Source organism: Lissotriton vulgaris, unplaced genomic scaffold (assembly GCF_964263255.1).
Source record: "Lissotriton vulgaris unplaced genomic scaffold, aLisVul1.2 SCAFFOLD_657, whole genome shotgun sequence".
In the NCBI taxonomy this organism is placed as follows: domain Eukaryota; kingdom Metazoa; phylum Chordata; class Amphibia; order Caudata; family Salamandridae; genus Lissotriton; species Lissotriton vulgaris.
Window position 1 is genome coordinate 920,861 of NW_028252532.1, and position 72,089 is coordinate 992,949.

Here is a 72,089-nt window from a genome sequence, read left to right on the forward strand (position 1 = left end):
GTGGCAGTGATAATCCAGAGGGTGGCACTGGTGAACCAGAGGGTGGAAGTGCGGAACCAGAGGGTGGCAGTGATGAAACAGAGGGTGGCAGGGATGGACCAGAGGATGGCAGTGATCAACCAGAGGGTGGCAGCCTTGAATCAGAGGGTGGCAGTGATAAACCAGAGGATGGCAGTGATGAACCAGAGGGAGGCACTGGTGAACCAGAGGGCGGCGGTGATGATGCAGAGGGTGGCAGTGGCAAACCAGAGGGTGGCAGTGATAATCCAGAGGGTGGCACTGGTGAACCAGAGAGTGGCAGTGCGGAACCAGAGGGTGGCAGTGATAAACCAGAGGGTGGCAGGGATGAACCAGAGGATGGCAGTGATTAACCAGAGGGTGGCAGCCTTGAATCAGAGGGTGGCAGCCTTGAATCAGAGGGTGGCAGTGATGAACCAGAGGGTGGCACTAGTGAACCAGAGGGTGGCAGTGATGATCCAGAGGGTTGCAGTGGCAAACCAGAGGATGGCAGTGATGAACCAGAGGGTGGCAGTGATAATCCAGAGGGTGGCAATGGTGAACCAGAGGGTGGCAGTGTGGAACTAGAGGGTGGCAGTAATGAAACAGAGGGTGGCAGGGATGAACCAGAGGATGGCAGTCATCAACCAGAGGGGGGCAGCCTTGAATCAGAGGGTGGCAGTGATCAACCAGAGGGTGGCAGTGATGAACCAGAGGGTGGCACTGGTGAACCAGAGGGTGGCAGTGATGATCCCGAGGGTGGCTGTGGCAAACCAGAGGGTGGCAGTGATGAACCAGAGGGTGGCAGTGATCATCCACAGGGTGGCAGTGGTGAACCAGAGGGTGGAGGTAATGAACCAGAGGGTGGCAGTGATGAACCAGAGGGTGGCAGTAGTGAACCACAAGGTGATGAACCAGAGGATAGCAGTGATGAACCAGAGGGTGGCAGCCTTGAACCAGAGGGTGACCGTGATCAACCAGAGGGTGGCAGTGATCAACCAGAGGGTGGCACTGGTGAACCAGAGTGTGGCAGTGATGATCCAGAGGGTGGCAGTGGCAAACCAGAGGGTGGCATTGATGAACCAGAGGGTGGCAGTGATCAACCAGAGGGTGGCAGTCGTGAACCAGAGGGTGCTGTGATGAACCAGAGGGTGGCAGTGATGAAACAGAGGGTGGCATTGATGATCCAGAGGGTGGCAGTTGCAAACCAGAGGGTGGCAGTGATGAACCAGAGGGTGGCAGTGATGATCCAGAGGGTGGCAGTGACGAACCAGAGGGTGGCAGTAATGAACCAGAGTGTGGCAGTGATGAAGCAGAGGGTGGCAGTGGTGAACCACAAGGTGATGAACCAAAGGATAGCAGTGATGAACCAGAGGGTGGCAGTGGCAAACTAGAGGGTGGCATTGGTGAACCAGAGGGTGGCAGTGATGAACCGGAGGGTGTCTGCGATGAACCACAGGGTCGCAAACAGGCTGGAAACGTAGAAACAACATGGTCACGACCGTTGCGACCACAAAAGTAAGTTCGCGTTCCCGAACTTGTAAAAAACCCTTGCGAACTGGCAAAATCAGAAAAATCACATGAATTTGTGAATTTTGCGAATTGCGAGTTCGCTTTCGCACGAATACGCGGATTGCAAATTCTCAAATTTCACCCATGCCTACGTTTTAGTAAGGTTAGCCATAGCGCCAAATTCTCCGGGGCCGGGGGCAAACAGTTTTGGGTCAGGACCTCTTGCGGGGTTGGGAGCAGGGACAAGATGTGAGGCCTAATGGTACGTTGTCTCAGCTGTCTCTGCTAGGAACATTCTGTGGGGGGTCAAATCGAGGGTTCTGCCTCAGTGAGTCTGCAGACGTGGTAGAGAGGTCAGTAGGTCTAGCCCGTGGGATGGAGGAGTGGTGATGACGTGGATGAGTTTGAGGGGGTGGAGGGACCTGATCTACCCCGGAAGAATGAAGGTCACGATTCAGAGGGGCGGAAAAGTGGGAGGAGCTTCCAGGGGGGCAGCTGAAGGATCTCATCAGGGGAGCGGGAGTAGGCCTTTGCTTAGCTTGATGGGGTATGTTGGCCGGGGAAGGAGGTTGGGGAGGAGCAGGTTGGGGAGAGTGAAGCAGGGCGGAAAGAAAGGGCAGGGAAGAAGGATTCGGAGGCCTCTAAGTGCTCATTGTTAGCCTGTATCAGAACTGTGCCATTTGAGTAAATGGTCACAAATGTATTCCTTTTTGGTTGTGGAGAGCGGTCATCAGTTTACAGCTATGTGAGGTGGTCGTGGTTTTAGATATGTGAAGTTGCATTCTTAAAGTGGTGTTCCAGTTCTCAGGTCTGTCCCTGTGGAATATCAGGTCCATCTTTACCTGCCCTTTGGAGGTGCAGTGTCCAAAAATAGCGTTTCTGGGTGTTGTCTGATTAGATTATGTTTGAAGTTTTTTCTAGATTTTGGAGAAAGACTAGGGGGGACATCAATAGCGAGGGTATTCACTCTGTGCGGTTTCATATGGACCGGCAAGAGTGCGTCGACGAAGGTGGGAGTGCCCGGTGCCATTGTTGCCTACTAAATAGACAGGGGTTACCCAGCTGCTGTTAGAGAGACGGTACTCCCTTAGTCTGGAAGTGGCAACTATGGGCAACTGAAGACGACTCGTATTTGGCCGGTATGCGGGGGACCTCTCTGCTATAAGAGCAGTGGGACTCCTTAGGGCGCGAAGCCAATGCGTAGCGATGGAAGAAATAGAAGGCTATGAGAACTAGTTGTCGCGAAAGGACTCTTTGTGGTCCCGCTTACCCTGATCTTGGGTGATATGGCGGTGGACCATATAAGAGAGGGAGCCTATCGGATAGGCTGGGAGGGTAGTTGCTTCTTAATGAGGAGGGGTGTGAGGGTCAGTGAGATCTATTTTCCTGTTTAGGAGTGGACGGAGGGCCAAGACGACACAAGTAGGAGAGGTAAGGGAAAGGCATAGATTCGGCAGGAAAATTAGCGTGATTGTTCAGAGGGAGGAGAGCGTCTTGAAACAGGACTTGTACCTTGGAGTGGACCAGGAGTCATCCGCGTTGTTGAAGCAGGCGGAGGGTTGAGTTTGGCGTCCTGGGTATCGCCTTGAAGTGCATGGGGGACCTAACAGAGAATTAAATGCCATACTCTCTTTTGCCAGGGAGGGATAGGGTCAGTCATCTTAAGGTCAGGCATCGACTCTGTGCCAGTTCAAAGCGTGGTCAGGCTCCTTTTTGGGCTTTCTTTGGGCAGGTCTGGGAGCCTTCATCCAAGTGAGTGAATCAGTATGCGGAGACACTGAAAGCTTAGTGGATGCTGTAGACTATTAGGCAGAGATGTCCAGAGATGTCCTCGGCATTGGCCATCTGGGGGCCAGGCATAGACTTTAAGACTGTCTGGGTCTTTTGGCTTCCTTTTGGGCTTCCATTTGGTCGGGACTGGGGGGGGGGGCTAAATCCATGTGAGTGGCTAGAGGGCGGGAGCTCGAAAACTTCATGTGAGTTGCAGAACCTTTGGCCGGTGAAGTCTTAGGCGTCAGTGATTTTGAATCCAGGCATAATCTTTAGGTATTTCTGGATCCTTGTTGACATTGATGCTTGTCTGTATTTTGTAATCTGCTTCCCTTTGTGCAGAACTAGGAAAGGTGAGCCAAGACTTCCTCCGCTTGCGAGCTCCGATGATCAGGGGCAAGTGGAGCTTCAAATCATTTGTGATTAAAACAGGCAATGTCTCCGGCGTCAGCCATCTTGGGCCTGGCGACCTCCCTGCCCAACTGGAGTGTGCTCAGAATGCTTCCCGGCTCTCATTGGTACACCATCAGGGAGGGGGAGCCGCTCCTCATTGCCTGCGAGCTCCGGTGTGCAGGCCATCAGGCTGTTCCTCGCTGGCATTGAGCAACAAATACGGACATCGGGGTTCCTTCCGCCTGCTCCATCAATCCTTGTTCCACTCCCGATGCCCGCCAGGCAGCTCCTTCTGTGAGGTGGTGGCTCACACCTGCTGCCGCTCCAGGACTCGTCGCACCGACCTGGGAGGAACCCGTTGGATTATTTTCCCTGCCCTCCCCGGCAGGACTGTCTGGTAGCCGGGGTGATAGGGACGCTCTCGCCGCCGGTCAGGCAGAAGCCGCCTCGATCGATCCCGGTAAGTCCTGCTAAGTCATGCGGTGCTCGTGCTTGATAGCTGCGGCAGGGTGAACAGGGAGAACGGGTCTGGAGGGATTTTCACTGGATTAGTGATCCCAAGCCCAGGAGCCCGTTTATCCGATCTTGTCCGCTGCAGCCATCTTGCATTGCATGGAATATATTTCTCCTTGAATGTGAGCATCTTCTTGTTGGGGAAAATATATATATATATATATATATATATATATATATATATATATATATATATATATATATATATATATATATATATATATATATATATATATATATATATATATATATATATTACAACAGTAAGAAAAAGGCGCGAAGCCGAAACGTGTCCTGTTTATTGAATTTCACGGATAATAAACCACCAGAGTGCGGTCGATTCTTTTACATGCCGCGAAGGAAGTTGAGCCTGATATATATATATGTATTACCTACTGGCGGTGGCCAGTAGGTAGTTATAGTTAGGACCGAGTTTTCAGAGGAAGACAATTTGTTGTTTTGCTTATAACTTTGGCGTCGTTTGATGAATCTTTATGAAAATTTCAAAACTAGTTTCAGGTTCATATAAGCCCCTATGTTGAAAGATTGGGGGTGATCCGTCCAGGGGGAGCCGAGAAAAAACAGGGGGTTCCAAAACGTGTTTTCTCCATGTTAATTTCTATAGGAAACTTTAGACAAGGCTACAGGTTGAACGGATAAACGGAATTACCCCAAATTTGGCAAGGAGAATGGTCTTGGTCTAGAAAGCACGCTTTTGTTTATTTGGGGTAAATCCATTCAGTAGTTTTTGAGAAATATTGAAATTTACAGATATCGATATTTGGGAATTCTGCCATCTGATTGGCTGAGGCGTTAGGAGCACAAGCTTGCTGTGAGCGGTGCGAGCAGTTGCAGCTATGAAGTGTTGGCCACCATTTTGTGATTTTGTTGATGTGAGTAAGGGAAAAAAAGGGAAAAAAGATGGGGAAGAGGAGGGTAGGAGCACTGTATCCTCTGTGGGGTTTTTAGGGTGTGCTATATAGGGGGTGCGAAGTGAAGTATTCACCCCTACCTGTGTGAAAGTGATGGGCTACAGAAATTAAGTGAGGTATTGCCTAGAGTCTGATGGTGCTAAGGTGATCTGGTGCGGGACTCTGGGATTAAAGCGTGAGCCCAAATTGTGTGTCTTATGCTCTGAAGTCATGTGCTGTGGCCGCTGCACTACACCTATGGAAGTTAATGTTAAAGTTAATGTTAATGTTAATGTTATGGGTGTCTTATATAGTGCTCGGCTACTCCAAGGAGTGTCCCGGCACTTTCAAACCCACAGCAGACTACAGATGGGAGGCAGAAGAAAAAAGACAAGAAACAAGCAGATCACTGTCCATAGAGCCACGTCTTAAGGCCCTTTCTGAAAGCAAGCAAGTTTGAAGTGCAGCGGAGCAACAGAGGGAGGGTATTCCATATCTGGGGAGCTGGGAAGTAGTGCCAGCATGTGTTTATACCTACTAGAATGAACTATGACCCGTACTGGTCTAAAAGTCCTGGGGTACGGAAAATACATGAGGTATTGTCTAGAGTCTCATTATGCTAAGCTGAGCTGCTGCCCTACTCGGGGATGAAAGCGTGAGCCCTAACTTGTTGTCATATGCTGTGAAGTCATGTGCTCTGACTGCTGTGCCACATCTGTCCAAGTAATGTCAGTATGTAGTTATACCTGCTCGGAGGAACTTTTGTTCCAAACATTATAACTTGTGTATGGTGCTAGGGGGTGTTATACAGGGAGAGCGAAGGTAAATTTGCACGTATCAATTCGGTATTTGTAAAGTGCGAACTACTCACTCCTACGGGTCCGATGGTAATGGGGGCGGAAGCGGAGCTGCTGATAAACTCGGGGTAAAGATGATGAACTACTGACCCCTTCCGGTCTGAAAGTACGAGGTATGGAAATGAAGTGAGGTATTGCCTAGAATGTCATGCTGTTAAATTTACCTTCTGCTGGACTCGGGGAAACCGGGAGCCTAAACTGTGTGTGCTATGCTATGAAGTCATGTGCTCTGGGTGCTGTGCCACACCTGTCCAACTTGTATATGGTGCTTAGTTGGTGTTGTAAAGGGAGTTTCAATTTAAATCAATACAGTATGTGTACAGCGCACACTTCTCACCCCTATGGGTGAGTAGAGCCGGGGATCAAAGCAAGAGCTCTGTGTTGCAAAGCAAGATGGTCTGGCCGCTGCGCCACAGCTGTGTGGAGAATACATTTTGGTGAGGGTCCGGGAGTTGCTGTTATCTGACCCTAAAATAGCAGGCCTAAGTTGTAAGTTATAGGGTGGCTCTAAAAAGAGCCCTTGTGTTCATTAGTTGGAGCTACACATAAGTGCGGATGCACAGCTATAATGTTATTCAGGAAAACTCGGTTTCCCTGATCTGTGAAGTGTACTCCATCACTTCTGTAGATATCCACCATATCAAAACATATGTTGTTGTTGTAGACGGACCCCATTTTGTGGTGTCCAAGGTATGCAGACACAGCTTTATTGACTTTCGTCCGAGATTTTTCAATCTGAGGACAACATTGTTTGAACCATTTCCACTTCTGTTTTTTGCAAATATTGGAATACACAAAGACACGTTGAGGCAAAAGTAACATCAGTTGTTCAAAGGTGTCCTTCATAACCAATTCCAAACCTACTCCAATCAATGTGCCTAGGTCGTTTCCACCACAGTGCACAATCATGAGGTCAGGGTGTTAGAAATGCAAACAGGTTTTAGCCACAGGCAACGATTGGTGCCACTTCAATCCTCTCTGTCCATACCATTTAATGTCCACATTTTGTAAACCGAGGTCTAAGTCAATACATTTCTGTTCTGCATACCTCTTGCACCAGAAAACACAGCTATGTCGTACGATCCACACAAGCATTTTGAGATATAGCTGGAAGGTATGGAAAGATGTCTGTAGCTCATGCAGTTCTTTCGTAGAATAAGAGATATGTTAAAGATGGGGAACTAGTTTCTTTTCACATACAAAACTGTACCTAATTGGATGCAAGGCTCGAGGCAAGATGGCGGCGACCTGCTAGTTCGCTGTTAGCAGCTCCTGACCAGTCTCGATGAGCGCGCTGATGGATTAATAGGAGAAATAGTACGAACATGCTACAATGCCATTGCCGGTTGAACACGACCCCTCCACAGCTTAATTACCTGTACAGTACTCCTCGATTCTTCGGTCGGCGTTAAGCAGGATTGCTGAGGAGAACTTAGGGGGAGAGAATGTCGGCGGCGGCACGGACAGAGAAACAGGCAGGCACGGTTAACACAGGAGAAAACCTGGCTTGGAGAAAGCAGCTCTCACTCCTCGCCTCCCTGATCGGCTTCACGGTGATACGGTTGCTGAGTGGTATCCGCGTACAGCCCTCTCGGCAGCAGGGGGGAAGCACAGAGGACGGAACTCTCGCCAGTAAAATGGCCCCGAAGTATCCTGCCACTATTGCAGCCGCGGCAAAAACCAGAGCTGCAAAACAAGCTCTCCGTGACCAAGAGATCATGAACAAACGCAGAGCGGCTGGTCTGGGAGACAAGGAAAGCAGCACGGCAATGGGGCCAGAAGAGGTAACACCTACTCGGAAAGCTGCGGCAAAGTCCAATAGCCCTACTCCTTCCGTGATTGCAATGCTGCGACGTGCCCCCAGCCAGAAAGCTCCAAATGCACAGCCAAAAGAAATAACGGATACCTTGCCGACACTCCCAGAACCTCTGAGTGCGGATTTACAGGCTGGAACATCAGCGCTTGTGCCGGAATACACATTGAGAAATGCATTAGATACCTCGCCTGTATCCGTGGCAGAATGTCCGGAAATATCCGAGCAGCCGATGAGCCAAGAGGCCTCAGCGACAACCGGACAGGAGATTGCAAATCCTATTGCAATAGCAGGGGACCTCCTAGAACCACAAACAGGAAGAGGTATGTTCCCTGGGGTAATGGCAGCGCAGCGCTTAGTGCGACCTTAAACTCAACTCCACATTCATCAGAGTTACCTGCAGTACCTACTCTACCTCTTCACAAAAATATGCAGGGGCCGAATATCCCTTCTACCAGTGATTTTGGGGGGAGTGCCACCCAGTTGGATACGGATGTACCCATATCCATACCCATATCCACCTTATTAGCAGAAAACTACACAGCTTATCTGTATAGCTCACCAGGTGTTCACCGAAGAGAATACAGCTGATAAAGTGAATAAAATGGTTAATTTGCCGGGCAATGCAACTGAAGCCACAGAAACTGAGAGGATTGAAATGACTGAAATAGATAGGGATCTCGCAGACCCCACGGATTTTTACTCATTTTCAGAGGACATTAGCTGGTCGGGGGACACAGGGGGGGAGATTGAAGAATTGGAAGATTATGTGGAATCAGTCATCAGCACGGAAAGTGATTTAGACCTACGTGCCAAGGGGTTACGGGACAGGCGGAAGACAGTACTAAAGAAGAAAAAGGGAGGTCATCACGGGGCAAATGACTTGGTATGGGACTATACTCCAACAAGCCACGGACCGAGCCAAAGCCACCAGCACCCTTCCCAAATGCCACAAGTTTCTCCCCCTGCCCAAACATTCTCAGTGGATCAGCCAGAACAGTCAGGGGCCACACTAACCCAAGTTATGGATACAGTACTACAGGCTATTGCATCTCACCGTGATGAAACATCTAAAGATGGGCAAAAGGCACGGGCTGCACTACAAAAAGTTCAAGGTGTAGTCCGCAAGCTCACTAAAACTGTAGGTGCATTCAACGACCGCATGAATGAGATTGAAGACCGAATAGTTTTAAATGAAACAGAGGCAGCTACCACTCAGGAACGAGTGGAGGCTCATGAAGCTGAACTTCAGGACATAAGATGGAAACTCGAGGATTGCGAAAAACGGCTACGCCAAAACAACCTACGCGTCCTTGGTATTCCCGAAAAGAGCGAAGGGGAGGATTGTCGTTTATACATTAAACAGCTTCTTCGTGACACCCTTCCTGAAATCTCTAGCTGGGACTGGAGCTATGAGGCTATGAGGTACAACAGGCTCACAGAGTTCCATTAACATTAAAAACCACAGCAATAACAGGGAAATACCCACGAGCAATCCTAGTTTATTTCGGGAACTTTTCACTTCGGCAAGCCATATCGGATAAAGTCACACCCGATAAACGCCGCAGTAAAGGAGCGATCACGTATTTTGTGCGCCCAGACTTCTGCCACTTTACAGTGGAAAGGAGATGGCGCCTTAGACAGTTAATTAAGCCCTTTCTAGATAAAAAAAGCTATGGTGTATCTTAACAACCCAGCCAAACTGAAAGTTATATATGGTGGGCAAACAAAGTATTTCACTTCGGAGATCAAGGCAAAGGAGTGCTTGGAGAGCATAAAATAAACATAACTGCATCCCTTTGATTCTAGACCTGGAATGTGGATAGATAATATTGGTAGCACTGACGGGTAGTGTAGCCTCGAATGTACACAACACTAAAGTCTTGAGCAGGAATGATACCAATGTATAAATAATGCTCAATTGATGGCTTCACTAAGATATTATGCAATATGAAATTAGTTCTATAACTGCTTTTGTATTCATTTTCTTCTTAGTTCCTTTTTTCCTTTTTCTAATTTTTCTTTTCTTGTTTTCATGGCTATGCGCTTGTCTTGTACTGGTCATGCAGCGCTAATCCATCATCACAGACTCTTATAGAGTCTAAGTGCCTTTTTTTTGGGTGTAAGGGAGGAAGGTTCTGTCGGGGAGGTGGGTGGGATTGGGGACAAGGGGGGGGGGGAGAATATAAAATGAGCAGGTCAAAGGGTACAACTAATTCAGTAATAATACAATTGTTGAGACAGTAAATGAGGTTCAAAGTATGAAATTAAGAAAACAAACGATTTACTATAATACTAGGTATGGTCTGATTTTTGGAAAGAAACTATGGGGAAGTTAAGATTCGGGTGTTGGAATGTAGTGGGTCTTAATGACAGGAGGAAGAGGGCACAATTATGTCAAGTAATACACCAAAGTTCATGGGATATTATATGCTTACAGGAGACCCATATCCCAATAGGCAAAATAGAGCAGTTAAAAATTCCTGGATTTAACATTCTTGTTTCAACCACACAAACATCTAAGACTCGGGGTGAAGCCAACTTAGCAAGAGCCTATTTGGGTAAACCAATGCGAAAAATGGCAGACCCCCACGGCAGGTGGACTATTATACAGCTCGACATAGGCATTACCATTTGCTCGATCTATGGGTCAAACCTGGATGAGCCTGCTCTATTTAATGACTTAGATCTCGAGCTGGCATCTTGGACCGGCTCTCTTATAATATGTGGGGACTTCAACATAACGATGGGCCACCGACAGAATAGACAAGCTCAGCATACTTACGTAGGACGTAAACCCAAGGTATTTAGGGCAGTGCAGCAACTGATGGCCAGCCACAATTTAAGCGACATTTGGACTTTGAAGAATAAAGGGGACCCGGGATACACAGATTTTTCTTATTCCCATAATAAATAGGTACGTATCGATTATATAATGTCAACTACTGACATGGCCCTAAATGCTGTCATAACTAAAGCCCCTAAGACGTTATCAGATCATAACGCTCTCTCTGTAGTATTTGATGTTGCCAGGTACAAGAGAGTATATCCTCAATGGTCACTCGACCGCAAGCTTCTTGCTAATCAAGAATATATAGCACACATAAGGCTATGGACAAAAGAGTTTTTTGAGCTTAACCAATACAGCGCATCCAGGGGGGTTGTCTGGGATTGCTATAAAGCAGCTCTAAGGGGTGAAACTGTCTCTTTTGTACCCACGGGTAAAAAAGATCGTGATAGGCTGGCGGCACAATTAAACAATGAACTAATAAACTTAGAGCATTTACATGCTACCCAGATCCATCTTGGGGAAAAAACTGAAGATACTCTCTGTAAGATTTTGGTTTTAAAAGCTGAGATTAATAGTGATCTTTCACAAAAAGCAGCAGAAACTCTTCAGGTAAACCGGAATAAAATATATGAAACCAGAGAAAATGTGGGGAAACATCTGGCCCTTAGAACCCGCTAGGAGCAATCATACAATTCCATTCAAACTATTGAATACGGAGGACAGAACAACACTTCTTCTGAAGGTATAGCAGCGTCTTTTCAAGATTATTACCGGAAGCTATACCAAAATGAAGATCAACAGTTAACACCTAATACTAAAGAGTTTTTGAATAATTGGCTCATAGAAACAAATCTTGGTAAAACCATAGATGAAGTAACAAGGGAAGACCTTGAAAAAGAAGTCTCAAGTTCTGAGGTAGAATTAGCTCTAGCAGAATTGGCTACCGGAAAAGCAGCCGGGCCAGACAGAATACCCTTAGATCTGTATAAACTACTTGGTAATCTTATCCTCCCATTCCTCTACGACCTATTTCTTGGTGTGCAATGGCATGGCAAACCCCCTGAGTCTTGGAAACACCCATCTTCCCAAAAAAAGATAAACCACTGGAACAAACCTCCTCATACCGTCCAATCTCACTCATCAACTCAGACTCAAAGATTTATGCCAAGATTTTTGCCAATCATCTCAGTAGGATTGTCAAACATCTGGTCTCCCCCTGGCAGCATGGCTTTATTCCTGGTAAGAGTACGATAGACCATACTCGCAGAGCCATCTCCTTATTTGACATCATGGGAGTAGAAGGAGGCCAGATGTAGATGATCCTATTGGACGCAGAGAAGGCCTTTGACCGGGTCTCATGGCAGTTCCTCTGGGAGGTGTTAGCAATCAATAATCTTGGCCCAGTCTTTATAAAATCCATTAAGGCCCTCTATGTCGACCCTAAGGCAAAAATTATGGTAGGGGGTAGCGAATCAGAGTTTAATAACATCCAGAAAGGCACGCGGCAAGGCTGCCCATGCTCCCCGTTACTCTTCGCCCTCTATATCAACCCACTTATCCTTAAACTTATTGCCTCACCAGTAATTGAACCAGTTAAAGTAGGCTTGTATAATACCAAAGTATTGGCCTATGCCGATGACGTGGCTGTATTAACACCAAACCCCACAGAGGCAATCAATGAGATCGAAGAAATTACACGGTCTTTTGGTTTATACTCAGGATACTCCCTGAATAGGGATAAAACGGTGGTTATCTGCACAGAGAATACATCTTTTGTTAGCCAATATAGAGTTAACAATGCGGTGTATCTCGGTGTAAACATCTCACCTAAAATTAGTGAAATCAACCAGCTAAACTATGACCCGCTTATTAAGAAAGTTAAGAAAGATCTTCTCAGAGTTAATAATCTCCATCTTTCTATAATTGGCAGGGGTAATTACATTAAAATGAGTGTGTTCCCAAAAATACTATACCTGTTTCGGGCAATCCCCCTTTTAGTTGACAATGATATAATTAAAAATCTAGATTCTGCTATGTCGAGATTTATTTGGAATTATGGTAAAGTTAGGAGAGCACTTCCTAAGCTTACTCAACCATATCTTAGAGGAGGATTAGCAATACCAAATTTAACATACTATTTATGGGCGACCCTCCTGCAACAAATGACCATTCTTCTTGTTGCTCGAGTGCCAGTAAGTACCAACCGGGATCAGACTATACCCTCAATATATGAACTGTCACTAGGAGATAAGGCCAGAGGTTTGCTGCTAAAACAGGTCAAACCATCTTACTTCAAAAAGATTAAATTCAAGATCATTACAGATGCTTTGAAAACATGGAAACTCCTGACAATACCAAGATATACCAAATATACACCCCTGTGGCAGAGTTCAATAATTCCGATCCAACATACACGACAGCACCTCTGGGAGGTGGGAGAGACTAGGGGTAGTGACAGTGGGAGATTTTCTTCTGGGTAGAGAATATATACCATCATTCGAAGAGCTTTGTGTAAAATACCAAATCCCTCACACTGACTAATTGAAATTTATACAAATCTATACCTCCCTTAGGCAGTTGATATCGACCATAGATTTAAAAACAATACCGTTATTAAACCTTTTAGGTAAACAGACAACTCGGATAGGCAACATTTATGAACTATTCACAAATAATCATTCTGATGATTTGGAACAAACGGAAAGAAACTGGGCCAATAAATTGAATAATTCAAACATTGACATAGATATGTCTCTGATTTTGTCATATAAATTACTCCTTGCCTCAAACCTAAAGGCTCAAATTTATAAAACAATATACAATCTTTACTTTACTCCTGTAAAATTATTCACCTGGGGCAAAAGAGTAAACGATCAATGCCCAAGATGCTCGCTGGGCCCAGCTAACCTTATCCATATGCTTGTTGACTGCCCAAAATTAGATGCGATTAAAAAAGGCATGACCAAGTACTGGGCTGAAATCTTTGGCCACGAACTAAGAACATCAGCGACTCTTTTTGTTCTAGGCTATGATGACTCCTTAGGGCACAGTAATAAAGAAGAAATGGCTACTTTTGTAGGTACGGCTGTTTATAGAATCATCTTGGCAGCACGGTGGAAAGATCCAGATGCCCCTACCTTCCAGGGGTGGCTGAGTAGACTATTGGGTATTTACAAGCAAGAGGCTGCAATCTATAGAACTAGAGGGAAAAAATAGAGATCACTTGGTGAGCAGATATGGGCTCCAGTTGCCACCTGGTTTGACAACCACAGGAACGCATAGCTCCCGTATTAGAAATTGCTGTTTTAAAGTACGATAGGTAATTGCCCCTCACAAATCATGTACTCCCACTTCCCGTCCACCTCTGGTTCATACTGGAGTATCTTCAGGAAGAGACTTTGAAATGACTTATGTCTTATTGTATTGCCTATTTAATATGAATGCTAGAATGAATAATGCAATGAATATTTTTTCTTTCTGTTTTTTGCAGTACTACGATGTGTATACTTTTATCTTTTTTAATATGTATTGTACCTTATAAAACCTTTATTTAATCTGTACAGTTTGAACCTGCTCAAATAAAATTTTTTGAAGAAAAAAAAAACTGTACCTGATTGGGAGATGAACAGCTTTGGTTTTTAAAAGTAGGGAGCACATTCGTTTTGTGGAAAAACTTCTTTGCTATTGGTTAAGAAAAAACAGTTTGAACGTGTAGTACTAATTATAGGATAAAATTTGATCAACTCACCCACACCTGCTACTTGCATTTGGAATGCCGTGTTCGAACTTAAAACAATCATGAACTTTTAACCTGCAAGTGGCATTAAATGTTTGAGAAAATGTTGCAAAAAATATCGTTAGGTTTAAAAAAAATTATGAACTTTTAACCTCCACGTGTAGTAGAATATTTTAGAAAGTGTGTTGATAGAATACGTTGCTTTTCTGACTTCTATGTGTACTTGAATATTAAAAAAACTGTTCATATGGAAAATTGGAAAGACAGTAGTAGAGAGAAGTTTTGAACGCTAAGTTAATCAAGGAACTATTCTAATTTGTTCTTTATTACCTACTGGCGGTTGACAGTAGGTAGTTATAGAATTAGGAGAGAGTTTCCATAGGAAGAGCATGTTGTTTTGCTTACAACTTTGGCGTTGTATGATGAATCTTCATGAAACTTTGAAACCTAATTCTTTGTTCATATCAGCTCCTATGTTAAATGCTTGGGGTTGCTTCGTCAATGTGGGGGCTGAGATAAAAGGGGGTCCCAAAATGTGTTTTCTCCATGTTCATTTCCGTCGGAAACTTTAGACGAGGATATAGGTCGAATGGATGAACAGAATTAACCCAAATTTGTCAGGGAGAAGGTGCGTTGGTGTAGAAAGAACCATTTACTTTATTTGGTGTAAATCCGTTCAGTAGTTTTTGAGAAATATCGAAAATTACAGATATCGATATTTGGTAATTCTGCCATCTGATTGGATGAGGCGTTACGAGCAGGACCTTGCTGCTCATTGGCTGCGAGCAGTGTGAGTGGTTGCAACTAGGAAGTGTTGGCCACCATTTTGTGATTCCATTGAAGCGAGTAAGGGGAAAAAAGGGTGAAAAAAGTGGAAAGGAGGATAGTGTACGGAAGTAGGATCTGCTTGCTATGATTACCCCCACTATTTGCTGGTGTTTCACTGATTTATCGACTTTAGTCTGGCCGGGGCCCTGCTAACCAGGACCCCAGCCTAGCTGCTTTCTCTCTAAAATGATTGCATTTACCTTAGGTACACTCCAGATTGGTTACTGGGTTACCCTTGTGAGTCCCTAGTATATGGTACCTTAGGTACCAAGGGCATAGGTACCCCAGCTACTTACCAGGGGCTGAAGCATGTATTATGCCCCCCCTGGGAAGTCTTCCAAAATGGCACCACAGGTCCACTACTGCAGCCTGGGAAGGGTGGTGCTTGCACCCCTTACTAAGATATAGGCTACCTATATCTACCTTTAAATACAGACACATATAAACCGATAAGTCACTCCTTTGTCAGGCCTTGACAATCCTGAAGGGAAAGTGCTTGGTTTTGTGTGAGAGGGTGCCCTAGCATGAGCTGAGCCCCTCTCCAGCTTTCGGAATCACTTCTCTGTAGCTGTTCTGTGATACAACCATACCATGTACTCTTACGTGCATTATAACCTCGCTGTAAATGCTAACTTTGGAATGGCTGCATCAAAACATGTTGTGTTTGGTGTCAAACACTTTGGAATCATACCCCCCTGCCAGTCCTGGTGGCAGAGGTAGAATTCTAGCCTTCTAGAGGGAGAGACATATACCCGCTTACCTGACTGGTAATGGTTTAAAAGAGCCCCAGCATCACAAAATGGATGCTTCTGTCAAAGACATGAGTCTGACCTCCTGCTGCTGGATGAAACTCTGGCAGGGGAGGCCTGGAAAATAGGTTTTCTGTCACAGGGAGGTGTAACCACCTCCCCAGAAAGGCTTTAGTGTATTGGGCCTGGGCAGGTGCATTCAGTGAATGGTTTTCAGACAGTGCTGGGGGCACACGTGGTGTCCCTGTGCATACCCCAGTTCAAACCGGATACAGGGGCACCTAGCCCCTGCTCCGTCACAAAACTGGACAGAGGGGAAGGGGTGTAACCAACCCCTCCCCAGGTCCTTCCAGAGGTGGGACCTTACACTAAGTCCAACCCCTAAACTTAGTATAAGTATAGGAACCCAGTCCTTAGTACTTCAGATTACCCTGGACGAAACTCTGCAACATATATCCTGGAACTTCGACATTCTATTTCAACTAGAAAATAGAAGGATATCCCTTGGGGTCAAGGAGTGACTCCCCTGTTCAAACAGGCCCCAGAGAAGCATCTTGCCAGTCGACATTTCTAAGGCTCCCGCCGGATCCTGAAGGATCTACGACATAGGACACAGACTTCCAGACATCTCTGAGGCTGACATGAGATCACGGCAAAGCTGAGACCCGTAGCCATCACGAGAGATGTGGGCCTGGAACTCCTGGACACGTGCACATTTACTAGTGCACCTACTTCCTGAGCTTTCCCGCAGTTGTTCATTGGGCTGCTCATAGTGCAAGCCCTGAGCACCATCTGCACTGAAGATTGTGGTCCTACACTCCATGAGTTTTCCGTGGGCCCGCCTGTAGCATTTCTGCTCGAGGCCCCTTTGCAATCCTTGGTCCGTCAACTGGTGGATCCCCACAAAAGTAACTCTTTTGTTTTTTGGGCTTCCCAGACTGCTCAAGATGTGCCCTGACTCCCTTCCGAAGGGTGAGTCCCTCAGACCTTGCTGGTCTGCTCCAAAGCCAATCTTTGCATGCTGCGTGGGTTGCTGTTGCCAAGGCTTGTTGGCTCCAATCCGGATACCGACACCGCAGCCTTTGACAACCCACATGGGACAGCTCAAATCCAGCTCCCCTAGGGCCAAACATATACTGTGCTAATTTACTGTGTGCTAAATAAGTGTACTGTCTGTACTTTTGCCTCTAGCCTCATCAAGAGACTAGAGGGATGTTTTTGGATTAAATAAATATATTTTATATATATACCTGGTGTGGTTCTCCTTTCATTTGGTCATCATTCATGAGATTATAGACTGGTAAAGCAAGCTGCTTTTATTCCTTCAAGACTTAGCCTGAAGGCTGCTCTCCACAGCTACCACTAGGACAGATTTCCAAGCGAAGTAGTCACTGTTACCAGTCTGAAAGTGCGGTGTTGTTTAGAGTGACATGGTGCTGATATGATGTGGTGCTACTCTCGGGTATGAAACTGAGAGCCTAAACCCTGAGGTCATTGCTGTAAAGTGATGTGCTCTGGTCTTTGTAGCATACAGGTGCAAGTAGTGTTAGTAGGCATTTATACCATACAGGAAGTGGGAAGCGAACTACTGACCACTACTGTGTTTATAGTATACCGGTAGCAAAGTACTCACGCCTACCCTTGTGACGTGTTAGGGATGAAACCGAGGTAATCGCTGTAAAGGGATGGGCCCTGGGCACTGTAGTATATATGTGCAAGTAGTGTTAGTAGGCGTTTATACCATACAGGGAGCCAGAAGCGAACTATTGACCGGTACCGTGCGTTTATACTATACCAGAAGTGGGAAGCGAAGTGCTCACGCCTACCGTTGTGAAGAGTCGGGGAGGAAACCAAGCTGATTGGAGTAAATTGCTGGGCTCTGGGAGCTGTTGGATACTAGCCACTGTAGTATAAGTGTGTAAGAAGTGTTAGTATGTGTTTATAGCATATAGGGAGTGGGAAGCGAACTACTCACCCCTACTGGTGTGAAGACACGGGGATTAAACAGTGAGCCTAAATTGTGAGCTCATTGCTGTAAAGTGATGTGCTCTGGGTGCTGTAGCATACCTATGGAAGTAATGTTAGTTTGCGTTTATACAATACAAGGAGTGGGAAGCAAACTACTCACCCCTACAGGTGTCAAGTCTCATGGAGGAAACCATGAGCTCATTGCTGTAAAATCATCTGCTCTGTGTAGTATTCCAATGTCAGTCATAGTAGAATGTTAGTATGTAATTCTACTCAAATCTAAGTACGTACTGTTAGAATGTAGGGCTGTCATGAGGGAAACCATGCAGAGTTTGTACACGGTGCTGGAGAAGACGGTTGCCTTGCTGTCTGCTCTTGTTTGTGGCTGTTTCAGGTGTCTTGTTTTCCTGTAATAAATCTACTTAGTGGATCCACTGCTCTCTATCCCTTCACTACATAAAGTTGGCGATGAGCGGTAGAAGGTAAAAAGAAGGCAGCACTCACCATTGTTTCAAAATTGCTTGAGTTGTGCTGAAGACCCGTTTTCTTCATGTAGCTGTTTCTACTCATGCCTGGGTCGTCGGCTCATTGAACTATGTCATCCGACTTCTGGTAGGATTTATATTTTTAGATTTTGCGCTTCCTCTGATTCTTCACTACATTCTGGTCACCTTACTACACGTGTGTAAGTAGTGTTAGTATGCATTTATACTAACAAATGCATCATGGTTCTAGGGAGAACGACTTCTCAGGCGCAGCTCATACAATGTCCCGGGGTGTGCATCCAAGGGACATTTATGTTTGCTATTAGAGGGCGGGTGCATGGCTTCCACCCTGTGATATCAAACCCTTGTTTGTCAAGTTGAAGCAAGAGGAGGAAAACCTTGTATCGCTTTAATAGAGGGGATGTAGATGGCAAAAATGGAGAGAAAAAAACAAAAAACAAAAAAGCGGGGTCTTACCCGTTCATTTAATTGAGGCCCCGGTGGGTGACCTTCTGTGGCCTATCCCATTATTATATTGCAGGGTCTCTGTAGGACTGGGTATCTTAATGTCAAATGTAAATTAGGAGCAGAGGGCACAGAGATGTTTCGCAGCTTAGGGGACCGCCACCTTCCCGAGTATTGTTTACTAATTGTTCGGGGGGTTCGAGGCCAACTGAAGTTCGGGGATCGCCATAATCCGGGGCTTTACTTAAATATGCAGGGTGGGCCTCAGCAGTCCCTGAAGTCTCGGTCGTCCTAGGCAGTGCCTTATTGCTTTTGTAATCACAAGGGCAGTACTCATGGTGTTATAAAGTGATACACTCATAGAACTCTTTCAGTTGTAGAAATACCCAGGCTTCATTTGTGTAATAGTCTGTTGGTTTATTTTTGGTAGGTGCACCGCAAAATTACAAATGTTTTCCCCTATAACCTCCTATAAATAGACAATTTTCACAATAAACTATAGACAAGTGCTGTCAGAAAAAGAAGACTTATACACTCACTTATTTGTTGGTAAAAAAATAGCCTTTATTAAAACAACACAAATAAATGGAAACACAACTTTATTGCAACAAACAATAGTATAACATGAAAAAAGTGGGTGGGCTTCCTCCGGAAGCAGCGTACAAAACCTGCAAGACAAAAAAGATTCGTAAGTATGTGTGCCATGTCCAAGAGAAAAAGAAAGGTAGTCAGAATAAGAGGAAGATAGTGAGAATGGGACAGAGAGGGAGTGGGTGGAAGGGAGAAGGGGAAGGAGAGTCAAAAGAACAGAGGGAGGAAGCGACAGAGCGTCGGTATACTGCACCCAGCCCTTACTGTTAACCTCCCGTCACCCGTGTGCCTTGGACGCTAGGGTCCGTGAGATAGAGTGTGGTACAGCAAGCTTTTAAAATGAAACAGATATGAATGAGGCTAGAGATTACATTATTATCTACTGCAACATTGCTTGCCTGCATCTGTGCACCCAGGCTGCTGCACCCCAGCCCCTTTACCCGCACTGTGCTCAATTGCAGCTCCTGCCCACCAAGGCTTCACTGCTCACCTGCCAACACCGGTGTGTCCAACGACGTCCCCATGCAATCTCCAAGTCCGGGTTGCCTCTCAGGGTGGCACAGCAGGTCTCACATTGGGGACGGTGTCTTGATACCATGATGGAATGCATCAGAAGGCCCAGGGCATCATCACAGGGTGAGAACCTCCTCCGCCTATTTTGGCACAACCAATTCAGTTTCTGAAAATGGAGAAAGAATATCATGGTGGAAATGTCTGGAAGTAAATGAAGGTTTATTTGAAGCTTAATAGAGAACACTAGTTGCGTGCATCCTTCCTTCTTGAAGTACAATCTACCAACTGTTAGTGGTAATCGTGGTTCAAAGAGGAGTTGGAGTGCATGAGGATACACAAGGTTAAATAATAATATGGTAAGCAATGTTCACATACAAAGGAACAGAACGCATGTTAGAAGTATAATGTGCGCATGTAATGCAGTGGCGCAAGCCTGTGTGCATGTACACTTAGTAATCAGCTCACTACAGTGCCCCAAAAGCCAACGCCACGTGCCTGTAGGGCAGCGCTGCCCGCTGGCTCACGGTTACAGTACGGTCCAGCAGGTCCTTAAAATGAGACAGAGATGTGACTGAATGAGGTCAGAGATCACATCATTACGCACAACAACAACAGTTGTTTGCACCTGCGCACACAGGCTGATGCAACCCACCCCTCCCGCAGCACTGTGTTCAACACATGTCTGTAGGGCAGCTCTGCCTGCTGACTCAGGCCTACAGTACAGTCTAGCAGGTCCTTAAAATGAGACAGAGATGTGACTGAATGAGGTCAGAGATTACATCATGACGCACGCCAACATCGCTGATTTGCACCTGCGCACCCAGGCTGATGCACCCCACCCCTCCCGCAGCACATCGCTCAACACGTGTGTGTAGGGCAGCGTTACCCGCTGGCTCAGGCCTACAGTATGGTCCAGTAAGTCCTTAAAATGAGACAGAGATGTCACTGAATGAGGTCAGAGATCACATCATGACGCACGCCAACATCACTTGTTTGCACCTGCGCACCAAGGCTGATGCACCCCACTCCTCCCTCAGCACTGCGCTCAACAACACGTGTCTGTAGGGCAGCGCTGCCCGCTGGATCAGGCCTACAGTACGGTCCAGCAGGTCCTCAAAATGAGACATAGATGTGACTGAATGAGGTCAGTGATCACATCATTACGCACGGCAACATCGCTTATTTCCACCTGCGTACCCAGGCTGATGCACCCAACCCCTCTTGCAGCACAGCGCTCAACAGGTGTGTGTAGGGCAGCACTACCCGCTGGCTCAGGCCTACAGTATGGTCCAGAAAGTCCTTAAAATGAGACAGAGATGTCACTGAATGAGATCAGAGATCACATCATGACGCACGCCAACATCGCTTGTTTGCACCTGCGCACCAAGGCTGATGCACCCCACTCCTCCCTCAGCACTGCGCTCAACAACACGTGTCTGTAGGGCAGCGCTGCCCGCTGGATCAGGCCTACAGTACGGTCCAGCAGGTCCTCAAAATGAGACAGAGATGTGACTGAATGAGGTCAGTGATCACATCATTACGCACGGCAACATCGCTTGTTTGCACCTGCGTACCCAGGCTGATGCACCCAACCCCTCTCACAGCACAGCGCTCAACAGGTGTGTGTAGGGCAGCACTACCCGCTGGCTCAGGCCTAAAGTATGGTCCAGTAAGTCCTTAAAATGAGACAGAGATGTCACTGAATGAGATCAGAGATCACATCATGACGCACACCGACATCGCTTGATTGCACCTGCGCACCAAGGCTGATGCACCCCACTCCTCCCTCAGCACTGCGCTCAACAACACGTGACTGTAGGGCAGCGCTTCCCGCTGGATCAGGTCTACAGTATGGTTCAGCAGGTCCTTAAAATGAGACAGAGATGTGACTGAATGAGGTCAGAGATCACATCATTACGCACGGCAACATCGCTTGTTCGCACATGCTCAGCCTGGCTGATGCACCCTACCCCACATGCAGCACCGTGCTCAATTGCAGCTCTTGTGCATCCAGGCTCCACTGCTCACCTTATGTCATTGTTGTGTGTCCAAACACGACGGGCAGCAGTGTTCACAATTCAGATGCAATGTTGATTGCAGGATGGTGTACACCTCATGGATCCCTTTCGAAACACGATGTCCAGTAGGGTTCATAATTCATATTCAGTGGTTATTGTCGGGATGGTGTACACCTCATAGATCCCTTTTTGTTATTGCACATTGTGATATCCGAGTTGGATGCGGCCACATCACCTGAGGCAGTGTGCAAGAACTGGGACATGTGGCGTTGTCGTTATCCTATTCATACATACGCAAAGTGGGCTGGGCTTGCATTCGCCAAGCCAGCGTAGGGGTATGAATGATTGTTCCGGGGACCTGGGCTTTGTTCACTTTCTGCCTGGCCAGGAAGTGTACTTATGTGTGTTTCTGTGGCAGTTTTGACGTCGCAGAATGCGCAATTTACATTAATGTAGCATGTACCGGGAGGGCGGCAACTATCGCTAATGAGATGCTGTTCGAAAAAAATGGAATAGCCAACATCACACATCGTTGCCAAGCTTGTGGATATGCGCAGACACGCATGTAAATTGTGTGCAGTAATATTGAAAGTGTTGCTATCGCGAAGCGCACATATGTGAATGTGTTCAGATGAAGAGAGGATCAGCAGTGAGGCTATGTCATACATCGTGATAATGTTCATTACAGTCAAGCAACAATTGTCAATTATGAATCTGAAAGTCTCACATATGACACACTACTATACTGGTAAATTCTGAAAACAGAGCATACTGCTACACAAATCTACACATTACTCTATACTTTTTGTCACATGTGATCTAGGGTGTGCACTCTGCCCATGGCTGATGACACTCCTTCGAGTCACCAATACCCAGGCCGAAAGGCAGCACAATAATGCGCGCACACACACACACAAGGGGCATCATGTAACACACATTTGTTTTTTGATGTAACGTTTGAGATGCATGGGCATCACACTTGGAAGGCTAATGTACAGACCATGAATATTGATTAAGATGATCGTTGTATGTTGTGTGTAGTATAAGATATGTGTACAGAGCAAAAAAACTTTTTTAAAAAGCTCTCTAAGCAGAAGGGGTGTGTCTCATCAAACACTGCACAGAGAATGACTAAAATGGGTGGGGTCCTCCAACTGTTACAATGGGAAATGTTATGAACTAATCAAATGCTTTTTTTTAAGGTCACATGGCTATCGTGCATCGAGGGTGCAAGGAGGCCGCAGTGGACAAGATTTTGAGAACATATATTTATCATAATGTAAGTTTATTACAGTTAGAAATATATAAAATGTTAACATATTTTAGATTATTGCTTGCTTTCATATACAGTTTAAAGTTATTTAGATATAATATTGAGACTTAAAAAAAACTGAAGGACTGGAGTACTCGGTGTGACACCATACGTCTATGACGTAACACAGGGCCTGGCAGTGTGCACTCGTCGCATACGCAGCGCGCAGCGGGCACGAACCCATATGTACATAATGTAATGTGTGGCTTGGTACTGCGTACCTGTCGTATACCAAAGTAGCAGCTTGAGCGGCCTCATATGTAGATGAACTTACGTGGGCCCCGGTTCCACGAACCCGTTGGATATGAAATGCGCATCATTTATGAGTTTAGCAACATAGCAGATAAGATCCGTGTGGTGATGGAGCTTGGTACACTTCCAGTTTGGAAGTGCAGTTTTCTCAACAAAAAAAAGATATACATATTATTTGGGGAAGATATAAAACATTACATAATTTTTAAAGTTAAAAAAAGAAGTATAATACAGTTCCAAAATATTACAAAAAAATATTGGTTTTATAAACATTAAAATGTGACATTAACATTTAAAAAACCTTCGAAATTCACTGTAAAAACCATAGGTTTTATAGACGTTATAGTTAGGAATTGGCATTTAAAAACCTTTGAAATTCACTAAAAAAAAACAGGTTTCAGTGACGTTATACTTAGCTGGACATTTGACTCATATAAAACCAGATACATGTGCCTGTTATAGTTAGTTGAGTTAACTATAACTCCTGCGCCCACAATACACTGCTGACATAGTAAGTGACATCACTGATGACATCACCGATGACATCTTGAATAACATCACTTATGACATCACTGATGACATCATCCACATGACAATCTGATGCACATACTGATGCTCTAATATAAACTTTGATACACCCATTCTAAAATGCAGACTACTATTTTTGAAACCATCCACACAAGAATGCCATATACTACATACCACTCACTATTTCCTAGGTCTACACACACATCCAGTCACTTATACATGTAGGTACTCGTCAATACAGGACAATAATATGCACTCATACATCTGTAGATGCAGTTACACTCTGCCACTCATCCATAGAATTACTCCACACACCTAGTCAGTAATTCAAAGAATCAATCACATACCCATTTACTCATGTATACAGTTATACACACCAACGTACTTATTTTTAGACATACCACATCACTTATTTATACGGATACTAACACATATTTACTGTCTTATACAATCACTGATAGAAGCAGACACTTATGTATACACCCACTCTTCAAATAAATTAGTCTCACGAATACTCATTTATATTCTCTAACGCTCACAGATAGTGCCTTAAAACATATGTAGTTAGTCACAGATATACCACTGGGACATTTATTCACTCACCAACACTCCCATAGACACACCAACTCACCCATACAGCCCTTCCCAGATGCACTTTTTAATCCATACAACCACTGAATCACCCACTTAGATATCTATGCACAGACGCATACACCCCCCCAAACACCCACCCACACAGACACACAGGGACCCCTACACCACTAAGCATGGGCGGAAAATCCGTTCCGCTCGCGGATTTTTCAGATTTTCGGTAAATTCGCAATCCGCGAACTCCCGCGAATTTACCGAAAATCCGCAAATCCGCGAGCGGCGGATTTTTCCGGGGGCAAAAGTTCAAGCCTGCCCTGTTGTAACTATTTTAGGATGGCGCCGGCAAGCTGCCAGCGCCATCCTAAAATAGTTACTAAGTTAGCTTCAACAGGAAGCTCTAATAGATAAAATAAAGCAGGTGCTCGCAACTGCTTTATTTTATCTATTAGAGCTTCCTGTTGAAGCTAATTTAGTAAGCATTTTAGGATGGCGCTGGGAGCTTGCCGGCGCCATCCTAAAATATTTACAAATGCCCTTCCTGTGACCCTTCCTGTGGAGCTTTTTCTCTTCATCTGCTGAACTGATCTTTCTCTGACCTTTTATGCACACAAGAGGCATGTGAACTCGCATGGAGCCCCGCACGTTTGGCCCCGCGCACACACTCGCGGTTTGCACCGTCTTCCCGCCATTCACCCACTATGATGGACGGCTCACTCATGGGACCCCTGCGCCCTTCGGGGCGATTGCATAGTAACACACACATGGTCGCTCGAACTAGTTGATGCTCAAATTCAGTGACTCATTCATTAGCCCAAAAACAATCATGAGCGTCTTCGAGGCTGGACAGGTGTGCCTCTTCCCAAATCTACTGTGGAAAGTCAGCTGTGATGCTGGGTAGAGGCCTTTGCATCCTTGACTTTCATGAACGCAATCCCCGTGCTGTTCCTTTGACCAGGAGCTTCTTTCTCTTCATATTATTGTGTTTGCACGGGTTGCTGCAAGTTCGCACGCGTTTTGTACAATTTCGCAATTTGCTAAATTGTACAAAACCCTCGCGAACTTGCAGAAACCCGTGCGAACATAAAAAAAAAATCCGCAAATTCGCGAGAATTCGCGGATTTTGCAGATTGCGAGTGCGCAAATCCGCAAAATCCACGAACGCGAGATCCGCAAAATTCGCCCATGCTTATACACCACATACTCAGACAACAAATCAATAACCTATATAGACACTCATGTAACTATTTAAAAACTCATGCAGTTGCTTACACACCAATGGAGAGACTAATACAGACTTTCACTCAGTTTAGTCACTAGCCCATGCATTCAGTAAGACATGTTCGATCACTCACATATACAGCCAGTCACGCACCTACGAAAAAATTCCTTTAGGCACTTGTAAATGCATTCATTCTTCAATACACCTTGGTGTATATATATATATATATATATATATATATATATATATATATATATATATATATATATATATATATATATATATATATATATATATATATATATATATATATATATATATATCCAATCTTGCCAAACTCATCCGATACGAAGAAGGCGCTGACACCATGAATCTCAATCCAAACTCGATTTATTTACTCACTGTCTGCTTAGACGCGTTTCGGCGTTGCCGCCTTGTTCACTACATCTGCATTCAAAATGAGCTCATACATATATACTGTGGAGATATGGGCGTGTCTAACAATTAGCACACAGGTTTAGACCAGGTATTACCATGGTTACATGATGGTAAATCTGGGATGTTACACAGAGTCTTTCCTCCATCCTTATTACCGAGTATTCATTGCAGAAAAGTTTTTTACACAACAGAATTTAAAAATTCCTAAATCACCTAAACAAGTGTTCAAAGTAATAGTGATAACAGCCTTTTCATCAAATAGCATGTTACATTTCACAGCTGTTGAAAAGGCAAATTAAAAACATTTGCTGCCATTTCTGCGTTTAAATAATAAGTTAACACTTTTTGCCGCTTTTTACCCTGAGTGCCTGCCATGGATGTGCCCTTTATTAAGGTCCTAACTTAGTAGACCCTCTGGTTTGCCTGTGCATCCCAGTCTCCCATGTGTCATGCTGGTGTGTGTACCAGTACAGCGTGTGTGTGTGGGGGTGGGCTTGTTCCCCATTCTATGATCCCCGTTAATGCCGCTTTGGACCTGAGCATCTCCCCGGGTGAGTTCTGCTGCACGTTATAGCCTTTAGCTTCTTTCCTAATGCTACAATGTTGCCAAAAGCTGTCACTGCTGCCGGCTCTGAGGGTAGCCTAAAAGTTAGCAGGATTGCAACAAAGTTTCGCGCTTAAACAGGTTCAGGAAATAATGCGCGTTGTATCTATTGGCTTCTTTCTTAACGCTACAATGTTGCAAAAGGCTGTCACCGCCGCCGGTGTTCTATAATCCGCTGCTCCCATGATTGAGCGCCCCCCCTGTCATTGTGCGCATGCGCACCAATGGTGCGCATGCGCACATTAATTTTTATGACGTTTCAATACCCCGCCCATCAGGGACTGCACCCCCGGTTTGTGCGCACATGCGCATGCTCACATTAAGGTTTGTGCGCACATGCGCATGCGCACATTCATTTTCTACGTTGCCAGGAGGTGGACGCTCCTCCGTGAATGCGGCAGCCTAGGTAAGGATGGTCTCCCCTCCAGGCCTTGTACTTATGCGGCCCGTTTCCCTAGGCAGTGCCGCGGCCTCTCGTGGGTGGCAGATCCAACAGGCTCGCAGGTCGCGCTCCGTGGGAAGACGCCACAGTGGCGTCACTAGGGTGGTGCGGGGGTGCCTCTCGTGGGTGGCAGATCCGACAGGCTCGCAGGTCGCGCTCCGTGGGAAGACGCCACAGGGCGTCACTAGGGTGGTGCGGGGGTGCGGAGCTAGTTACTTAGATGTCCTACATTTATTTATGAATTTTTACATAGCGCGGACTTTACCCGGAGGCGTCAGAGCGCTTCACATTGGGAACAGAAATGAAACATAATGAGAAACATTACAGAAGAGCAGATTACTAAAACATACGTTACTTACATAAGGTAATAGTGACAATTGTGAGCAAACAAAAAACACGAGGCAACCGAAAAAGCATGCGTTGTAATTGCATTTGTTGTAACGTCATATGTTCCTCTTGGCTGGGCTATTCATGACATTTCCAAGCGCCAGTCAAATTTGTGAACAGATAATATGCCACAGATTTGGGCGTTCAGGTTATTAAGGACGAGCAATCTAAATCCGGCCATTCTGTGGGTGTCGAGTGGCTCTGTGATTTTGTCAGGTCCCGCCACACGCTTACTACTTACTGCTCCTGTTGCTATGATAATCCTGGATGTTCATACACAAAGTATTTCACTTAAATTGATTGAGGCCTGTGTACTTTTTCAGGAGAAAATCATATTTAGGAAAGTTTTGCAGGTGTGCACCTGGAAGTCTCTGACAGCCAGATGTTTTAAGGCATAATCTCGAAAACGTTCGTTAATTTGAAACACCGAAAATCTACACCCAAGTGACGTGGAACCCAGTGGATGAACATTTCTGGATTTTCTGTGAATGAGGTCCTTGAATATCCACATAGATACATTTACATATCAAAAAATCTAAATGCAGCTCGCGAACATAGCCTGTGGTTGTTCTCCTGCCCTTGAACACCTTATGTACATTCCTCGGCTCCGAGGTGTTGTATGTATGCCGTATATTATTCGTGTAAAATGTTAGAAGACAAGTGAGTTCAGTCAGTCAATAGTCAGTCCGCGGCATTGCACTTTTAAGTCGTTTCCAATTTCGGGCTGTTCGGTACATGGTTTAGCTCTCTTTTAAAGTTTAGTGTTTGTGTTCTATAGAAGAACACGAACCCTGCTAAACTTATAGTTTAAGTACTAATCCCCATATGATGGTATACGAGCAAACTACGGTTTCAAACTCCAGAGCCTGCAGCGACCGGCACCATATAATCTACAGTTGGCGCCAAAAAAAGTTTCATTCAGCAGTGTCTCCGGGATGCCTACAGGGGGATTTGCACAGAGCCATGCTGGAGGCTGATTGGTGCAGTGCTCTGTCGGACTTTACCCGGAGGCGTCAGAGCGCTTCACATTGGGAACAGAAATGAAACATAATGAGAAACATTACAGAAGAGCAGATTACTAAAACATACGTTACTGACATAAGGTAATAGTGACAATTGTGAGCAAACAAAAAACATGAGGTAGTAAAAATTGTGAGCAACCAAAAATACATGAGGTAGTAAAGGTAATAATGACAATTGTGAGCAAACAAAATACTTGAGGTAGTAAAAATTGTGAGCAACCAAAAATACATGAGGTAGTAAAGGTAATAGTGACAATTGTGAGCAAACAAAATACTTGAGGTAGTAAAAATTGTGAGCAACCAAAAATACATGAGGTAGTCAAAAGTGCACAATAGGAAAAGTGACAAGTGGGCAGTTATAAGAGAAAACAGAGTATAATTTGAGGTATAATACTGCAATAAGTGCTAGGCACAAGAACAGGCGTTACGTAGGCAAGGTGGCACTTGTGCAAGTATCAAAGGTAAAAACATGTGAGAGGTAGCAACCGTGGGTTACAAGGGCAAAGTGTTGTGTGCATGTTACAAAAGGGCACCGAACACAAGTACATGGAGAATACTGCAAAAAGGCAGACACTCCCACCACAGGAAAACACTGGGAAGGCACTCCCATGGTCATGGAAAGTAAAAAATATCAGTAGTGGGAAGTCTTCCTCCGAATAGCAAGAGGACGTGAATTACTTTTGGAGGTGTCTCTGGAGGAGGAGAACTTTGAGGTCCCTTTTGAAGGCCTGGGAGGAGGCGGTGGTCCGGAGCTCAGGCGGAAACGAGTTCCAGATTCTCACTGCGTTGCCTGAAAAGGATTGGGCCATTGTTCTTTCCTTCTTGAAAGTGGGAGGTTCAAGCAGTAGATTCTCGGCATTGCGTGAAGGTCTACAGCCTCCAGAGAGTTTCAGTTTATTCACCAGGTAGCGGGGAGAGGAGGAGTGCAAGGCTTTGTGGGTGATACAAGCGGTCTTGTAGATAGCTCTAGCCTCGAAGGGAAGCCAGCGGAGGGTGGATAACAACGGTGTGATGTGATCGCTTCTTTTGGCCCCATAGATGAAACGAGCTGCTGAATGGAAGACAGACTTAAGTGGGGACAGGTGAGATTTGGGGAGGCCAGTAACAAGAGAATTGCAGTAGTCTAGTCTGGAGAGGACCAGCGATTGCACCAGGGTTATAAGGTCCTGCTCCGGGAAGAAGCGACGGATTCCCCAAAGAAGGCGCAGTTGGTAGCGAGCAGATTTTGCAATAGAATTGATGTGGGGAGTTAGATTGAGTTTTTTGTCTAGAATGACACCAAGAGATTTTGCGCTGTCGACAATGATGGGTTTGTTGTTTAGTAGATTCATCTGATCCATCCATGATTGAACCGGGGGAGGAGAGAGTGAGGAGGAGAAGAGGAGGAATTCAGTTTTGGAGGGATTCAGAATTAATTGATGAGATGACATCCAGTTTTGAATGGAGTCAAGAGTAGATTTTAGGATGGAGAGATCATGAGTGGAGGCAACCTTGAGGTAGAGTTGAGTGTCATCTGCATAGAGATGATAGTGAATCCCGGATTTGCTTAGGAGGTTTCCCAGTGGTTCTAAGTAGAGATTGAACAGTGTGGGTGCAAGTATAGAGCCTTGGGGAACACCTTGACCCACCGCCACAGGAGACAAAAGACTGTTCGCTATTTTGATCATTTGAGATCTGTCAGAGAGGAAGGATGCAAACCATTTAAGCACAGTGCCCTCCATGCCCATTCTCTGTTGAAGAATATTGAGGAGGGTGTTGTGATTAACAGTGTCGAAGGCTGCGGAGAGGTCAAGGAGAATTAGCAGACAGGACCCCCCTGAGTCGAGTATCCTCAGCGCATCATCAACCACTTGCAGTAGGGCTGTTTCAGTGCTGCAGTTTTGGATGAAGCCGGACTGACAATTGTCAAGAAGATCATTGTCCTTGATGTGACGAGAGAGTTGTTTGGCTACACATCTTTCCGCTATCTTTGCAAGAAAGGGAAGGTTAGTGATGGGGCGGTAGTTATTGAGGTCATTCGCATCAGCAGTGGGCTTTTTCAGCAGAGGGGTGACCTGCCCAGTTTTGAAGGGGACAGGAAGGGAGCCTTGCCAGAGGGAGAGGTTGATCAGAGTGGTCCAACAGGGGAGGGAATGGGCATAGAAGTCAAAGGCAATGGCACTGGGGATAGGGTCAAGCGAGTGGTTGGAGGGCTTTGTTTCGCGTATGCATTTGAGAAGGGCATCTTCAGATATGGGGTCAAAGCTCTGCCAAATGGCTAAGGATTTGCGCTCCTCTGGAGGTGTAGGATGAGCAACCTGATCCACAAGTGATTTCACCTTTCCATCGAAGAAAGTAGCGAAATCCGCTGCTCTCTTTGTAGAATCCTCCACCTTGGAGGTTGGGGGAGAGCAGCTCGGAGTCTTGATGAGATCGAATAGTTTTTTGGGTCTATTTTTGGCGGAATCAAGGAGGGTTTTGAAGTGCGTCGCTTTCTCAAGGAAGATGTGCTTGTGGTATTTGGATCTTGCTGTGCGAAGCAAGGCTAAATTGTCAGTGGAAGGCAATTGCCTCCATTGCTTCTCCAGGAATCTTAGCTGCTTCCTTTCCTCATAAAGGGATTTGTTGAACCAAGGTGCTGAGGGAGTGGGCCTTATCCTTATCCTTTTGCTTTTGAGTGGAGCGACGTTATTAATTTCAGCTTCAAGAACTGTGAGGCATTGGGAGGTGAGATCGTCAACAGCTATGTTCGGGTCTAGCCTTGGAAGTGAAAGCAAAGCTGATTCACAGAGGGGACCGACATCAATGTTTTTGGCATCACAGAACCAGGAGATGGCCCTCTTGGGTTGGCCAAGAGTTATAGAGTGTGAAAGTTGAAGAGAGAATGGGATGAGGTGGTGGTCAGACCAATCTACATGAATAGGGGTAGTAGTAGAAAGCATGCCTGCTTTAGAAATAACAAGGTCCAGGATTGCGCCCTTAGAGTGGGTTGGTTCAGTGCAGTGTTGGATAAGATCATTTGCCGAGAGGAAGGTGGCCAGTGAGTTCGCAGAGGAGTCTTGTGGTGCGCCCCAGTGGAGATTGAAGTCACCCACGATGGTCTGATTGTCACTTTGAGAGTATTGGTCGCTGATGAAGTCTTTGAGATCTTCTATAAACGAAGAGCTACTGCTACAAGGCGGGCGGTAAATGATATGGAATCTGAGCGGTGAACGGTGTTGCAATTGAAGCTCAAGAGAAAGGCACCTGCTCTCTGACTCATCACAGCGCGGTCACGCGCCCTCCAGGGAGTGGACTGAGGTCGCGGAGACCGTGCGTGCGCCGCAGTGGTGAAACACAATACCTACGACGACATCAGACAGAGGCCACCACCTTCTTCTCTGTGATATCGCGTCGCAATTCGCCTTCGAATTTGGGATGCCAGGGACGACTGTGAGACCAGAGAGAAATAATATTTACATCAGATAGATGCCAAGTTTCAGAATGCTTATGTGTGAATTTTTTTTAATTTCAGTGTAATTATGAGTGACACGATTCGGCCACTCTTTCTCGCGAGCAAATTCAAGCAATGAAGACCAGGGTATTAGGGTCCACACTCTGCTCCTCAGTCAATCATAAGTCTCTTTGCTCGGTCGGTTGCAAGGCCGTCCATTTTAGTACCTTGCGAGAACCACTGAGCCTGTCGCCATTTCTTACATCCCTCCCTGATATAAACACTCCCCGATAATGCTCCACTCAGCCCTTGGTCCATCTACCAGGCCCAGAGGGCTGCCCAGGTCATGCCCAGGTCACTGTCCATCTGTCCCTGCATATACTTGGATTAAGGAGTCTGCTGTCCACATGGGTAAAGATTTGCGTATTAAAAAGGCAAGTCTCATCTGATGTGGTTAATGAGCATTTGCTCTGTTTTTTAAAGGAGGCATTTGATCCCACCTCTACTGCTCTCAACTTATAATACCTAGGAATTGGGGAGACATTCAAGAAAATAGTAGCGATGCAAGTGGGATTGGGGAGGGACACACGCATAACCACCCGTGGTACCCTGTTACTGCTCTCGTGTCCATGAGGATTTATACTGCTCAGATGCTGTCCCACCTTAACAGATGTATACTCTTCAATGGTGGTACTGCGAGAACATGCCCCTGCCCATTAAATTGCACACTCGTCAATAGCAGTAGTACCAGATGTTCTCCCACTAGCAGGCTGCATACTCTTCGATAGTACTATTGCCCAGACATTCTCGCTCCCAGGAGGATACATACTCCTCAACGGTGGTACTGCTCTGATGCTCTCCTGCCCATGACAAAGCAAGCATACTCCGATTTGAAAGGATAAATGCTGGATTTAGATCTCCGGACGGTGAGAGCCTAACTTAATAGCGGCCATTCACCAGTGTACCACCTAGCGCCTAAGAACTTAAAACCTGAAATTCTTAACGAGGCATAGCTCTCTCAGTGATTCCTATCATAATGTCGGTCTGATGTTTCCACTGCATCTAGTGCATATTTTAAGCAGGTATTGGCGATGCTCTTGCAGGGCCGGACTGGGAACCAGAACCGGCCCTGGCAAAGTGTGTTAAGAATACAAAACTATTGAGTGTTCTTAACTTCTTTATTCCGACCAACACGTTTGCTCCTAACATGGAGCGAAGCGGCAGTCAGCTCGGCGATCAGCTGGTAACTGTCATATGTGACAGTTATCAGCTGGTGACCTCACTGCTAAACGGTGTCCTCGCAGGGACACTGGGAAGCACGTCTAGTAAGGTGTCCTAGGAGGGACACAAGTATTATAAACACAACACATCCCCCTCCTTTGGGGGTGATGGGAACAGTAGAAACAGATAGAGAACATAAGGTTCCACTATCCACAAATGTAGTCCTTAAGTTTAGCTGGCGGTCCTAACAGTCTGCCGGTCCTGCTAATGTCCACCGGTCTCGCCCCGTCATGGGTTGGAACGACAGGTAGTCTGCGCCTTGCGCCTGCAGGTCTGGATGAAGGAACAGAACGGTCCGCTCGCTGGGTGTTTTCATGTGTACCTTAATCGCTCCCGTCCCCAGGGGTGGCAGGAAATTCAATGTCGGATTCGGTGTCAGAAAAATAAAGTCCTCCCTTACTCTATCGCCCTCACTCTATCTATCGCCCTGTTCTCTTCTCTTCTCACGTGCTGATCTGCTGCTCTCTTCCACCCCACCTCCTTCTTTAACTCCCTGTTCTTTTACTGTGCTGATCTGCTGTTCTTTCACCCCGCCTCCTTCTCTAACTCCCTGTTCTCTCACACACAACCACACCACACACAACCAAACCACACGCACAACCAGACCCAACCACACACATGTTTATAAGCATTTTATCTTCTTTATTTCTCAACTCACTAATGCAAATGAAAACCTGTACAGCAGTGTCCTTGCTGCAGTTTTCATAATTGTACCCAAGAAGTATCTACACCTACCAGAATGGCAACAACTGCTGCTTAGCCTACGAATTCCTTGACCACCCAACATTGGTTCATGGATTATGCCTGCCATTATTATAAAACTGTTAACACATTTTTGGACACCATGTAACTTGCCTTATCTGCGTACTCTCTGCTAATTTTATGTTATCAATTTGCAGGATTATGGCGGTATTCAGAGACCTGGAATTGTTGTCGACTACCAGAAAAGTCTGGTATTTGGTGGGCCTGCTGGAAGGTGGATGAAAAGAAAGATGATGCAATCGCTTAATAAACCCATTGGAGGGGCGTTTGTTGGCAAAAAACCTAAATTGAGAAAACCTGGATCAAATGGCAATGCGGTCAAAGAAGGTATGTTTCTAGATAGACAGCTTCTGTTTTTTAGGTTTCGCCTGGCGATCCGCTGCATAGCAGTGTTCGCGCAGGCGAAACCTTTTGTTTAGCAGTATGGGTGCTTTGTCCCGCCTGCTCTTCCATTGGCTAGCTCCATAAATGGAGGCTAGCCATTGAAAGGGACATCTGTCTGTTATTGCCCTCCAATCTATCTCTCGCACTCCCTCCCTCTATCTCTCGCACTCCCTCAATCTATCTCTCGCACTCCCTCAATCTATCTCTCGCACTCCCTCAATCTATCTATCGCCCTCCCTCTATCTATCGCCCTCCCTCTATCTCTCGCCCTCCCTCCCTCTATCTCTCGCCCTCCCTCCCTCTCGCACTCCCTCCGTCTATCTCTCGCACTCCCTCCCTCAATCTCTCGCACTCCCTCCCTCCCTCTATCTATCGCCCTCCCTCTATCTATCGCCCTCCCTCTATCTATCGCCCTCCCTCCCTCTATCTATCGCCCTCCCTCCCTCTATCTATCGCCCTCCCTCTCTCTATCTATCGCCCTCCCTCTCTCTATCTATCGCACTCCCTCTCTCTATATCGCCCTCCCTCTATCTATCGCACTCCGTCTATCTATCGCCTTCCCTCCCTCTATCTATCGCCTTCCCTCCCTCTATCTATCGCCCTCCCTCTATCTATCTATCGCCCTCCCTCTATCTATCTATCGCCCTCCCTCTATCTATCGCCTTCCCTCCCTCTATCTATCGCCTTCCCTCCCTCTATCTCTCGCACTCCCTCCGTCTATCTCTCGCACTCCCTCCGTCTATCTCTCGCACTCCCTCCCTCAATCTCTCGCACTCCCTCCCTCCCTCTATCTATCGCACTCCCTCAATCTATCTATCGCACTCCCTCCCTCAATCTATCTATCGCACTCCCTCCCTCTATCTATCGCCTTCCCTCCCTCTATCTCTCGCCCTCCCTCCCTCTATCTCTCGCCCTCCCTCCCTCTATCTCTCGCCCTCCCTCCCTCTCGCACTCCCTCCCTCAATCTCTCGCACTCCCTCCCTCCCTCTATCTATCGCACTCCCTCAATCTATCTATCGCACTCCCTCCCTCAATCTATCTATCGCACTCCCTCCCTCTATCTATCGCCTTCCCTCCCTCTATCTCTCGCCCTCCCTCCCTCTCTCGCCCTCCCTCCCTCTCGCACTCCCTCCGTCTATCTCTCGCACTCCCTCCCTCAATCTCTCGCACTCCCTCCCTCCCTCTATCTATCGCACTCCCTCAATCTATCTATCGCACTCCCTCCCTCAATCTATCTATCGCACTCCCTCCCTCTATCTATCGCCTTCCCTCCCTCTATCTCTCGCCCTCCCTCCCTCTATCTCTCGCACTCCCTCCCTCAATCTCTCGCACTCCCTCCCTCCCTCTATCTATCGCACTCCCTCAATCTATCTATCGCACTCCCTCCCTCAATCTATCTATCGCACTCCCTCCCTCTATCTATCGCCTTCCCTCCCTCTATCTCTCGCCCTCCCTCCCTCTATCTATCGCCTTCCCTCCCTCTATCTCTCGCCCTCCCTCCCTCTATCTCTCGCCCTCCCTCCCTCTCGCACTCCCTCCCTCAATCTCTCGCACTCCCTCCCTCCCTCTATCTATCGCACTCCCTCAATCTATCTATCGCACTCCCTCCCTCAATCTATCTATCGCACTCCCTCCCTCTATCTATCGCCTTCCCTCCCTCTATCTCTCGCCCTCCCTCCCTCTATCTCTCGCCCTCCCTCCCTCTCGCACTCCCTCCGTCTATCTCTCGCACTCCCTCCCTCAATCTCTCGCACTCCCTCCCTCCCTCTATCTATCGCACTCCCTCAATCTATCTATCGCACTCCCTCCCTCAATCTATCTATCGCACTCCCTCCCTCTATCTATCGCCTTCCCTCCCTCTATCTCTCGCCCTCCCTCCCTCTATCTCTCGCCCTCCCTCCCTCTATCTCTCGCCCTCCCTCCCTCTATCTCTCGCCCTCCCTCCCTCTATCTCTCGCACTCCCTCCCTCCCTCTATCTATCGCACTCCCTCAATCTATCTATCGCACTCCCTCCCTCAATCTATCTATCGCACTCCCTCCCTCTATCTATCGCCTTCCCTCCCTCTATCTCTCGCCCTCCCTCCCTCTATCTATCGCCCTCCCTCTCTCTATCTATCGCCCTCCCTCTCTCTATCTATCGCACTCCCTCTCTCTATCTATCGCCCTCCCTCTATCTATCGCACTCCGTCTATCTATCGCACTCCCTCCCTCTATCTATCGCCTTCCCTCCCTCTATCTATCGCACTCCCTCTATCTATCTATCGCCCTCCCTCTATCTATCTATCGCCCTCCCTCTATCTATCTATCGCCCTCCCTCTATCTATCGCCTTCCCTCCCTCTATCTATCGCCTTCCCTCCCTCTATCTATCGCCTTCCCTCCGTCTATCGCCTTCCCTCCGTCTATCTCTCGCACTCCCTCCGTCTATCTCTCGCACTCCCTCCCTCAATCTCTCGCACTCCCTCCCTCCCTCTATCTATCGCACTCCCTCAATCTATTATCGCACTCCCTCCCTCTATCTATCGCCTTCCCTCCCTCTATCTCTCGCACTCCCTCTCTCTATCTATCGCCCTCCCTCTCTCTATCTATCGCACTCCCTCCCTCTATCTATCGCACTCCCTCCCTCTATCTATCGCACTCCGTCTATCTATCGCACTCCCTCCCTCTCTCTATCGCCTTCCCTCCCTCTATCTATCGCTTTCCCTCCCTCTATCTATCGCCCTCCCTCTATCTATCGCCTGCCCTCCCTCTATCTATCGCCTTCCCTCCCTCTATCTCTCGCCTTCCCTCCCTCTATCTCTCGCACTCCCTCCCTCTATCTCTCGCACTCCCTCCCTCTATCTCTCGCACTCCCTCCCTCAATCTCTCGCACTCCCTCCCTCTATCTATCGCACTCCGTCTATCTATCGCACTCCCTCCCTCTCTCTATCGCCTTCCCTCCCTCTATCTATCGCTTTCCCTCCCTCTATCTATCGCCCTCCCTCTATCTATCGCCTGCCCTCCCTCTATCTATCGCCTTCCCTCCCTCTATCTATCGCCTTCCCTCCCTCTATCTCTCGCACTCCCTCCCTCAATCTCTCGCACTCCCTCTCTCTATCTATCGCCCTCCCTCTCTCTATCTATCGCCCCTCTCTCTATCTATCGCCCTCCCTCTCTCTATCTATCGCCCTCCCTCTCTCTATCTATCGCCCTCCCTCTCTCTATCTATCGCTCTCTCTATCTATCGCCCTCCCTCTCTCTATCGCCCTCCCTCTCTCTATCTATCGCCCTCCCTCTCTCTATCTATCGCCCTCCCTCTCTCTATCTATCGCCCTCCCTCTCTCTATCTATCGCCCTCCCTCTCTCTATCTATCGCCCTCCCTCTCTCTATCTATCGCCCTCCCTCTCTCTATCTATCGCCCTCCCTCTCTCTATCTATCGCCCTCCCTCTCTCTATCTATCGCCCTCCCTCTCTCTATCTATCGCACTCCCTCTCTCTATCTATCGACCTCCCTCCCTCTATCTATCGCCTTCCCTCCCTCTATCTATCGCCCTCCCTCTCTCTATCTATCGCCTTCCCTCTCTCTATCTATCACCTTCCCTCCCTCTATCTATCGCCCTCCCTCTCTCTATCTATCGCCCTCCCTCTCTCTATCTATCGCCTTCCCTCTCTCTATCTATCGCCCTCCCTCTATCTATCTATCGCCCTCCCTCTCTCTATCTATCGCCCTCCCTCTATCTATCGCCTTCCCTCCCTCTATCTATCGCCTTCCCTCCCTCTATCTATCGCCCTCCCTCTCTCTATCTATCGCCCTCCCTCTCTCTATCTATCGCCCTCCCTCTCTCTATCTATCGCCCTCCCTCTCTCTATCTATCGCCCTCCCTCTCTCTATCTATTGCCCTCCCTCTCTCTATCTATCGCCCTCCCTCTCTCTATCTATCGCCCTCTCTCTCTATCTATCACCCTCCCTCTATCTATCTATCTGTCTATCTATTGCCCTCCCTTACTCTATTGCCCTCCCTTACTCTATTGCCCTCCCTTACTCTATTGCCCTTCCTTACTCTCCTTTATCTATCGCCTTCCCTCCCTCTATCTATCGCCTTCCCTCCCTCTATCTCTCGCCTTCCCTCCCTCTATCTATCGCCTTCCCTCCCTCTATCTATCGCTTTCCCTCCCTCTATCTATCGCCCTCCCTCTATCTCTCGCCTTCCCTCCCTCTATCTCTCGCCTTCCCTCCCTCTATCTATCACCCTCCCTCCATCTATCTATCACCCTCCCTCTATCTATCACCCTCCCTCCATCTATCTCTCGCCTTCCCTCCCTCTATCTATCACCCTCCCTCCATCTATCTATCACCCTCCCTCTCTCTATCTATCGCCCTCCCTCTCTCTATCTATCGCCCTCCCTCTCTCTATCTCTCGCCCTCCCTCCCTCAATCTATCGCCCTCCCTCTCTCTATCTATCGCCCTCCCTCGCTATCTATCACCCTCCCTCTATCTATCTATCTGTCTATCTATTGCCCTCCCTTACTCTATTGCCCTCCCTTACTCTATTGCCCTCCCTTACTCTATTGCCCTCCCTTACTCTATTGCCCTCCCTTACTCTATTGCCCTCCCTTACTCTATTGCCCTCCCTTACTCTATTGCCCTCCCTTACTCTATTGCCCTCCCTTACTCTATCGCCCCTCCCTTACTCTATCGCCCCTCCCTTACTCTATCGCCCCTCCCTTACTCTATCTATCGCCCTCCCTCCCTCTATCTATCGCCCTCCCTCTCTCTATCTATCGCCCTCCCTCTCTCAATCTCTCGCCCTCCCTCCCTCAATCTATCGCCCTCCCTCTCTCTATCTATCGCCCTCCCTCTCTATCTATCACCCTCCCTCTATCTATCTATCTGTCTATCTATTGCCCTCCCTTACTCTATTGCCCTCCCTTACTCTATTGCCCTCCCTTACTCTATTGCCCTCCCTTACTCTATTGCCCTCCCTTACTCTATTGCCCTCCCTTACTCTATCGCCCCTCCCTTACTCTATCGCCCCTCCCTTACTCTATCGCCCCTCCCTTACTCTATCTCTCGCACTCCCTTACTCTATCTCTCGCACTCCCTCCCTCTATCTCTCGCACTCCCTCCCTCTATCTCTCGCACTCCCTCCCTCTATCTCTCGCACTCCCTCCCTCTATCTCTCGCACTCCCTCCCTCAATCTCTCGCACTCCCTCCCTCTCTCTATCTATCGCACTCCCTCTCTCTATCGCCCTCCCTCTCTCTATCTATCGCACTCCCTCTATCTATCGCACTCCCTCTACCTATCGCCCTCCCTCTCTCTATCTATCGCCTTCCCTCCCTCTATCTATCGCCTTCCCTCCCTCTATCTATCGCCCTCCCTCTCTCTATCTATCGCCTTCCCTCTCTCTATCTATCACCTTCCCTCCCTCTATCTATCGCCCTCCCTCTATCTATCTATCGCCCTCCCTCTATCTATCGCCCTCCCTCTATCTATCGCCCTCCCTCTATCTATCGCCTTCCCTCCCTCTATCTATCGCCTTCCCTCCCTCTATCTCTCGCCTTCCCTCCCTCTATCTCTCGCCTTCCCTCCCTCTATCTATCACCCTCCCTCCATCTATCACCCTCCCTCTATCTATCACCCTCCCTCCATCTATCTATCGCCCTCCCTCCATCTATCTATCGCCCTCCCTCTCTCTATCTATCGCCCTCCCTCTCTCTATCTATCGCCCTCCCTCTCTCTCTATCTATCGCCCTCCCTCTCTCTATCTATCGCCCTCCCTCTCTCTATCGCCCTCCCTCTCTCTATCTATCGCCCTCCCTCTCTCTATCTCTCGCCCTCCCTCCCTCTATCTATCGCCCTCCCTCTCTCTATCTATCGCCCTCCCTCTCTCTATCTCTCGCCCTCCCTCCCTCAATCTATCGCCCTCCCTCTCTCTATCTATCGCCCTCCCTCTCTATCTATCACCCTCCCTCTATCTATCTATCTGTCTATCTATTGCCCTCCCTTACTCTATTGCCCTCCCTTACTCTATTGCCCTCCCTTACTCTATTGCCCTCCCTTACTCTATTGCCCTCCCTTACTCTATTGCCCTCCCTTACTCTATCGCCCCTCCCTTACTCTATCGCCCCTCCCTTACTCTATCGCCCCTCCCTTACTCTATCGCCCCTCCCTTACTCTATCTATCGCCCTCCCTCCCTCTATCTATCGCCCTCCCTCCCTCTATCTATCGCCCTCCCTCTATTTATCGCCCTGTTCTCTTCTCTTCTCATGTGCTGATCTGCTGCTCTCTTCCACCCTGCCTCCTTCTCTAACTCCCTGTTCTCTTGTCTTCTCACGTGCTGAACTGCTGCTCTCTTCCACCCCGCCTCCTCCTCTAACTCCCTGTTCTCTTGTCTTCTCACGTGCTGATCTGCTGCTCTCTTCCACCCTACCTCCTCCTCTAACTCCCTGTTCTCTTGTCTTCTCACGTGCTGATCTGCTGCTCTCTTCCACCCTACCTCCTTCTTTAACTCCCTGTTCTTTTACTGTGCTGATCTGCTGTTCTTTCACCCCGCCTTCTTCTCTAACTCCCTGTTCTCTCACACACAACCACACCACACACAACCAAACCACACGCGCTACCAGACCCAACCACACACATATTTATAAGCATTTTATCTTCTTTATTTCTCAACTCACTAATGCAAATGAAAACCTGTACAGCAGTGTCCTTACTGCAGTTTTCATAATTGTAGCCAAGAAGTATCTACACCTACCAGAATGGCAACACCTGCTGCTTAGCCTACGAATTCCTTGACCACCCAACATTGGTTCTTGGATTATGCCTGCCATTATTATAAAACTGTTAACACATTTTTGCACACCATGTAACTTGCCTTATCTGCATACTCTCTGCTAATTTTATGTTATCAATTTGCAGGATTATGGCGGTATTTGGTGGGCCTGCTGGAAGATGGATGAAAAGAAAGATGATGCAATCGCTTAATAAACCTGTTGGAGGGGCGTTTGTCGGCAAAAAACCTAAATTGAGAAAACCTGGATCAAATGGCAATGCGGTCAAAAAAAGGTATGTTTCTAGATAGACAGCTTCTGGTTTTTAGGTTTCGCCTGGCGATCTGCTGCGCAGCAGCGATCGCGCAGGCGAAACCTTTTGTTTAGCAGTATGGGTGCTTTGTCCCGCCTGCTCTTCCATTGGCTAGCTCCATAAATGGAGGCTAGCCATTGGAAGGGACATCTGTCTGTTATTGCCCTCCTTCTATCTATCGCCCTCCTATCTATCTATCGCCCTCCCTCCCTCTATCTCTAGAGATTGGCTCGTAAGGGAGAATGCGGTTCCAAGTCTAGCCGGTGCCATTCAGCCGCCACTGTGTGGCTGGCACCAGAGGGTAGGTCCGACGACAGGGTATGTGTGGTCCGGTTAAACAGTTTTCGTTTAGCTGGCACCGATGGGTGAGGCGCACAGCCTGGGATGATGACGGGCTGGGTAGACTGGGTGTGTGCGCTGCTACCAGAGGGCGAAGTTCGAAGATTATGTCGCTGGCGGGCAGAGATGGGGTCTGATGGCCAGGGTGCAGCTGGCATACGTCTGTGGCTTTCACTCGATTATTGTGCACCCCCTGCCTGCCATGCTCTTCTGCGCTCTTCTCCCTGGCAGGCTACGGCAGCCAGGGCAATGCCTCATTGTCTTTTGGGAGTGGTTGGCAGGTTGGCGCTCTCTTGTAAACGCCAGGCGCGCCGCCCAGCGGCTGCTCTCTGAACTGCCTCCTGTTGAGTTCAGACGGAACCAGCCTTTCCCTTTTCTGCCTGAACCTGGTGCCCAGAGCAGGCGCCCGTGGCCCGCCCGCATCCATCCCCCCCGAGGCCTGGGCCGAGGCTGCGCCGGTGGAGCCGCATTCCAGAGGAGCCAGACCCGGCTGAGTGGGCCTCCAGAGACCCGGGGACCCGCCGTGCTGTAGCAGATAACTGTGTCGGGGAGGAAGCTGTGACCGTCCGAGGCACTGGTGAGTCCCGATCGCGCAGTTGTTGGGGACTGACTGCTGTGATCCTGGGCACCGCGGCTCCGACCGGGACTCCAGAAGGGGCGCCGCGCTAAACGTGAGTCTGTACCCGGAGCTGTGGTAAGCGATCCGGGAACCGGGGACTTCGCTGGGAGACAGGGACACCATTGGTGAGCGGCACATGAGGGATAGGGCAGAAGCAATGCGGAGCTGAGGAGGGGCGAAGTCCGGCCTGAACCCGCCCGCAAAGCCATTACTCCTGACATATCGGCTGCCGACCGTTGTTGTGAACTGTGTGCCGGTTGAACGCTGCTGCTCCCTGCTGCCCAGGTCCCCGGGTCTCCATTGCACTACTGGCCCTGCAGCCTAATTAGTCGGCACACTACCGCACTGCCTCACTACTTGAACTCCGGTGCCCGCCATTTTGTGCCTTGGTGCTGTCTTGCCTTTCACGCTGCAGCTACACAGCAAAACTGGGCAGTCTCGCCATTTGAGCTCTACACTTGGCCGGAGACTTGAACTGCACAGCTGCACCTTCGCCCCCCTTCGAGTCTCGAGGGGACGCCTGGTTTCCCTTGGGCGCGCAGGTATTGCGTCTGAACTGAGTAAATGGTGGTAAGTCGCTGAGGCGCCCTTGGGCGTCAAACTGAGGCTGCTGGCTCCATGCTCTCTTTGTGGCTGTGGTTAACTGACGTGTTTCGTGGACCCTGGGATGGGAGTTCCGCTGGTCACCAGGAGGTCAAACATTTGTTAGTAGCCACCCCGTGCATACGGGGGTGTACGCTGGGCGCACCACGCCTCATGGGGTGCTTCCCACTATCGCTGATGTTGGGGGTTTCGCACGCCCTGCGTGCTTTCTTTTGGGTTCTTTCACGACCTGATTGGGGGGTTGATGAGGGTGGTGGGTGGTGGGGGGGGGTTTTTGACGTTACAAGTTCTAGTTATTATCTGGTGCAATGTACGGCTAATTTGGACTACCTGTTTGCGCATTGTGTTGATTGTCATGATGTGTGGGCGACCTTCCTGCTATGGGGGGTGGGGGCGATCGGAGATAAAACAGTCTCTTCTACACCTGCTCGATGGGAGGGATTAAACTTTGGACTTGGAACATTAGAGGCCTAGGAGATTACAAGAAAGCTCGTTTAATGCATGGCATATTGTCAAGGCATAATGTAGACATTTGCTTCCTACAGGAGACTCATCTTAACTCGACCCCCTCGCCCAGGTTGAAGAATTCCAGATGGGCTCATGTTTACTCTGCTATCTATTCAAATTATGCGAGGGGTGTTGCTGTACTCATACGCAGGGGGTTGGATTGGCGGGAACATTCTCGCGTGCTTGATGTGGAGGGGAGATATGTCTTATTACACGGTTCCTTGCAGGGGCGGCCTATTGTACTAGCTGCAGTGTATGGTCCAAATGTGGACGACACAGATTTCTTCAGAGGGGTTTGGGCGGAAATTACATTACTGGACTGTGGGTCAGTTGTGTTGGGAGGTGATTTCAATATTGTACTGCATGATGAAATGGACCGTAGAGGCGTAAGCAGGCCGACACATATTAGAGCGCGACAGGCAGTCTTAGATGTGATGAAGGAGGGTATGCTTTCTGATGTGTGGAGAGCCAGGCACCCAGATGCCAAAGTGGGTACTTGCTACACTTGCCACAAGGCTACCTGGTCCAGATTAGACTTCTGGCTGGTGTCTCCGGAGGTTGCAACGTGGGTGACAAAGGTTGATATACTGGCCAGGTCGCTGTCAGATCACGCCCCATGCGGATTGGAGCTGCGACCCCCAAACGCTATTTACAGGCCATTCACATGGCGCCTCCCACCACACGCGCTCACGGACCCAGTATTTGTAGAAGAAATTAGAGACGACATAGTCCATTATTTTGCCGAAAATACTGGATCAGTCTCATCTGAGGCCATAGAATGGGACGCCTTTAAGGCTGTGATCAGAGGTCAGTGCATAGCACGGAAGGCGGGAGTCCTGCGTGCCATAAGGGACACGTTAGCTAAGCTGGAGGGGGAACTGAGAGACCTAGACGCTGCCTTTAGTGCTGACCCATCATTGGAGATAGCTGGGGCTCTGAAAACCAAGCTGCTAGCTTTTAATGAGGAAGCGGAGAGGGAAGTACGGTTCCTGGGAAAACGGGCAGAAGCACGCAGATATGGGGAGATATGGGGAGGGGGACAGGCCGAGCAGAACACTAGCTAGGTTGATAACTCCTTGCACACAATCCAATTACATCCACACCATATATGACAAGGCCGGGAACCTCGCGATGGGCCAAGAGGCAGTACTAGGCGCCTTCGCGGATTTCTATGCCTCCCTCTACACCTCCAGGCAGCCCACGATACCGCCCACTTTGCAAGCCTTTTTGGATTCCATAGCTCTCGTATGGTTTAACAATAACCACCGACAATACATGGACCTCACTGTCACGGTCCAGGACATACCCCAGGTGATAAAAAGCATGCCGGCCAACAAAGCCCCTGGCCCAGATGGCCTGACAACAGCCTTCTATAAAACCTATGTGGATGAGTTGGCGCCGAAACTGCATACAGTGTTTGTTGAGGCCCTCGAATTGAATTCCCTACCAGACTCCATGCGGGAAGCCCTAATAATTACACTCCTTAAACCTGATAAAGACGAGCTACACCTAGATTCCTATAGGCCCCTTTCTCTGATAAACATCGATGCTAAAATCTACGCTAAGGTAATTGCGGATCGATTGCAGCCTATGCTGCCTATGATTGCACTCCCTGATCAGTCGGGGTTTATCCCGGGCCGCGCAACATCACATAACCTCAGAACCATTTTTTCTGTTCTCCACTACTTGCATCCATCTGTACAGGCGGCGGTGGTGTTCCTTGACGCCACCAAGGCATTTGACTCCTTAGAGTGGCCTTATCTGTTTAAAGTTTTGGAACGGATGGGCTTTAGCCAAAACTTCATGACCTTGATTAAACTACTGTACACGGAACCTAGAGCTAGGGTGAGTGTCAACGGTCTCGTGTCTAAGCCCTTCCGAGTCTCCAGGGGGACAAGGCAGGGATGCCCTCTGTCACCCCTCCTCTTTGCCATTGCAATGGAGCCGCTTGTGGCTCGGATAAGACAACACCACACTGCAAGGGGCATCGGATTTAGCTCTCGGAGCTTACTAATCTCGTTATAAGCGGATGATGTCACCCTATACATCATCAATCCCAAGGACAACATGAATCCACTACTTCGGGAATTCGTGAGATTTGAGGGCCTAGCAGGAGTGTCCATTAACTGGTCTAAATCGGTTGCCTTCCCCTTGACGGACGAGACTAATCGCCCGGCTCCGGACTACCCTTTGAGGTGGGAGACGGACGCTGTTAAGTATTTGGGAGTCTGGGTCAGTCGGGATGTGCAGGAGTTGTGGACACTAAATTTCGGGAGGGCGGTAGACTGGCTGGAGGGGAAAATTGAGGTCTGGAACAAACTGCCCCTTTCCCTAGTCGCAAGGATAGCCTTAGCAAAAATGGTGGTTCTCCCCAAATTCTTATATTTGTTTGTGAACGTACCGCTACCAATGACAGCACACTTTCACGCTCGTGTTCGCTCACTATTGCTGAAATTGGTGTGGGCTGGTGGGCAAGCGAGAGTCTCCTGGGACCTACTCACACTACCGCTCCGACAAGGAGGTCTCGGTGCTCCTGATCTGAGGCTTTACTCCCTCTGCGCCCAAGCGCAATTTCTGCACTTCTGGGCCTTCCCTACTCCCTATCAACCGCATGTGGCGGTTGAACTGGCCGTGGTCGCCCCTTTGCCGCTGCGAGTGGCTCTATACGGTAAGGTCTCCTGCCCGTCGCGAGAAGTGGATACCGTGGAGATGATCCGCTGGGCTTGGCGTGAACTGCAGAAGAGAGCGGGTCTCTCTTTGCTTTATGCTCCGGCCATCCCCCTTCGGGGTAACCCGATGCTGCCTTGTCTCACCGCCAGGGGAGACGTCCTCACGATCCGGGGAAAAGGGCTGCACACATTCGCTGATTTATATCCGGATGGTACCTTCATCGAGATGGACACGAACGAGGATGTCCTGCCAGAATCTTTCGCGGACACGCTACTGTACCATTCCCTCCGTGAATCCTGCAAAAAGATAGGACCCCACTTCCCAGAGGAGCCATGCACACTAGACGCCCTCCAGAATCTGCTTTCACGGCCTTCCCCCAAAAAGCTGGTATCAAGACTATATAACTGCATGCAGGAGCAGGCACCGATCACTGAGGCCATGGCCAAACAGGCATGGGCCGCGGATCTGACTGATCAGCTAACGGATGACATCTGGGAGTACTGCTGTAAGCAACTCACGGCACTGTCTCCGAACTATCGACTGCGGCTCATACATTTCAAGTTCCTACACCGCTATTACCGCACGCCGACATTGTTACACCGAATGGGCATCCGCGCAGATGCCTCCTGCTGGAAATGCGGAGGGGAAGATGCGTCCTTTCTCCACGTGGCGTGGAGCTGCCCCAAACTGGATTCATACTGGTCGGAGGTTTTTACAGCCATAAATCAAATTACGCATAGGAATGATACACCAACTCCTCTCCTGGGTTTGCTAGGTTATGTTAAAGACACTGAACCCTGCGACAGGAAGCTACATGCCCTACTCCTTCTCTATGCCAAACGACAGATCGCGCTACATTGGGGTAGGAGGGCTCTCCCCTCATTCACGGGGTGGATTAGAGATGTAACATATGGCCATACACAACTGACACACTACTGGGAGACTATGCCCACCGCTTCCAGACCTATTGATATCTGGGACCCGTTCATACAGTGGGCTAGAGAACGTGAGGGCTCGGACACCCTGGGGAGATCACCGGATTCAGGTGTTTCAGATGATATGGGCTGACTGTGTTCATTACGTGATTGAATGCTTGTTGCTTGTCAGCCCTGAGGTAGTGCGGACCTGCCCTGTATTGTCACACGCACTAGCCATGCAACCCCATTGGCCCTGCATATGCCGCTGACCCTATCCCCTCAGACCCTCCTGCGGCCCCAGACCTCGGCGAATAGCCCCACTTATCCTCCTCCTCTCCCCCCCCCCTTCCTCCCTCCCCCCCCTTTTTTTTATTCTCTCGCCTACATGTGGAGGAGGTGGCAATCGCCACACCATCACCCTTATCGCGACTCGCCTTTACTCATGACACTCCAGCACAGGTCCGCGCAGCCCTAAGGACGGATGATATGTTGCATAGCAATTCTATGTACTTGCACCGCAGTTTGCTGTTTTAGTTTTTTTGACTGTTGGGGGGGTATGTTGGGAGAAAACAGTGCTGCTGGACGTATCCTTCCTACTGGCCGCCGCGGCGGGTTATTGACCGCTGTTCGCTCCAAGGCGACCTGGTTGCTTCCTGATACATCTGCATGTCTGCGACACTGAGAGAAAAGTAAGATCACTTATGCGCAGGTGTTGTACTGCTCACGACCACGTTACTACTGTTTTATATATATCACTGGGAGTGCCAGCTCCGGCTGGACGATAGCCCTCGGACTGTTTTACTGACCCTTGTGCATTGTATACCTGATAGCGGCCTGCCTCCGGGTTGTTGGCGTGACGCAGTGTACATCATTTGTCTCTTTAATACAGAATAAATGTCTTACACCAAAAAAAAAAAAAAAAAAAAAAAACGTTTTACAACCCACTGAAAATGCCAAAGGTTCCAGGGACGTTAGTTTCATTTTTACCCACACAACCATAGAAAAGTTAGCACTTATAATTTTAATAGGTTTTTTAAAAAAAGCAATTGCCCATGAGGGAGTCCCCCCATGTGTCCTATAGGTTCAGGATACCTGTATCCTGACTCGTGTTTTCACACTGTCAAACCCCCAATCTTCCAGGGTATTGGTGAGCTGCCAGTAGATTCAGAGCTATCCGTTGGAGATGTCTGCTTTAAATATAAATGTAATCCAGCAAATTCTTTATTGGTATTTCTAGTAAGTATATTTCTGTTGCAGTCTTGTATTCAACCAGAAATATGGCCATTCTGCAGTTCTACTTAAAAGCGAATTTCACACCACACATGGGTAACCCTTCAGCCACAGGCATAAAAGCATCAACAGCTTACGTTCTCTTTCAATAAAACTTCTCAATCTGCCCAATCTACCTTCTCTTTAGGAATGCTGGAAATCTCACTGGATGGAAAGCAATTTCCTTCAGCTGAACGCTGCAAAAACTGAGGTTCTGCTCTTTGGAGATGCCCCCTCCTCTGGTCACCTTCCTGGTGGCCCCCAGAACTAGGCACACCCCCGACCCCGGCAACCACAGTCAAAAACCTCTGTGTTCACCTTCAACAGTCCCTAAACATGAAGAAACACGTTACTCACACAGTCTAATCCTGCTTCCACACCCATGGCTTACTAAGGAAAGATTTTACTTATCTCCCCGACACAACAAGGAAAACCCTAACACAGGCCCTGATACCAAGCAAGCTGGACTATTGCAACGCCCTATTGATCGCCGCAAATGAGTCCTCCTTAAACCAATTGCAAATGATACTGAACACAGCCGCCTGCACGGTTCTGAATGCTCCCCCCAGATCAGCTTCCTCTCCCCTCCCTCATCAGCTACACTGGCTGCCAATACGACAGCGCGTGAAATTCTAGATCTGCTGTCTCACACACAAAGCTATCTGGGGCAATGGCCCTCCCGATGTAGTAGAGAAACTTCGCCGCTATTACCCGGCTCGGACTCTGCGCGCCAGCTCCCAATCGCTCCTCAAAAGCCCCAACATAAAAAAGGCTAGACCCGGAGGCAAGTCCTTCTCGCACCCTTCATCTGGAATCAACTACAGCTGGCCCTAAGACAGTGTTTGGACCATCTTAAATTCAGAAGACTCCTGAAAACTGCCCTGACAGAGTGAGGGAGTGAGAGTGGGAAAGGGAGGGAAAGGAGGGAAAAGGAGTGACAGAGTGAGGGAGTGACAGGGGGAAAGGGAGACAGTGAGAGGGAAAGGAAGGGAGGGAAAGGGAGTGAGTGAGGGAAAGGGAGACCGAGTGAGGGAGTGAGAGAGGGAAAGGGACAGTGAGGGAGTGAGAGGGAAAGGGGGGAGGGAGTGAGAGAGGGAAAGGGAGACAGGGGGAGGAAGACAGACAGAGGGAGGGGAACAGAGTATGGGAGAGGTAGGGAGAGTGAGGGAGGGAGACAAAGAGAGAGCAAGAGATGTGTGTATCCCGGGTCTGGTGGCTCAGTGGACGAAGGTGTCCGCTGCAGGGACCAGTGATCAACCTCATGGTCAGTTGTGTATTTTTTTGTTGCTCTAGCCCTGCCACCTCCCCCACTGACCCCGCCCCCACTGGTGCGGCCCTCGGACACAAACCACAGTGTAAATTTGGCCCCTGAGAGAACGTTTGTGAGTACCCATGACCTATGCTGTGCTTCCAAGCGCTGAGATACCCCCCTGGGGGTGATTCAAGAGCTATACAAATTAAATAAAATCATTAATTAAATCAAACAGGTACACATGCTGCAAACTGATAAGTTAATGACCATCAACAATTAGCTTGCAGCCTGTAATGCTGTGGATGCACTTCCACCCTTCCTGCCTCCAGGGCTCACACTGCATATTGAATGTTCAGATCTGTTTACTCCTTCCTCAGCTTTGCAAATAACACTTCTTCCGTACTGAGTTTCACCCAAAAAAAATTGTAGTTTCGCAGGAAATTAATTTCTTGGAAATGTGATGCCCACCCTCAATATTCCAGTCACCGCCCCCTCTGTACAAGGACTCCTCAGAGCTCATGGGCGTTCATAGACATGGCATGGATTTTTCCATCCTATGGCCTGTCTGGACATACTCTAAAATTTAGAAGTCCTGCATATGTTCTCCCCGTTGTAAGATGCCTTTTCTAATAATACATTCTTTCTGCTTTTTTGTGATCTGAAATCTGAGTTCTTTACTTGCACTGTACACAAGACTTTTGCTGTTACTTTTGTACTAGTTAGTGTGCATTTGTTCTGCAAAATTTTGCTAAAGATGGTTTAAAACTTGTGTTTACTTTTAGGGTGAGAATCCCTTTGAAATCGTTGAACAAACAGGAGAATCGGTAGTTGAGGAAACAACTGATGCGAATGATGAAGACAATGAGCAAAACGAAAAGGAGGACATTGATGGTGAAAACGATGAAAATGAGGAGCAGATAATGTGGAGGCAGAAAGTGCAGATGCGGATGATGCTGCTGACCCAAATGATTACTCTGGGGACTTAACCACCACTGATGAAAACTAGTTGAGAAACTGCCCTGAAAGACCAAACACTTTAGCACACTGCATTGGTGGACTTAAAGAACAATTTTCCGCAAAGTTGAGCAGTTCGTTCACCCTGCATGCATTCCACTTCTGTTTTAATTGCCTATGGGCAAACCGGTTTTATGTTTTGTTTTTTTAGTATATTACACACAGCAAATGCTTCAGTATTCTTCCAGTGTAAATTGATTTGTTCATGGTTATGTTTTGAGTAATTTTGAGCAGTTGGAGTTCTAAACATTCCAATGTGAATTTTTCCAGTTTTTAGCGCCCAATGTAGTGTTGTATATAATTCAAGCTGTTGTAGCAAAGAAACCCTGATTATGTCTTGCAGTAATAAAGGCTTACAACAAGATTATACACTTATTTTGCACCTCTCCTATGTGGTACTGTCTACCTCAAAGAAGGGGTACACTCAAGGTGGTGTTTTATGCCCGGAGGTAGCGCCCCAGGGGGGAGCACTCGCCTGTTTAATGCTGATCAAAGGCTCTTTGCTGAGGTGTGAGATTGGAGAGGGTGCCGAGGGTATTCTGGGTGACGAGGTGTCACTGTAAGGCCTGGTAGCCTCTACATAATCAGCAGAGGTGAGGATGGAAAGAAACATCCGCTCTGCCTATGGGGGCCTTGTGACACCAGCTGGGTGATTCACCCACCGAGGTGTTCCTTTCTTGCTTTAAAGCGTTCGATTTGTTTTGTGTTTTTTCTGCACTTTTATTTAGCGCGAACTCTATCGGAAGGTATTGCAGCGCTTTAAATAAACACTAGTTACATCACACAAGGTCACTTTTTAAACAAGAAAAACAAGCATTTTCGGAAATTATGTAGAATATTCCATTTGTGGAGTGCTGCAGTCGGGGCCGGAGCTGAATTTTAATCAGGGGGGGACTGCAGTGATGGACTGCAGTGTGTCTGCTGTTATACCAATGGCATAAATCACGCCGAGCCAGACTCTGCACCCACAGGCACCAGCTCCCGACTGTCAGGGTGGTCGGGAAGCAGCAGGAAAGGTCAGAGGTGCCAGGGAGAGGGGGCTGGACACACAGGAACGGAGGAACCAAGGAAGCAAGAAAGAGCGGGGAAGACGAGGGAGGAAAGGAGAGGAGGAAGAAAATAATATGATAAGGAAGAAGGAAGAGGGGCGAAGACAGGGATAAACGGAGGAGGGGGTTATGAGCACTGTTCCCAACAAGCTGCGCGGGTGAGCGCGCGCGCAGAGAAGTCACCCTGAGCGCGCAGGTTGCTGAATTTACCGCGCACTCCAGCAACACCGTTAGCGGCGCCGCTTTTAAAATGCGAGCGGCGCGAAAAAGTGCCATTTCCTCGTTGCGGGAGTTTGAAAAAAAAAAAAGCAGTCTCAAACACAGCGTGTGCTTTAGCACACGCTGTGTTTGACACTCACCATTCCTCTGCATTCCTTTTCTAACACTGCACAGCTGCGTGCTGATTGTGAACCTTTTGTATTAATGTTAATTGTAGGCCCCCCCCCCGTGCGCTGCAATTAACACAAATACAAATGCAAAGGACCTACAATCAGCCCCGCAGCTGTGCCTTGTAAGAATCGTCATTGTGCACTACTGAGGGGCTGTTTGTGATCCTTTTTGTTGCGTTGCCTTCCTCCAGCTCTCCTGTCCTGTAAGGGAGAGGAACGATCATCAAGACCATTAGTATAGACGAAAACACAGACGACTGAATGTAACTCACACGGACAGTAAAAATTAACAAGATTTTTGAAAAAGTTATTGCTGGAGAAACACCTGGGCCTTCAAAAATATTTTTGAAATGGTAAAACGTGCTGACCCACATTGATCCATGTTTTACAGGATAGTGTGCGTAATAAAATGCGAATGACAAACATAACAGGCCATTGTGAAGAGAGCAGGTTGAAAGTCCTTATAAAAATAGTATATATATATATATATATATATATATCATTTTAGTAAAAATGGAAAGGCCTCGGTTAACAACCGAACTAAAACCAGGGACAGACACCAGGGAGCAGGGACAGACACCAGACACAGGAACAGACACCAGGGAGCAGGGACAGACACCAGGGAGCAGGGACAGACACCAGGGACAGGGACAGACACCAGGGACAGGGACAGACACCAGGGAGCAGGGACAGACACCAGGGACAGGGACAGACACCAGGGAGCAGGGACAGACACCGGGGAGCAGGGACAGACATCAGGGAGCAGGGACAGACATCAGGGAGCAGGGAAAGACACCGGGGAGCAGGGACGGACACCCTGGAGCAGGGACAGACACCAGGGAGCAGGGACAGACACCAGGGAGCAGGGACAGACACCAGGGACAGGGACAGACACCAGGGAGCAGGGACAGACACCAGGGACAGGGACAGACACCAGGGAGCAGGGACAGACACCGGGGAGCAGGAACAGACATCAGGGAGCAGGGACAGACATCAGGGAGCAGGGACAGACATCAGGGAGCAGGGAAAGACACCGGGGAGCAGGGACGGACACCCTGGAGCAGGGACGGACACCCTGGAGCAGGGACAGACACAGTGGAGCAGGGACGGACACCAGGGAGCAGGAACAGACATCAGGGAGCAGGGACAGACACCAGTGAGCAGGGACGGACACCAGGGACGGACACCAGGGAGCAGGGACAGAAATCAGGGAGCAGGAACAGACATCAGGGAGCAGGAACAGACATCAGGGAGCAGGGACAGACACCAGGGAGCAGGGACAGACACCGGGAAGCAGGGACAGACACCGGGAAGCAGGGACAGACACCGGGGAGCAGGGACAGACACCGGGGAGCAGGGACAGACACCAGGGAGTAGGGACAGACACCAGGGACGGACACCGGGAAGCAGGGACAGACACCGGGGAGTAGGGACAGACACCAGGGACGGACACCAGGGAGCAGGGACAGACACCAGGGCAGGAACAGATATCAGGGAGCAGGAACAGACACTGTGGAGCAGGGACAGACACCAGGGACAGGGACAGACACCAGGGAGCAGGGACAGACACCGGGGAGCAGGAACAGACATCAGGGAGCAGGGACAGACACCAGTGAGCAGGGACGGACACCAGGGACGGACACCAGGGAGCAGGGACAGAAATCAGGGAGCAGGAACAGACATCAGGGAGCAGGGACAGACACCAGGGAGCAGGGACAGACACCAGGGAGCAGGGACAGACACCGGGAAGCAGGGACAGACACCGGGAAGCAGGGACAGACACCGGGAAGCAGGGACAGACACCGGGGAGCAGGGACAGACACCGGGGAGTAGGGACAGACACCAGGGACGGACACCAGGGAGCAGGGACAGACACCAGGGCAGGAACAGACATCAGGGAGCAGGAACAGACACTGTGGAGCAGGGACAGACACCAGGGAGCAGGGACAGACACCAGGGAGCAGGGACAGACACCGGGGAGCAGGAACAGACATCAGGGAGCAGGGACAGACACCAGTGGGCAGGGACGGACACCAGGGACGGACACCAGGGAGCAGGGACAGAAATCAGGGAGCAGGAACAGACATCAGGGAGCAGGGACAGACACCAGGGAGCAGGGACAGACACCGGGAAGCAGGGACAGACACCGGGAAGCAGGGACAGACACCGGGGAGCAGGGACAGACACCGGGGAGCAGGGACAGACACCAGGGAGTAGGGACAGACACCAGGGACGGACACCGGGAAGCAGGGACAGACACCAGGGACGGACACCAGGGAGCAGGGACAGACACCAGGGCAGGAACAGACATCAGGGAGCAGGAACAGACACTGTGGAGCAGGGACAGACACCAGGGACAGACACCAGGGAGCAGGGACAGACACCGGGGAGCAGGGACAGACACCAGGGAGTAGGGACAGACACCAGGGACGGACACCGGGAAGCAGGGACAGACACCGGGGAGTAGGGACAGACACCAGGGACGGACACCAGGGAGCAGGGACAGACACCAGGGCAGGAACAGACATCAGGGAGCAGGAACAGACACTGTGGAGCAGGGACAGACACCAGGGACAGACACCAGGGAGCAGGGACAGACACCGGGGAGCAGGGACAGACACCAGGGAGTAGGGACAGACACCAGGGACGGACACCGGGAAGCAGGGACAGACACCGGGGAGTAGGGACAGACACCAGGGACGGACACCAGGGAGCAGGGACAGACACCAGGGCAGGAACAGACATCAGGGAGCAGGAACAGACACTGTGTAGCAGGGACAGACACCAGGGACAGGGACAGACACCGGGGAGCAGGGACAGACACCGGGGAGCAGGGACAGACACCAGGGAGTAGGGACAGACACCAGGGACGGACACCGGGAAGCAGGGACAGACACCGGGGAGTAGGGTCAGACACCAGGGACGGACACCAGGGAGCAGGGACAGACACCAGGGCAGGAACAGACATCAGGGAGCAGGAACAGACACTGTGGAGCAGGGACAGACACCAGGGACAGGGACAGACACCAGGGAGCAGGGACAGACACCGGGGAGCAGGAACAGACATCAGGGAGCAGGGACAGACACCATGGAGCAGGGACGGACACAGTGGAGCAGGGAGGAGGGACGGACACCAGGGAGCAGGGACAGACACAGTGGAGCAGGGACAGACACCAGGGATCAGGGACAGACACCAGACACAGGAACAGACACCAGGGAGCAGGGACAGACACCAGACACAGGAACAGACACCAGGGAGCAGGGACAGACACCAGCGAGCAGGGACAGACATCAGGGAGCAGGGAAAGACACCGGGGAGCAGGGACGGACACCCTGGAGCAGGGACAGACACCATGGAGCAGGGACAGACACAGTGGAGCAGGGACGGACACCAGGGAGGAGGGACGGACACCAGGGAGCAGGGACAGACACAGTGGAGCAGGGACAGACACCAGGGATCAGGGACAGACACCAGACACAGGAACAGACACCAGGGAGCAGGGACAGACACCAGGGAGCAGGGACAGACACCAGGGACAGACACCAGGGAGCAGGGACAGACACCAGGGAGTAGGGACAGACACCAGGGACGGACACCAGGGAGCAGGGACAGACACCGGGGAGTAGGGACAGACACCAGGGACGGACACCAGGGAGCAGGGAGAGACACCAGGGCGGGAACAGACATCAGGGAGCAGGAACAGATATCAGGGAACAGGGACAGACACCAGGAAGCAGGGACAGACACCGGGGAGCAGGGACAGACACCGGGGAGCAGGGACAGACACCGGGGAGCAGGGACAGACACCGGGGAGCAGGGACAGACACCGGGGAGCAGGGACAGACACCGGGGAGCAGGGACAGACACCGGGGAGCAGGGACAGACACCGGGGAGCAGGGACAGACACCGGGGAGCAGGGACAGACAACAGGGAGCAGGGACAGACACCAGCGAGCAGGGACAGACACCAGCGAGCAGGGACAGACACCAGCGAGCAGGGACAGACACCAGCGAGCAGGGACAGACACCAGGGAGCAGGGACAGACACCATGGAGCAGGGACAGACACAGTGGAGCAGGGACGGACACCAGGGAGCAGGGAGCAGAAAGGCACCAAAAACGAGGGGCAGAGGGCAGAAGGGAACCAAAAACGATAGGACAGAGGGCAAGAGGTCATAAAGGCACAACAACGAGTGGGACAGAGGGCAGAAGGGCACCAAAAACGAGTGGGACAGAGGTCAGAAGGGCACTAAAAACGAGTGGGGCAGAGGGCAGAAGGGCACCAAAAACGATGGGACAGAGGGCAGAAGGGCACAAAAAACGAGTGGGACAGAGGGCATTAGGCCACAAAAAACGAGTGGGACAGAGGGCAGAAGGGCACCAAAAACGAGTGGGGCAGAGGGCAGGAGGGCACCAAAAAAGAGTGGGACAGAGGGCAGGAGAGCACCAAAAATGAGTGGCATTTGGCGCCGCAGACAAGCGAGGTTCGGTTCCTGGCGCACATAGCCATGGTTGCAGCGCACAGAGACCCTCCACTGCCGCACACAGAGGAAAAAAATTAGAGGGAACATTGGTTATGAGGGAGGAGAACAGAAGTGGATTACAGAATAAAGACTACGGAAGTAAAGCGCGAAAAGGAAGGAAGCAGTAGAGGCGGGCATGCAGGGTGGAAGGAGTAGAGGGGAAAGATCAACAGGATAGAAAGAAGAGAATGGAAGGAATAAAGACTGGAAGCTGCACATTGGGGACAGAAGAAATAATGAGCAGAAGTAGAGACGGAGAAAGGCAGACGGACAGAGAAAGAGACTGAAGAGGATGCGGCAATGTTGGAAAGAACGAGGAATGAGGTAAGAAAGAGAAAACCGGAGCGAGAACAAGGAAGGTGGAATGAAGAAGAGGAAATCAAATAAGGAAGGCAGTAACAAAGAAGATATGAGAATACAGGTGATGAAGTTGTAGAAAATATGGAGGAAGGGGAAGAAAGGAGAAAGTACACCAAAGCATGTAAGAAAATAAAAGATGCATCGAAGATGAAGAATGGGAGACAGGGAGATTGACAGAGAAATACATGAAGGAGGAGACTGAGAGAAGGAGATAGAAATGGGAGGAAAGTGAACAAGTCAGTGTAAAGTGGTAGGTGGAATGAAGCACCAAAAAAAAGCGAGAAAAACTAGCTCTGGCATTGCGCGGAGTGGGGCGGGGGAGCGGCTTCCTTTCAAGTCTGATGCCGAGGCATGGTGTGGGATGTGGCTGGCGATGTGCACGCGCCTGGCTCACATGAACTGAATTGAATCCGCAGTTTGGGGAGACTTTTCGGAAGCCTTACTATAATCTCGCCGAACAATGCTTACGCATTGGTTTAGCGAGACCTAACAATTAATGTGTTCGTCTCTAACACAACTGGTGCTCATGTAAAGCGCTCTGATGCCTTCAGGTCTAGTTCGCGCCCCCCCCACCCACAAATGTATAAACTTCACACAGGATGACTTCCTTCAGGATGTCCTGCACTGCTGCAAGCTCCTCAGTCCAGGGCGGCACCTCTGAAACTCAATTCTTGCAAGAAGAATTGACATCCACCTCAAATTGTGAAAGCCTTCAAACCTGGCTGTTTATAGTTCCTTGAAGCTGTGAGACAGCATGCTGCTGAAGCACAGGGGATACGGGTTTGCAGTCACAGAGGTGTAGTTTGGTCAGTAAGATTGGGGGTGTGAGCTTCAGATTTCCCAACAATTGCGCTGGCATTTAATGTTATAATACATTATACAACAAGCAGGGTGCATGAGAGGGGCTAAAGTGGCAGTGGAAAGGGAGACAAATGAGGATGGGTAGCGGTACTAAGTGAGAGAAAACACAATATTTTGTAAAATAACCAACATTTATGAAGACTTTTAAAACAGAGAGGAGACAGTGTATTTTTTGTCTGCATGTATGCAAACATTCCTGGTGAAATCCGACCGACACCTCACCATACCCGACTTAAAGCATCTGTACCCAACTATTTACCAGAAAAAGCATTTATTAGGGGGCTGTAGCACCACAAACACCCCTCCAAAGATACGGGGCCCAGATCTCAGGATGGGACCTAAAGAGGTCACCAGGCAATCTATCCAGCCCCAGTGCTTTACCCAGTGCCAGTCTCTCTATTGCGCTGACCACCTCCCCAAGGCTAAATTCCAATCAGTCGCCAGATTGGGATAGGACGGCAGAAGCCACATCATTGGAACCTTCGAAGATATCTTCGTAGAGCTTACCAAAGTGGTCTTCCCACACAGAGGCTGCAATGTTGGGCTCCACTGCAGTTTTTGGTTCGCCTGTACCAATGTTTACCAAAGACCAGAATCTCCTAGAATCCCTCATCTCTAGGGCGAGAGAGAGATCCTGCCATCTGTCCCAGTCCCACTCTGACCTTGCCTGCGCCATCATGTCCTTATATTCCCGCCTAAGCTCAGCGACCTTGCCCCTGTCTGTTCCAGCTTTTATTGCTGTTATTAACTCAGACTTGGACTTTTTACAGTCTGATTTATACCAGGTAGAGGTTCGAGTCTTTTGCTTGCGCTGCACTACTTCCGGGAAAAGAACCTCACCCAGAACGCCCACTAACTCTTCGTGGATTAAAGCTAATTTATTATTAAAGTTTTGAAGTCTGGGTTGGTTAATTAAATTATCCAAGTCCTCTAACTTAGGGAGTGCTAGCTCATACAATTTCCTAATGCTTTCTTGCAAATTTACCAGTTTCTCCCATTTTACCCTACGCCTGTTGAAGGTGAGAACCAGGTTACTTAGGTCCTCCCTGGTCTCAGCGGGCTGCGGTCCCACTGCAGCTACAGGATACACCATGTCTAATAAAAGTGAATTGTGGTCACTGTCCGTTCGTGCAACTACTTTAAAATCTTTAACCTTGGACCACAGGCTAATATCTACGAAAATGTAGTCCAGCCGCGATTCCTGATCCTTCCTGTTAAAAGTACATATTGAAGGGGTGTCTGAGATTGCTCGCCCATTGCAAGCCCTTAGAGCAAAATTAAGTGTCAAAGACATAATTTGCACTGCAAGAGGAGACCAAGATTTGGGATGTGGAGATTGACACACCGGAACACCCCAAAAGTCATCTTCTGCTGTGAGTGCGCCTTCCCTCAACCCTTCCAGTGGTTCGAAGTGACTATTGAAGTCTCCACCCATCAGTATCTTACAGTCTTTGGGTAGTTGGCCCAGAAAGGACGAGAGATCATCAAGTGTAGGTGACTCCATGGTGGGACCAACTGGACGAAAGTACACATTTATGATTGCTAACTTAGGGGCATTGGGCCATTCGAGCAAGACACACTGTATGTCCTGGGAGGACGTAACTGCATTCTCCACAGTGCATCCAATGTGGCTGGCTACCCACACCGCCAAGCCGCCCGAGGGTCTCCCCTTGCCACTCCAACTGGCCTTGATTTCAAAGGTAGCATATCCCATTCTGTACAGGGGTTCCCTAGCCCAAGTCTCTTGAAAGAGACAAACATCACTATTAGCTACTAGGACATCCCAGTCATCAGTATATATTTTGTTGGCAATGCCCGCAACGTTCCAGGACAGAACCTTCAAAATTACGAGTAGAGTTTTAGATTTGGAGGCCAATGACCTAATTTTAGCGTGATGAGTGACCACTTGCGCAACAGAGGAGCCTTGTGATTGTGTTAGTTCCTGATTATGTGAGGCAGAAGATATTGAAAACGGATCAGGCTGATCTGTGGGTATCAGAGCGTGGGCATGAGTACTACCAGGTAAAATGTTATCTTGTGCCCACGCACTGTAGAGGGTTGGATTATCTACACGGGGCATTTCATGTTCCCGAATGGTTCTGACAGCACTACTTCCCACAGTCCCTTGCCCTTCGACATTCACCTGAGCTGAAGACTGAAGAATCTCCCTTGTGGCCAAGGAGTGACCACCCTGGGCAACCAGGCACCATCCAGCGTTTAGTTGCTTCGACAGTGAAATGGATCCCAAACAAAAAAAATAAGCTCCTGAGTGGCGCCGTGTCTGGCTGCCATAATTGAAGACACATGGGCTTTGGTGCGCATAACAAACACCAATAGGCCGTAGGCGGAGTTAAGCGACCGCCTATGGCCTATTGCGTGTTTTGTTATATAACAGCACGCATGCAAAGCCCAATCACAATGGACCTTGAAATGCACATGCACGACCTATGTGGAATTTCAAGGTCCATTTTTGAAACCCTAGTAAAAGTGCTTTTCGCTCGCTTCGCTTGCAAGCCCTAAAAAGGTGAAAAAGATATCGTACCTGATGAGAAGACACTGGGGTAACACTCTTTTGTCCAAAACTGAAAAGATAGTGCAGAAATTATATGTTAGAATGATTAAGGAGCTGCAAAGAGGGTATACAGACACCATCACCCTAGTCAAAACACACTGTCAACCAAGATTAGGCCTGTATAAGTTCCCTTTTGACTTAGGGAGTACACAAAACAACGGGGAGCAGAAATACTACCTGCTACCCATCAACGCCAGCAAAACCCTAGTCAACGCACACTGGCAAACTAGAACAGGCCTGTATAAGCTCCCTTTTGAGTTAGGGGGTACAGGAAACAACAGTGAGCAGAAATACTACGCCAGCCAAACCCTAGACAACACACACTGGCAAAGTAGATTAGGCCTGTATAAGCTCCCTTTTGAGTTAGGGGGTACACAAAACCACGGGGAGCAGAAATACTACCTGCTCCCCATCCACACCAGCCAAACCGTACACAACGCACACTAGCAAAGTAGATTAGGCCTATCATCACTGGATAGTATGTATGAAAAGGCCATTATCAATAAGGGAAAGTAGAGAAAAACCCTTCCCCTGAGGAATATTCTGATTTGGGAGGGAGTGAACGGAATACCTAACGAGAAATATTGGCTCAAGCCTATACATTCACCCTCTGTTGGAAAATAATAGTCTAAAACCCAGTCCATTGGAAAAACCGAGCGAAAAATCAATATGCACACATTTGGTATAAGAGCGCCCGCCATGTGGGGAAAATTAACCCCACAGCAGAGTCCCGTGTCATATATCCACCAGCTAACCTGGCACTCCCACGTTGAATGAATCGCAAGGGACTGAAGAACCTGGAGTTATAGGGGAGCGCCAGCACGCAGTTAAGCGCCTGACAATTTTCAGTTTTTATCGGAAACCCTGAACCCAAAAAAGGTGATTGCTTACTTGACGGCGGACATGCAAGAAACCTTGGTAATCAGGACACAACCCTTGGCCATGGGTGTTGAAGTCGGCATGGAGGTCTTCATACATCAGAAATTATAGGATCTGTTTCTGCTGACAGTGAAGGTGTAATAATAATTCACATTGGCAAAGCACAAACGATCACCCGTAAGGGTCTCGAGCTGTAAATGTAAATGTGTTTCGATTTATATAGCGCACTTTAACCCAGGGGCCTCAAGGCGCTTGCTTAGGGAACCCGTCCTGGTATTCCCCTGTGAGATACCCCGGCCGGGTATCCACAAGGTGAAAGCCAGGCATCCCGCCGCGAGGGGCCGTAGTGGAGATTAAGCAAGCTATTGCCCAGAGTCGCAGAGTGTGACCCCGTGAGTCGAGTAGGCACCAGAGCGAGAATTGTCGACCCCGTGGAATTTTTTTTTTTGAGCCCGAGACCCGCCGAGGCGGGGAATCGAACCCTGGTCCACGGCTGATCTCAGCTTCTGGGTCTGCCGCCTCTAACCACTAAGCCACGCTTCTCCACTCCACCCCTCCACTGTAGGGGTCGTCAGGAAGATTAAGCAAGCTATTGCCAGAGTCACATGGTGCCAGGCTAATCTGGCGCCGAGGATCGAACCGTGATCCCCAGATTCCAGCGTCAGTCGCCTTAACGCCACACCCCTTTCCAATATAAGGCCTTAGAAGGGTGTCTAAGGGAAAAGGAGTCAACCCCTCCTTTAGTAGGAGGAACAGGAACCTCCTAAGTTGGCGGTAGCTCCGTTTACAATATATTGGAAAGAGCCAAAGAGGCTAATGGGAACGAAGGTAATAATACCAGCACACCAAAGCGCCTGAAGGAACCCTTGCACGGAGAGCTCCAGAGTGAGCTTCAAGGGGAAGTATGTGAAAAATTGCACCCTCAGACAATGCCAGAGAACGAGATAATGGATGAACCCCCTGAGGCATAGGGGAACGGAAGTGCAGCTGGAACCGGCCCTGATATTGTGTATTCCCGAAAAGGGACCGGAAGCAGAAACACTGAAGCATAAGGGGTTATAGGCGAAAATGGCGATAAGAAGGTGCAAACGTAAAGGACCGTTATTATGATGTATCCCCGGGGGTCTAGGGGAAGGCTAAACTTGCCCCAAAAACTCCAGATACCTTGCCACAAAGTTAATGGTGAACGACCCCCCGTGTGGCATGGATAAATCATCCATTTCCCAGAAAAGGGATTTACATCTCTTGGAGGAGAAGGGGTGAAAAACGTACCCAAAACCGTATCGTGGACCCTGCAACCCGCGGAGTCCCCAGAGAGACCGAACTATCTAGTACGACAGTGCTGGATAAATCCATCGTATTTAAGATCTAGAATCAGGCGGGAGTGGATGTCAATGGTAGGAAGAAGACCGACCTTGGCGGTAGGAGAAATGAAATAGGAAAAAAGAAAAAGGATAAGAAACAAGACAAAACAACAACGCCCAAAGGATATGCGTAAATAATAATGATGGGCGGTCATAGGGCTTACCACACCGTGTTGAGGACTGTATACCTGGGGCCCTGGTGACCGACACTGGGATGGAAAAATCCCGATTGGCACCAAGTGCATTCTGGGGCGAATGCTCCTTTAATGTACGTTTCATCCTCCTTGTAACTCACCCAGCCTTGTAAGGGTGTCCGAATGTAATATTGTAGTGCCAAGCACCAATCACGCCCGTGTAAGGGTGTCAGAATGTAATATTGTAGTGCAAGGCACCGATCACGGAGGAGTAAGAGGGGGAGCCAACCCTTTGCACACCAGAAGTGAAATTAATAATATAACCGGCTCCTCAGCAGAGCTGTAGTCGAAATCATTGCAGCCCACAAGGGCGTAAGAGCCATGTCTAGTTATAAGGAGCGTGTGCGCACTCCGAGGGCCCTCCTGTTGTTACAGCCGGTAAGGCGTAAGTCAAAAAATTGCTCCGTCTGAACTTGAAGCATTAGGAGCCTAGGAGCAATTTGGGAACACGAGCGAAGGGCGTAATCCAAACTGGTATAAGTGGAACCTGATTGGGTTACGCCCCCCGGCTCGTAATCGTCTCTAATCCGCACTCAGCCACTTGGGAAGGCCTGTCGCGGATACGCGAGAAACTGCGCCATAATAGGAAGTAGTCCCCGATGTACTCATGGAAGTACATTGTGAAGGTACTAGTTTGGGACAATATATAGTACCTACCTGCACTGAATACGTAACCCTTGGCATTAGTAAGATACCTTACCATCACCCGACAGTGGTGTAGTAGTAACGCTGGAACCCCAGAGCGGGGCCAAGCTCTCCCAGCCCCATCTGGATTTAGCGTCCAGTTGGGCCATCGTATGTAGAGTCAATCTATAACATGAGAGCACGCCATCTCCACACCAACGTGAGCGTCTTAAGGCTGCGTGACTGGAAGTGTTAACCATTTTGTGTTATGACACAAAGACATCGTCTAGGCAGTTGAGGCATGAAGCTTATAATGCAAATTGCACAGGCATTGCAACTAGAAGCGCACATTGGTAAAACTCCACCGGTCAAGGAACATTTCAAGTATCCCGCCCGTGGGCGAAAACAATTCCTGTCGGGAACACTTAGTAAGCGTGAGAAACCAAGGGACAGTAAATAACACAGAAAAGCTGCAAGGTCCCTTCTATTACAGGTGGAAATACATATGAACACATATAACAGAGATCCGTCAGGCCTTTATTGTAAAAGGGGTGTAAAACGGGTATAAAAACTAAGTCTAATAAGGCCACCCGCGTTGAGGATAGACCGCCGTATTTTGATCTTAATTTGATTTTGATTTTGACTTAAGACTGACTGCTCCTCCAAAGACACCTCCAAATCTAATTCACACCCTCGCTATCTTCTGAAGGAAGACCTCCCATTATCGAAAAGTCTATTGTCCTGGACTATGGAAGTTCCTTCCGAGTGTGTTCTGGTAGTTTGAATGTTTACCATTTTTTCCAGTATTATCCTTGTACCGGTGTATGGTACCCTTTTGTAACTTGCACATGTCACTTTTCTCTTGTAACACACTGTTTGCTACCTCTCACATTTTGTTTGCTTTAGATACTTGCACAAGTGCCACCATTGCCTACGTAACGTTTGTTCTTGTGCTGGAGTGTCTGCCATTTATTGCAGTATTATACCTCTACTTGTACTTTGTATGCTTTTGTAGCCTGCACACATATCACTTTTTAGGTTTCGACCTGGCGAGGGGCACACAGTGCCCCTCCCAGATCGAAAACTTTTGTCTACAGTACAGTACAGTAGGGATGTTCGGACCGCCTCTGTTTCCCATTGGCTAGCTCCATAAATGGAGGCTAGCCATTGGGAGACAGAGGCTGTCAATCACGCTTTCTCGGGAAAACGCGATTCGGGGGCGTTTCTCTGGCTTTTTTTAAGTCCCGCCCCTTTGTCCCGGGCCGCGCTGTGATTGGCTGCCGGCCCGGTACACCCCCGTGACGTCATTTCACGGGCCGCGCTGTGATTGGCTGCCGGTCCGGGACACCCCCGTGACGTCAGCCAATCACAGCACGGCCCGGGACCTGACTTGTTTTATTATCTCGCCCCCTCACCAAAGCAGGACCACCTTACACTTATGACACATCTCTAGTGTGTTAGGAACTAGGTTTAGCGCCATGCCTCCAGAGGACTACAAACTGGTAGAACATTAATGCATGGCCAGGGATTGTGAAATCCACTGATGCGAGTACTTTTGAGATGGTCCCTGAGGCTCGTAACAGGCCATCTCCTACGTAAGCCATTGCTTGGCTTACTGTTCTTGACACGTGACCACGCCCCCCTTGTTTCATTTTGGTTCCTGGTTGCTGCGCGTTTGGTGTATTGTCCAGCTCTCCGTCCCGTCTTTAATTATGGGTTTATCCAGCCTTGGCCCCGGACTCCTGCGGACCTCCTTGGCCCCCTTTCAAGAGAGGTACATTCCTGTTGGCGTGCACGTCGCTGTTCCGCTCCGCCCGCTTCTAAGCCGGTCAGTGCACCACACCTTTAATTTTGGCATCTCCCTATTCGAGTTGCTGCTCCGCTCCTGTGAACTTGGAGCCGGCCAGCACGCGACCCCCCCCAGCCTCATATTTCTTTGCTCGTGAGCTCTGCCTGCACGCGCATTGCTGCTACGCTCCTAATTCCTGAGCCGGTCAGCACGCCGTGTCATAGGTGTCACTCCTCAGAGTTCCCATCATTTCTTTTTATCGTATGTTTTGCTGCTCCGCTCACGTACTCAAGCTGAGCCGGCCAGCACACTACGTTTTGGAGAATTGTTTCCTGTACACACTCACGTTGTTGCTCCGCTCTGCCCGCTACTTTGAGCCAGTCAGCACATGATTTTTCAAAGGCACTTTTTGTGTAGTTTCCCAGTCATATTATCCCATTCCCTTCGGCCCTATAACTCATCTATAGAACCTTGAACCTTCCCTATCCCTCTCAGTTGTTTTATACACCACCACCCAATATCCTCCTACAAACCTGGCAGAGTGATGGATGAGAGTATCCCCTTAGTGTAGTACATGCAAAACAGAAACATCCTAGATACATCAACTACTGGCTCCTGTTTCTTTCACGATGTTCAGGGATTTTCCTCTCTCCCTTGGCCTTGTTTTTTTAGCCGTCTCTCTCCCGCCCGCCCACTGTCCGTGCCTCCTCCCTCCCGCCCGCCCACTGTCCGTGTTCGATGCCTTCATAAATAAAAGAAATAAATAAAATCCCCCTCCCTCCCGTTGTCCTGCCTTCTCCCTCCCGCCCGCCCACTGTCCGTGCCTCCTCCCTCCCGCCCGCCCACTGTCCGTTTCCGATGCCTTCATAAATAAAATCCCCCTCCCTCCCGTTGTCCTGCCTTCTCCCTCCCGCCCGCTGTCCGTGCCACCCCCCGCCCACCCACTCTCCGTGCCACCTCCCGCCCTCCCACCCACTGTCTGTGATGCTGTGAGGAGAGGGGAAGGTGTGTGGGAGGGGCAGGCGCGAGACGGCGCATGCCGTGCCTGGAGAGAGGAGCATGGTGCGCGAGACCGGGGGACATGCACTTCTCCATCCCAGAGACCGAGACCCACAGCGGGGAGGGCGGGTCCTCCTACGTGGTGAGTGATTGGGTCCCTGAGGGCGCCCGTGCCTCTCACCCCTCTGCTTTACTCTGTGCCCTTCTCACCCCACCTATCTCTGGCTGTCCCGCTGTCTGTCTGCGGGTGTTGTCACCCTCTCCTCCTGTGTCCAGCTGGCGGTGCTCCTTTTGATTTTGATTATCCTGCATCTCTCGTGCCCGTCACCCCTCTTCTTACCCCGCCCCCATCATGCTGGTACATGAGCATCCTCCTGTCTGTACCCCCACTCCCCCTCTGCAGGGCCAGTCTCCCCTTCTGCCTACAATAGACTAGAGTCGACTCTGCACTGGCATGGCTTCCGTTCTGTTGTGCCCGAACACCATGCAGCAGCCGGTGCCCACGTGAGGGCCACAGTGCCCGGGAGGCTCTCAGCACATCCCTTGGCGCCTACCTACCGACTGCCCCCAGTGCCACGTTAAGGAGGCGGAGTCATCCCCCACCTGCCCCCCAAGTCTGCCCCGTTCGTCAGAGCATCAGATGCATTTTTAATATTATTTACATAGCGCTACCCGTACCCCCTTGTGGCCTGAAGCGCTTCCTCACTTCTTAAGTGGCTACTCTGTGTATGTCTAGCGCTTCCTGGCCCTGTCCTGGTCACGGAAGCGCTACCGTTTTCACTGACCCCCTGGGCGCTTTTCGTGGTGCAGGATTCGTAGCCTGTTGCTTGTACATTGGCCTCTGTGGGGTAATTGGGTGCAGCATGGAAGGTTTTGTATGTAGTGCTCGCAGCTACAAGTTTTATCTTTGAAATGCTGCAAAGAGCGAGTCATCTTATAATACAAACTTGGAGCGCAGCATTTTATTAGCCTCAGAAGGATGAAAGGCCCAAGTGGCTCCTCCAGCGTGTAAGCTGCAGGTTGCAGATACATCTCACTTTCAGGCGCATTAACCCACTGAGCTATGCCGACGGGCTTTCCTGCTGTTTCTGTTTAGAGATCGGATGCCTGATGGTGAACTTTAACTGCAAGTCCTGCCTGGCTTCCTCCCGCCACACTGGCCCCGGGGATCTCACGGGCCGTTTACAAAATATGAACCAAACAATGCAATCCACTAAATATACCATAATGCACCTTGACACCACGATCTTCGCCCTGCTCACCTGGCTCCGGCCTCCATCCGGAAGGCCTGTCCTGCAGCGCTCCGTGGGCCCCCTGCCGGGGCTGGCCCCCTCCTTCTGAGCCCCTCCCCCCGTCACTCACCTCTTGGTGGGAGCTGATTTAGAGGCTGTTTCAGTTTATTTACTGCCTTTCACTGAGTGAAACGCAACCTTTGACCCCGCGCACTCGCCAGGATCAGCAGGGGACGACCATCACCTGGGAGGGAAGGAAGGAACAGGGGGCTATAATTACAAGGAAATGGCGCAGCGGGGTGTTGCGGCCAATTTAGCTGTGCCATGCCGCGTCATTTAAAACAAGCGCTGGCGTTGCCAATAGGTTTCGCATTTGGAACTATTGGTTTTGTAAATGACATTTTATATTTATATATCGTTATTGGCATGGTCAATAACAATATATAAATATAAAATGTCATTTACAAAACCAATAGCTCCAACTTTCCAAAGGCGAAACCTATTGGCAACGCCAGTGCTTGTTTCTCCTGTAATGTACCGATTGCTACCTCATGTATTTTGGTTGCTCACTATTGTCATTTTTTATCATGTAACTTAACGTTTGCTTTTGTAATTTGTTAATTTGCAATTGTTTCCTCTTGTATCATTACTGGTCCTAAAGTGAAGCCTCTGACACCTTCGGGTAAAGTCCGCGCTATATAAAATCGCATAAATAAATAAATACATACATAAATAAAATAAAAATAAAAGCCGAAATTACAACTATGCCGAACCCGGGATTGAACCCGGGTCCTCCAATTCTGCAGTCAAACGCTCTCCCAACTGAGCTATTGAAGCGTGCTTGAAATATGAGGACTCACGCCTGGACTTGTCTGGCTCCGCCATGAAGCCTCGTGCACCGAGCCTTCCACAGACGGCTCCGCCCCCGTGACGTAGGGGGGGCAAACCGCCATGGGGGAGCGACGGATAATAGCTTGGTTCTGAGAATCATTGTACCCTGTGACGTAGGGGAGGCAGCCACTCACGGGGACCCAATGATTCTCAGAACACCGGCTCTGAGGGTAGCTCAGAAGTTAGCTGGTTTGAAACAATGTCTCGCGCTGAAACGGTTTCTGGACATAATGCGCGCGTGTTTCATGACTGTTATCACCATCTGCTAACAAAGTGGATATTTTGTGTATTTGTGCCTTCATTATTAGCGCAACATTGTATCTGAATCCCTGACATGGACCCTCGCGCATGCACTCACTACAAAGTTTATCTTATGAAATACTGCCCTAGTGGGCTTAGCGGCTTGCTCATTCATTTTTGTGTAAAATTATACTGTAAAGTCACAACAAACAACAAGGGCATAGGCATGAGCATGGTCATACTCTAAGTAGAGCTGGTAATTGTAGGGTAACCAGGGCAAAGTGTTTCGTAAATGTGCACTAAAGTGTACAATTAAATTAAATAAAAGGAAAAAAAAAAAAAAACTACAAATTGTGCCTTGTGTTCAGACCTAAAACTGTGTCTGAAAGGTGCTCTTGTGTGCCCATAGGAACCCCGTGAAGGTGTGGTAGTTGAACTGCAGATGTTCATCGAATGGTACTGGGGGGAAAAATATATATATATATATATATATATTAATTACACGGAGGAGAGGGTTAAGGCAGCGCTCTCCACAGTTCTGCTTCTGCTTTTCCTGAAAACGTGGCTGGGGCATTGGGGACTCAAGGGACCTCTGACTCTGCAATTTGGGATGCTGCCTGCCAATACATGGCCCCCCTTGACTTGGTACTACAGCTACTAACCCCGCTTTGGTATTTACCTTGATGTTGCATGCTGGGAACTGTTGACTGCAGCTGTTCCCAATCAGGCGGGGTCAGCTGATCTCCTAACATTAGGAGCACCGTAGAACTTTCATGGAGGGAAACAGCACCATTCTGTTGCAAGCTAGCATCCGAAGAAGGCTGTAAAGCCAAAATGCATCACGCTGTGCAACTTCTAGAGAAGAAAGAGCTCCCTGATCAATCCCCTCTGTGTCCTTGAAGTCACTTCATACTTGGTGCTTTTTCTGGGCATATTTTCCGTGTAAGGCCAGAAACACAGTACAAGGACCCGCCCTATGAAGAGTCCTGGGAGTCACTGGCAACTTGCTCCTTTTTTTCGAGGTATTGAATTACCCAGGACCGCCACGGGAACAGGCCAGAGATGGGGCTGCTGCCAAACTGCCGTCCGTGAATTACACGGAGGAGAGGATTAACACAGCGCTCTCCACAGTTCTGCTTCTACTTTTCCTGCAAACGTGGCTGGGGCATTGGGGACTCAAGGGACCTCTGACTCTGCAATATGGGATGCTGCCTGCCACTACATGCCCCCCCCCTTGACTTGGTACTACAGCTACTAACCCCGCTTTGGTACTTACCTTGATGTTGCACGCTGGGAACTGTAGTCACGGACTTGATTGCAGCTGTTCCCAATCAGGCGGGGTCAGCTGATCTCCTAACATTAGGAGCACCGTAGAACTTTCATGGAGGGAAACGGTACCATTCTGTTGAAAGCAAGCGTCCGAAGAAGGCTGTAAAGCCGAAATGCATCACGCTGCGCAACTTCCAGAGAATAAAGGGCTCCCTGATCAATCCCATCTGTGTCCTTGAAGTCACTTCATACTTGGTGCTTTTTCTGGGGATATATAGAGATATATATATATATATAAACCACAGCAATTTTCTTCACAGAAAAGACTCGCACTTGGTATAAACCACAGTTTTAATAAGCAAAGTTACACGTTTCGACAGCAAAAGCTGTCTTGATCACACAGTTTGCAATTGACACAGGAAGTCTATACGTAGGTCTAGGACACCGAAAAGGGACTAATAGTTTTGGTAACTGGTGTCCAGATCTAAACTTGGCAGCCATCTTAGAGTGGTGATTATATATAGGTAGTATATAACACATGTTCATATATTTGACATATTTACATATATATGTACAATTCCAAAGTCCATTAGGTGACTCAAAGATGATAATAGTAAAATACTATTTACATACAATTCATATATATACATTTACATAAAATTCATATGTATACATTTATGCAAAATTGCAAACTTTAGCCAACGTACCATATTCTTTCGACATAGTGTCACAATAATATAACAGATGACTGGCCAAATTGTCTCCTGTTGGTAAAAAAGGTCAAATCATATGCGGCATAGTGCCCTATTTATACCAAAATTGTAACTTTTGGATGTATTAATGACAGAAAAATCTTATCTGAACATTGTCCTACTTATCATGTTATATATATTTTAGGATAGACCGAAGTACATACGTTGAACACCTATGTAATAGTCCCTGTACCAACAAAGAGAAGAAAGAAAATGAAAGTGCACTAGGTAGAGTGAATTCTTTATCTAGAAAAAGTAAATTCTTATCTGAAAAACAGGACCCTTGGGAGAAAGGGGTAGGTTATCAGGAACGGATGAGACAGTCCGCAGCACTGGTAACCTGTCCTTTCTTCCTATAAGTAAAATCAAACAAAAAAACGAAATTAACCCCTATGTGGAATGAATATATCAATATTAGGTGTTGTGTTTTCAGTCATGATAATAAATTTCCAAAAAAGCACTAAAACATGGATGCAGAATAATACAAAGTACAAGCAGATACGAATCAATAACCCATTAGTAACAAGACAAATAATCAGTCCTTTAAATGATAGGCAAGTTCTTCATCAAGATTATGGCCTTTGAGATATTTGGTCTCAATATTAATTATCCACTTTGATTCTCGTTTTCGAAGGGCAAGGGTTCTATTCCCACCCCTGGGACCAATGTGAACTTGTTCCAATGCAAAAAAGCTTAATAAATTGCTATTGGACCGATGAAAAAGTTCAAAGTGTCTTGCTATTGGGTAATGTGGGTCCTTGTTGTTTATGGCCCGCATATGTTCGAGTACTCCTTTTTGGTGGTTAATGTAGTACTTCCCACATACTTCATCTTACATGGGCACATCAATACATATACACAAAAGGTGGAACTGCATGTCAGAAATTGGTCAATCATTTTGGGAGTTTCAAAACCTGGGATTACAACAGATTTCACCATGTTGCTGAAGCCCTTTAAATGATGATCATTTACTGCTCTTATGGGTGTAACATCATTGCGAACAATGATGCCTCTGATGCTTCTCCCTTTTCTGTACGTTATTTTCGGTCTGTGTGGCATGCTAGGACCGATTATGGGGTCACTAGTCAATACATCCCATTTATCAGCTAGTATCTTCGATATTTGGGTTGAATACTACTGTAGGTAAATATTGCCCTCATAGTAGCTTCTGACTCCTTGGTATCATCTTGTGTGATAGTCTCTTCAATAGAACTGAGCAATGAGTTTCGATCTACATTCCTAACTCGTTCTTTGGCTTTATTTAGTACCCAATCGGGGTACCCTCTGTCCCTGAATCTGTTG

General features: G+C 48.6%; 1 long non-coding RNA gene across 1 annotated transcript; it reads left to right on the forward strand.

Annotated features, from left to right (window-relative positions):
* The first annotated feature begins 27,216 nt into the window (after positions 1–27,216).
* Positions 27,217–51,168, forward strand: LOC147662129 (uncharacterized). Its single transcript, XR_015305970.1, has 3 exons — positions 27,217–27,260; positions 34,298–34,487; positions 50,570–51,168. It is a non-coding gene; the product is annotated as an uncharacterized LOC147662129 (long non-coding RNA).
* Positions 51,169–72,089: the final 20,921 nt, after the last annotated feature.